Source organism: Bidens hawaiensis, unplaced genomic scaffold, assembly GCF_021521415.1.
Source record: "Bidens hawaiensis isolate Kalapana, Puna unplaced genomic scaffold, B.hawaiensis_p1.1 tig00006607_1, whole genome shotgun sequence".
Taxonomy (NCBI): domain Eukaryota; kingdom Viridiplantae; phylum Streptophyta; class Magnoliopsida; order Asterales; family Asteraceae; genus Bidens; species Bidens hawaiensis.
In genome coordinates, this window is record NW_027491446.1 from 593,494 (window position 1) to 665,582 (window position 72,089).

Consider the following 72,089-nt stretch of genomic DNA (forward strand, 5'->3'; position numbering starts at 1 on the left):
TCACCAAACGATTGGGTAGCATATCCCACAGCTTGATCGGGACGGCACTCGCTAATGCGGATAACCTTGTCCATAGCGGTTATCCATTGGAGAGTAGCGATTGCGTCTCCCAAGCCGGTTAGCTCCGGCGGGTCACATCCTTTGAAGGACTTATAGTTGCACCCACATCGGCCTCTTTTCCTATCATCAACCTTCACTGACTTAACCACATTTGATTCCTCCTTCTCTCTCTCATCATCCTTCTTACTCTTCTCCCCAGACTTCTCAGCTCTTCCCTGGCTTCTAACAGACCCTTCAGGAGTCAAGTTCTTCACAGCAGCAACTACAGCTTGAACAATGGCTGCTTGGACTACAGGGTCAAGTTGATGCCCTTCATTGTTGCTTGGGTTTCGTCCAGCTACGCTTCCTTCGTCTCCCGTGTTGGAAGCTGTTTCCACCGAAGGTTTTCGGACAAGACGAGGCCTGCCACGACGTCTGGTGCGACCTCCTGCTCTCACAACTTCTCTAGCTCCAGCCATCGTATTCTAAAAGGGAAAACACATACATCATCACTCAAGGAACTATTTAGTACAAGGATAGTAAGGCTAACATGTAATAACAGTGGCCAGCTGTGATTAGCTGATCACGTTACTTTCCGTGTCCTATAGACTTCCCCTTATGAGTCTATTTGTGCTGGTTCTAATTTTAACAGTTAATCAATCAAACAATCAAGAAACCCTATACATATCATTCACATATCCTTTCTTTAGCAATTAAGCTAACATTAACATTTATTATCTAACTATACACTTTACCTTTACTGAGCTTGCTTGAGTGACACATGGCTATCTTGAACTGACATTTTCTTTCTTTTCTTACTTAAATCTCATTCTCTGTTCGAGTCTAATCATGTAGGATGCTTAAATCTCTCGAACATTGCTCTGATACCAACTTGTAAGGCCCCGTTACCGGTGCCTCACACTGGACGTTGGTTTTACTCATAAACACAGTTCTAAATATCATAGTTAACAAAAACTTTACGCGGAACTAAAACTTCAAACAAAATATGTTACATAACCAGCAAATCTTGTCTTAACAAACATTCAAGTCGTTTAAATATAAAACATAGTCTTTAAAATAACATAACATTTCATTGAGATGCCAGTGTCTTCAATTCCATGCCATGTGTTCCCCTCAAGCAAGTTGCCACATCCTACTTACCTGCGTGAATACTAAAAGTCAGCTACACTAGTGAGTTCTAGTTAATCATACAACATACAACACATTCATATTTACAAATTTTCGTTCACACTTTCATACTTTAATATGTATATTTATCATTCTCTTACTTACCTTCATACCTTACGTTTTAAAGAGCATTACGCCCTACTTTTCTCGAGTATTATTAGGGTCCGGTTCCCTCTTGACTCGAGTATTATTAGGGTTTGGTCCCTTCTTGACTCAAGTATTTGATGTGCAAAACGGTCTATTAAAAAAATTAACCTAACTTAGACACTCTAGTTTTAAATTTATAAATCTAGACTCTCCTAATACTAAACCACTAGACAAGAAAGTGTACCTATCGACTATAGTAAAGCCTAATAAAGTCCGGATATCGAACCCACGAGACACTAGCGACACCTAAACTAGACTCTGACTAATAACTTAAATAAACTGATTTTATTAATTTTTTTATATTTTTTTAATTATTAATTATAAACTAAATAAACTTAAACTTTAACTAGACACGGACAAATCGGTTTAGAACTCAAATAGGGGAAACAACTATCTAGGCAAGGAATCCTACTAGTCAACTTGTAAACTCTCGGGATTGGATTTATGATTGGTACCGTATTCTAAAATATGAAATTTATGGAATAACTAAAGTAAGCTAGATCACCTCCCGGTCTCACCAACAATACCTAAGAACCCTAAATATCATGTAAAGCTCAACGGTTTAATAGTTCGGATCACCTCCCGGTCTCACCTTACCTAACTATGCTAAGGTACCCAAAGATTAAATTACCTCCCGGTCTCTCTAATCACAATATACCCTAAGGCGTAAAAGGGTATTCTTATTGAATTCGGTTATAATTCGGATATGTAAGAATCTAAAGAAGTCTAGGGTAACTCACTCCCGTGCAATCACTACCCAAACCCGCAAAAGACCAAAACATACGACACTTAATTACCTCCCGGTCTCTCAAATAGCAGAATATAGGGTATCTCTAAACTATCAATTACCGCTCCTATGAAATACGTTAACAATAAACCATAAACTAGTTGTAAACACACAATAAACAACCTAATATGTATCCAAACATGAAAGACATTCATTAAGACACATATGGAACAAAAATTGATTGTAAATTAATACCAAATACGCATATGCATCACAACCACATAAAATAAAACCTTTCCCAAAGCATGAACCAACCAATAAGAAATCCAAAACCAAAAGTAAAACAAGTCTAAAAAGTATTCATCCAAACCCAGGCAGTATAAAAGTTTTAGCCAATCAGAATAATTAGTGAAACAAGAATAAAAAATAGATCACGGTTCATCGAAAAAGAAATATATATAGATGAGCTACTAGCCTGGAAGCTTTGTTAAATTAATTCACGTGCTAGGTAGCTTGCTTGGTTCTTTATTCTTTTCAACTTCTTTCTGGTTGTAGACTTTTGAGAGTAACCTGCCTGCTAGCTTCCTTCTAATCTCGTTGAACCCCAACAGAGGCGGCCCCCAATCAGCCGTCCAAAACACCCCCTCAAAACCCTTAATAAATTATCAATCATGCTCCTTAGTACGGAGATAACTGACTTTAATTTAAGTCCAAGATTCCAATGTTTGGATAATTAGCCCAAGCCCACTTTGGATTTTCTTTTCTATATTTTAATCTTCATAATTTGGGCTAATACAAATCCTCACGTTTATTACCTGCCACACAAATCACAACTTGTATTACTATAATGAATTCATTCAAAATTTTAAAATGTAGATCAAAATAATTCTTTTCACTTATTATTAAACTGAAAGTTACGTTGAATAATATTAATAATAACATTCGACTTTTTACTTGTTGCCTCAAGTCTAGCAAAAGTACTTAGTATTACCTCATTATCTCCTAAAACTTTAAAAACCCACAAGAGCCAACTAAGAATAATATTCAATAGAAACCTAGCTCAAAGTATTAAAAAGTGTATGAAATATTTATATAATAATATGTATGATTTAGACCACATCAGTATTATTACGGCCCGATTCCCTCTTGCCTTGAATATTATAAGGGTTCGGTTCCCTCTTGCCTCGAGTATATTAGGGTCCAGTTCCCTTTCGTCACCATACAACCATACATTACCTCACATTCATACATATATACATACATATCATACATACATTATTCATGCATACTTTATCTCATATACTCATTTCATAATTACTACATAATACCTCCTTAACAATACGTGCAATACCCGAAGGTCGTTCACGTACTATCAAGCATTCATTTATAATATAAACATAAATATCACATTCATCATTAAGGCATACACATACCATTTAAGGTAAGTGTATTAACATTCGCATTGAGTATGCACACAGCCCCGAAAACATAACAAGGAAATGAGGCTAGAAACTCACCTGGATCCTGTTTCTTTCTCCGTTAATTGTTAATCCCTTATTTCGGAATGATAACCTAAGCAATCATGTTAACGATGTTATTTCGGAATTACCAAAACTAGAGAAAGAGATCATAACTTATATCTCATCATTTTAAGTACAATATAAGGATCCATGTTTTGATAAATTACAAAGTATTTCTATCTTTCAAGAACATGAATCGATCATGAACGATTGTCAATATAATTGACAACCACCAACTTTGAATTGTTGAATTAAGATGGTGAAACATTTCTCATCAAAAGATAATTGCAAGATAACAATGTACTTTACTAAACTAAATCACATGTTTAATATAATCATCAAGTAAAACAAAGCTTCTTCATAGATTTTAGATGGTAAATGGAGTTTAGCTCATAATGAGCATTGTTATGAACATTAAAAAATATGATGATAACAAACACATGATTAAGCTAGAACAATCTAACCAAATGTGGATGAATCTCCCTTCTTAATGATGATGATGGATTATGATGATGTTGATGATGATGGATGATGATGGTAACCTCCAAGCCTTCAAACTCCTCACAAGATCTTCAATATGAGTGTTAGTGGGTGTTTTTATAAGTGAAAACCGTATAGAACTCTCTTCAAGGCACACTTGATCAATGCAACATGAGCTACTATTTATAGGCAGTCTGGAGGGTGAAGCACGGCCCGTGCATAGGTAGGCACGCCCCCGTGCTTTTATTGACATGTGCTAAATCGTTTTGTCTTTTTGTTGAAGGTGACCACGGCCCCGTGGTCAAGAGTCATGGTCTCGTGCTTTTGTTCCCAGTATTTGTCTTTTCTTGTAGATTTTTGTCTTTTCTGGTGTTAAGAAGTATGGGGGCGTGTTTCTTGCTTTTCTTCTATTTTCTTCGTCTTTTCGCTTGTTTATTCGTTTGGGGCTTGGTTTTACCTTAAATTGTATTTTATTATGATAAGTAGCCTTTTGTGCTATGTTATTTGATAGAAGTTGCAGTTTTTAGAGATTAATTGATGCTAAAAAGATGTATAATTTTATGTACATCAATCCCGCATGTAATCGGCTCAATAATGTGTTCGTGTTTAGTTGTAATTGAGTTCCTCTTTGTAATCGATTACATAAATGTAATCGAATCTTATTGTAAGCGAGTATATGGTGTAATCGATTTTTCATATTGTAAGCGAGTATATGGTGTAATCGATTTTCATATTGTAAGCGAGTATATGGTGTAATCGATTTTCATATTGTAAGCAAGTCAAAAGTAATCAAGTTTAATGTGTGCGAGTCAAAAGTAATCGAACGAGTTGTTGGGTTGAGGCCACGGTTTGGTCTCTTAACCCCGTTATCATCAAAACTCGTGACCCTAACACCTTGTCATGGCTCGGTATGGACTCATAATTTTTCCCTAACCGTTTTCGGCCAAGACTTGACCCGAGTGACCATAAAGCTTGGACCTTTATGGTCAAAACGTTCAAAACTAGATCTAGGGTTTCTTTTTATGAACCGTTCATAACCATACGTTCGTTAAGCCCATTTTAACATCAAGTTTGCTACTTTATGGTCCGTTTATACCTGATTTACACTAGGTTTAAGTTTCATGGCCAACCATTCATAAAAACGTAAACTTTAAGATAAAAAACATACATTTCGTGTTCGTTAGGTCACGGTTAGCTTGGTTATGAACTTTAAATCTTGTATCTTGCTTGCACGTTCAAGATCTATCAAAAATCCAAGTTTGGTTTGTTCTTGGACCTCTCTCTCTCTCTCTCTCTCTCGTCCGATTATGGCAATATGTGTGTGTGTTTTGAGTGTGTAGAGAATAAGATGGAAAGAAATAGGATTTAGGGTTTTAGGGAGGTTTAAGGGATTATTTATACTCTCTTAAGGCCATGGACCTAAGGTCCATCCCATCATTTATTCCATCTTTAATTATCCAAGTCCATACACTTTATTTAATCTAAATTAAATATTAACACACGCTTAACAACATAACTTTTCTTTATTTAATATTATAAAATTAAGGATGTTACACGTGCCACGTTAGGTCATGTGAATTATTATAGAATGAAAGGAAAAATACATTCTTAAAAGAAATTATCAGTTCCTTGATATCTTACTCTGGTTTGAGTGATTAATAAGACATCAATTATTATATTATAGTTTTGATATAAAGGATATAGGGGAGGTTAATGTTATCTGATATGTGTATAATGATGCTCTTTCTAAATGACCCACAACTAAGCTTTAAATTTATTAAACGAAAATCCTAACGAATCCACACACAACCGGCAAGTGTACCGATCACTAATAGTATAGACCTAAGAAAGTCCGAGTGTCGAACACAAGGACACGTGAAAACGTACTTAATACTTAACCCTAAATAAGACTCACCTAAGAATAATATATTTTTTTAAATGATTTTTATGTTATTGACTTTTTAACCAAACTTAAATTAACTTAAAAGACTTAAATTAAGAAAACTAGACGAAACTGTGAGAATAAGATTTATCAATGGGAAAAACGTCTACCTAGGTAAGAATCCTATTGAAGGAATAATAAGCTAATGAATTTTAGAATCTCACGATACCGGTTCCTATGGATGCAACAACTAAGGTTCACTCATGAAGCTAGATTACCTCTCGTTCTCACTAACAAACCCTAACCTACACTTAATTGATTTTAAGAACAAAACCGGGTGACGAATTGTTAAAGTGCTCTAATGTCGACTCTCCTATCGGTGACACACTACCCTAATGGAGACGAATACTACGCAACCAAGGATAGAGGAACAATTTAGTTTAACTTAAACTAGGTCAACTAGTCGCTCACAAACCCAAACCCGACAAGAACCGAACCCGCTCTCGCGCGATCCTAATCCTAACAAGTAAAAGCTATGAGACGACCCTACTTCCTAACACCTCTCGGTCTCTAAGAAGGTGTCTACCCACTGATTTTAACTAATTAATATACCCAACTAAACCCTACGGTTGTACACCCCGCAAACAATATCTAAACACAAAGTAAAGAGTTTAAACAAGCTAAAATCAACTAAAACCGATTCAATCAATCAAAGCAAGAGGTAATTGAGTATTATTAATCAAAACACAGCCACTAAACACAACCTAATTCAATGTTAAACCAAACGTTACATTAACAATTCAAGTCATGATCATCAACAATCCAATCTACTTACTAAAACCTAACAATAATCATCTAACCTAGGTATAACTAACTAATTTAGCCTAACTTGATTTTTGGACAGCAGCTATACATCAAAGTAAACATCAAATAACTCAACCAAAACATTAAACTCATTCAATGATCAAGAACAATCAAGCACAAGTCAATCTTTAAGTTACTTGCAAAACAATCCAACATAAAAGATCAAACCAACTAGTTAGGGTTCTTGAACAAAACACAAAGTTTATGGATGTATTACTCAATATTATGGCTGAGATTATGAGTGTATATGGTCCCTAGCTGTTGTCCACAACCGTCCTTAGCCTCCATCTTCTTCCCTTGGCTCAAGAATTGCAAAAAACAAATTTTTCCTCTTGAATGGGGACTTTTAGGGTTATTTTTTTCCTAGTTGGCTGCTGATTTCGGGATTGATGGCTGTTAGGGTTCTTATTTTCTTCAATTAACTTAATATATTATGCATAAAAGGCTTGGATCTTGTGGGCTTGGGTCAGGCCTTGAGTTGTAGTCTTCAAAATTGCTCAAATAAGCCCCTAAAGTCTTCAAACTTAACTCTTTTTTCCATCAACTTTCATAACCTACAAGTAACATTCAATCTTTGTAAAATTAAGCAAAAACAAACCCAAAACTCTTAATAATTAAACTAAAAAGCAATTAAATCATGATAATACGATAAGGAAAGTAAGTGTATTTTACAACACATCATTATCCTAGGTATACTAATAAAAGAGAGTAACAATGGTAAAACCATGACACGGTTTCATTACATTGAGAAAGTATTGAAGAAATTCAATCAGTTTGATTATTATTCAATTAGAACTCCTGTAGATCCTAATATCAAGTTTTGTCTAATCAAGGTAATTCTATTTCATAATTAGAGTATTCAAAGTTAATTGGATATTTGATGTATGCTATGATTAGCACAAGGACTCACATTGTTTGTTGTGGATAATTAGAGCAAATATAATAGTAATCATAGTGTTCAACATTGGCAAGCAGTTATCAAACTGCTTAACTATGGATGTGTATTCTCTCTTGGAGAAGGTTTCATTTCTTAGGTAATTAAGAAATGAATTTGCATCACTGACAATGGAATACAAGTTTCTAGCAATTTTAAAACTGATAAAAGTGGTTTTAATGGCTAAGAAACTGTTATTATGAAATTCCATTGTGGTCAAACCGATATCACCAAAATCTATCAAATGGGATAATGCTAATTAAGATTTATAGTCAGATGTGTAATGAAAAGTCTAGACAGTTATATATAATACTATGCAAGGTGTGATATCAATTCAGTTTGTAATATTTGAGTATACTTTGACTGATGATATAACTAAAAGGTCAGGAAGAGATCTCATGAACATATCAATCATAGGGATGGGTTCAAAGCCCATACTTTAATATCCTATTTCAAGACACCCAATTCCCTTCTAATACAATGTTAGATGCCGAATTCAATGAGGAAAGATTGTCATAGAGATATTGGAACACAATATCATAAACATCCCAATGTTTGTGTTCAGACCGCAAGATAAAGAAGGTTGAAGTATAGCTTCTTAATAGTTCCTTGATAAATTGCAGTGCGAGTGCGAGAATAATGAACTACCTATAAGAATATGAAGTTTAGCCGCTTCATGAAGCTTTGGACTTGAGCTTTGATATATTCTTTGAAGGATTAGGATACAAGCTAGTAAAATATTGTGTTGAGTCGAATTTGGATTTATAAACGTATGTGTATTTTGCCTTTAAGTATTCAAATGGATAACAAGGGTTCAATCCATAGGACACCCCGATATTCGAATATTTGGATCGTGTAATTTACTAAAATGAAAATTCAATCCGTAGGACATTTTCATTTATGCATACGTTTGCGTTTCTGTGAAGATGGTTAAGTTATCATAGATATCACTAAAACAGGGGAGAATTGTTGGTTATTTTAGTGTTATTGGATTAACTTGTTGATGGAGGAAATAACGTTAGAGATTAAACGAGTTAGGTGACGCGAGAGTGCGGACTTGTTTAACAATAATGTTATTGGGGCTTTATTATTTGGTTTTATACTTGGGTTTAAGTATAATGATAAGTGGACTTATGATTAATTATTTGGGCTCATGTGAGATATGGGAATTGGTTTATATATGCCGATGTTTTTATTCTCTGGAATCTTACTCCATCAATCGATATACACAGAATAGAGAGATGACGGTTACTTCTTCCTTTGTTCTTCATCACATTCACAGAATCATCAAAATCAAATTCCAACTACAGAAAATCTCTGTTTTATCCGACAAATCATTGCGTGTAATCCGCAAATAGGTTTATCTGAAAGTGATTCACGATTCAGAGATTAATCCATGCAATTGTTCAATAAACCAATATTGAAATCATGATTATAGGTTTGCATAATTGATCGAATTCATCCTCCAGGTACGCAATTATACAACAATATCTGCATGTCAAATTTGCAGCCTTGTCATGTGAAACAGTCTCCATGTGAATGCCATAATGTTAACTTTACAACCTTGGTTTGGCAGCATGCATAAATCCAAAGTAAAAGGGGTATCCAAAGTTAACATTTGTTAGGTATAAAAGTTAAAGGGGTTAATTTGGTATGTTAAAAAACTAACTGGGTTAACTTGGTTTGTTAAAACTAACGCCGGTTAACGGGGGTAAGTGGGTTAACTCCTAATCCGCTTGGGAATGACGGATTAGGAGTTGTCAGGTAAGCCGTTTTTCAGAATGACAGATTACATTTTCCATTTCCTCCTGAACCGCCATTGGAGATGATGGATTAACCATTTCCCCTGTTCTTTTTTACCACCCCATTGTCCTAATATTATTTCTAAAATACACTGGTTTTTAAAAATTTCCCATTTTTTTATGTCACTAATTTTGAAGTTGTACATCGTTAACTGCAGAGTCGGATCTAGGGCATGACTATGGTGGGCCGGTGCCCACCGTCCGGCTGCTGGAGTGCTACGTTTGCGAGTACGCTTTAGTATATTATGTCTCAGCAATCAGTCCGTGCCCACTGTCCGCGACCGATCCGTGCCCACTATCAGTTAACATCATCGGTGGATTAATTACAGGGAGGTATTTACCTGCGGCAGCGACCGGCGATGATGTTGAACTACTGTGAAAACGAGAGGGGAAGATGAAAAGTGCATACTGTTAAACTTAAATGCTTTTTTTATTTCTTTAACTTATGCAAACCTGAATTTATATATATGTTAAAAAACATATTTCTATCCACTCCAAAGTTAATGTGGAACATTTGTACTTCTTAATTTGGCTTTAGCTACCATTGCTAATTGAACATTGTGCTTACTTTTCTTTTTTTCTTTTTTTTTTCGTTTACATGTTTAAGAAGATTTGGTTTGTTATTTATTTTTAACATTCATTTATTATGGTTATTCCATCAAATTCAATTCATAAATCATCAACAATATTTTACGTTTTCGTTTAGCTTTTTTGAGTCAACATACAAAGATGGTTCTACGTTTTTATGTCTATTTCTTATTTAGTTTAATGGACTCGTCACAACGCACGGGTGCATATACTAGTTACTATTTAATTAAAAAGGCCACTATGATTTTGTTATATTGTTTAATGAAATTGCACTTGACAGATGACCTAGTAGTCAACACAATTACCATCTCTCAGTTTAGTTTTTATGATTGAGGATCTAGTAGTTTTATAGTTACTAGTTTGAGCCCCGTGTATTACACAGGAAATTTATGAAAATTTTAATGAAAATACAATCGACAGCACAATTATCATATATTGTTAATAAAATTACAACTTATATTAAAATTATAGGAATTACTTAAAGAAACATGACGCAAATATTTACTTAAGAAAAAATTTTCTTGTACACTACATTTGCGGTTGTGTTGGTCAATATACCTAGTTTATCAATAATCAAAATTTTAGTCAATGCCTCTCTGTAAATCTTGACAAAGCAACGTATAAATGACCGTGTACACGGGTTCTTTCAAATACAAGCCAACAATAAATAATAAAACAAGATTGTGTCTAAAATCATAATCTTAAATATATATAAACTAAACCTCCTTAAATTCTCTCAAACCACCATATTGCTTTATTTGTAAATGAAGGTTCTCATTCATTTAAACCGAATTCACGGGTATGGGTCTCACCAATCTCAGATAGCTTTTTAAACGGGATATCTCATTATATTAAAAATTAATCTTATCAAATATTTGATATGAAAATCCTATAAAATAGGGATATACTAAAAATTAATATCCGGTTTTTTTAAAGATACTATTTATAATTAAGAAACAATATTATAGTAAAAAAAACGGGTCATTGGTCGCACCAAACCATAGCTTTTAAACCGGGTTATAACATCTCATTTATTTATAAAACCCTTTTATCATCAAATCCTATTTATATTAATAAATTTCTTACACTAATTAAAATTAAAATCGAAAAAAATATATTAATATTAGAAACGAATAATATAAAACAACCCTGTATTACTGGGAATAAAAGATAGTTATATATATGATAGCTAAGAAAAGAACTTCATGATTCTAGCTTTCCAAAATAAACCAAATTTAGCTACCTGAAAAATTTATGAGAATACAGTCAATGTATATAATGAAAAATTTTAAGGAAGTAGGTATTATAATTGACTTTTATATTATATACCTGAAAACAGTAAAAAAAATAAAAATAAAGCAATGTTCCAACCACTTCAATCCCATTTTTCATGTTCTTTATTTATAGCTAAATTGTTTCATTTTATTACTTAAGGATAAACATGACGTTAAAATATAAAATGAAATAAATAAGCATTAACACACCTGCTATATATATACAAAAGAACAAGGCTATTCTGGGTTGGGTAATGACCCACATGGGATCCAAATAACAAAATGGGTTTAAAAAATGTGACGATTGCTGAGAGAGTGACAAGTGGCACAAAGTAGTATTCTTTTATTAGAGTAGTAGATCTTTTATTGATTTTTTGTTTATAATATCAATCAATCAATCATACCCAGTGAAGTCCCACCAATAGCATAGCTATAAGTAGGGTCTGGGGAGGGTGGGATGTAGGCACACCGTACCTCTATCCACATGGATAAAGAGGTGACTTCCAGAGAGACCCTCAGCTCTAAAATACATATGTATGAAACAACACAAAGGAAATCAGAGTTCAACAGTAGTAGTAATAATACTAATAATAATAATAATAACAATGATGATGATACTAATAGTAATAACAATAATAACAATATTAATACTATTTATGTAGAGAATATTATAATGGTATGTGCCTAAAATAAGGTAAATAGAAGCCCTATGGTATTCCTTTCTCCCTAAAAATCCTTAACTTTAATTCTAATTCTCCAAAAATTCTTATCCTCAACCATGTCCTCGGAGTGGTTTAGGTCTATCAAATCCTGCTTAATCCTCTCATCCTAAGTCAATTTAGGACTTTAGGTCGTCCTCTACCCCTTCTCCCCTCTATAGTAATGTTTTCTACTGATCTAACAAGATTCGTCGTTTGTCTTCTCTTCACATGTCCAAACCATCTCAATCTCCACTCTCTTATCTTGTCTGCTATGTTCGCTACCTCTAATCTCACCCGAAACACAACGTTTCTTATTCGGTCTAACCTTGTGTGCCCACACATCCAACGTAACATTCTCATTTCTGCTACCTCTAACTTCCGCACTTGTGCCTTCTTGATGGCCTAACAATCTGTTCCATATAGCATTGCATGTCTAATCGCAACCCTATAAAATTTTCTCTTTATATTGATAATATTTGGATATGTACTTTCTCTTATTTACGTTCTACTTTACAATTTTATAACAATTATATTATTTTGTTAGATAAATATTTTTGTTTGTCAAATTTTTTTTATTATTATATGTAAAAATGACTTTCTAAAAAGACAATTTGTGAATCTCTGATTGTCACCAACTACTGTCCGTAAGTTCGTGAAACATATATGAAAAAAATCCGTGACTCTCTGATTGAAATTTCTTGTTCTGTTACTAGTAGTGACCCGATAATATCAGTTTATCCTCTCATTTGCTCTATTAGTTCATTCAACTATGGGCCTTTAAAATGGTTGGTCGTCCATATTCTCTTTGACTCGACCCATTTTTTACCCGATCCATTTTATAGCCACCCTATTAACAAAATTTGGAATCCGCTGGTGGGTTATTGGTGGACCTGCAGAAAAACTCGGGTGTTTCTTCTTGATTTAGTTTTCCATTTCCATGGGAGCCAATGTGAAAAGCGTAACCACCAAAATCCACACTCACCTTAAACTCAACAGCCTCTCCAAAGCTGTCTCCACCTTATTCGATTCCCCATTTCCCTTCCACACCTCCTTATACGCCTCCTTGTTCCAACTCTGTGCCGCCAAACGCGCCATCGTTGAAACCCGCAAGCTCGAGTCTCACTTAATCACCTTCAACCCAACCCCACCGCTCTTCCTCCTCAACCGGGCCATCGAGTGCTACGGCAAGTGCGCCTCTTTGGATGACGCACGCGAGCTGTTCGACGAAATGCCCCACAGAGACGGCGGCTCTTGGAACGCTTTGATCTCCGCCTACGCGCTTAATGGGTCTTCCAAGGAAGCGGTTACCGCGTTTCTGGGGATGATGAGAGATGGGTTTTTGTGGAATGAGGTTACTTTTGCTTCTGTCTTGAAATGCTCAAGTGCTGCTGCTTTGGATCTTGGTTTTGCAATGGGTGTGCATGGAGTGGTTATCAAGTATGGTTATTCTAGTAATGTGATTATTTCCAGCTCCATTGTCGACGTGTACGGGAAAGGCGGGCTTTTGAACGATGCTAGGAGGATGTTTGATATGATTTCTGACCCGAATGAGGTCTCTTGGAATGTGATTATTAAGAGGTGCTATGATATGGGCGAAGAGGCGGAGGCGATAGCTTTGTTTTTCGAAATGGTTAAGCAGAATGCGGTTATGCCGTTAACCTTTACGGCTTCGAATACCCTTTGTGCTTGTACGAGGATTTCCGCTTTTAATGAGGGGATGCAAATTCATGGTTTTGCCGTTAAGATCAATCTTGTGGACACTTTGGTGGTTTCAGGGTCTCTGATTAATATGTATGCAAAATGTGGTGATTTACAAAGTGCGCGTAGTGTGTTTAATCAACCGAATGCAAAAGATTTGATCAACTGGACTTCAATTGTGACCGCGTATGCAACAAATGGTAGAACCAAAGAGGCACGGGAACTGTTCGAAAAAATGCCTGAAAGAAACATTGTGTCATATAACGCCATGCTGGCCGGTTACACGAATAATAAAAAATACACAGACGGTTTGGAAATTATCCAGCTTGCTTCCAAAGCAAATATCTGCATTGACCATGTTACAATCGGGTTGGCTTTGACCATATGTGCTGGGCTTTTAGATGTTAATTTGGGAAAACAAGTTCATGGTTATGTATACAGACATCGTTTTAACGATACATTAGCTGTCGGTAATGGTCTTCTTAACATGTATGGAAAATGTGGAGACTTGAGAAGTTGTAGAGCATGGTTTTATCAGATGAGTCACGAACGAAACGCTGTTTCTTGGAATTCGATATTAACGAGTCACGCTTGTCACAAAAGAAGTGAAGAAGTAATGATGGTTATTAGAAAAATGCTAGAAGAGACCCCGCCACATAAGCACACACTTGCGACTATATTAGCCGCGTGTGCAAATATCTTTGCACTTGATGTAAGTAAACAAATTCACGCGTTTTTGGTGAGAAATGGTTATGAAATAGACATTGTCATGAAAGGAGCATTGGTTGATTGTTACTCCAAATGTCGGTGTATCGTGTACGCGCACACCGTTTTTAAAGAAACCACTTTGCATGATGTGGTTCTTTATAACTCTATGATATTGGGATGTTGTCATAACTCAAAGGGTGATGTGGCGATTGATCTTTTTGAGATGTTAAAAAGTGAAGGGTTGAAACCGGATTATACCACATTTCAAGGGGTCTTGTTGGCTTGTGTCTATGAGGGTCGGGTTGAATTGGGTCGGGAGTATTTTGATGCAATGGTTAAAGATTATTGTGTTATACCACGTTTGGAGCATTATGAGTTGATGATTGAATTATATGCTAAATATGGGTATGTTGGTGAACTTGAGAATTTTGTTAAGAATATGCATTTTGACCCGACTGCATCGATGTTGAAAAGGGTTTTTGATGTGTGTCGTCATTATAGACATAAGAGGCTTGGGAAATGGGCGGCTGATCGGCTTAACGAGTTGAATCCATCAGTCCCATTTAGATTTGAACTCATGGATCATAGCTGAACTGCATATAAGCCTCGCTTTTTACCACCATTGATGTTTGATGGATATATTGCAATATAGCAGAACCCGCTTAACTGTTGGTGATTGGTGGTGGTCAGGGTTTGGCGAGGGTGGTTCAAGCCGCCCTCTATATTGGTGATCTCATCGCGCATGAGGTTAGTTTTTCATACTCTATAGATTTATAATTTTTTTAAAAAGTCTTGCTTATTTGTTGATTATATGTAGATCAAGGAACTTTCTGAAAAAGGCCAGGGCATAGAAGCTTGCACCAAACGAGTTTCAAGGTGGCACTGCTAGGTGAGTTTGTTTTTTTGTTTTTAGGCGTGTTTAATGTGTTTCGTCTATTTGGTAACACATGTATGTATATACACATATTTTGAATCTATGTACTTTTTAGCAACCATAGTTTTTTAGCAGCCCATTTCATAATATGAATACCCGAATATCAAATAACTGAATATCAATTAAACCAGCCTTATTTAAATCGTTATTCGGTTGAAGTTTCGAACCCCCAAAACCTGACTGATTCGACCTGAATAACCCAAAAACTAATTAAAATACCCTCTTAACTAGGGCTGTGCACGGACGCACGGTACGGTTTGGTTCGGTTTTTTGGTGAAACCGAAAAGTCGTTTTTTCAAATGTACAAACCGATCGGTTTTTCTTTCGGTTTTCGGTTTTTCGGTTCGGTTTCGATTCGGTTATATTTGTTTTTTTTTTTGTAGACATAGCAAAAAAAGTTCAAAATAATGAAAATGCATATTAGATTCAAAACACAAAAATAGGCATTTGTTATGTGGAACTAGACGAATACAAACTTGAAAGAGTATTCGAGTTTAAATTCAACATAGTTCTTAATAAAAAAACATTAAAAGTTTAGTTCCAATCTTCATTCTTCTTCTTCAAAGTTACTCCCAATCTTCATCATCTTCATAATCTCCATAATCTTCATCACCATCAACGATAGATCCTTTTGGTGTTTTGTTTCCGGTCATAACATCTAAAAACAACACATATAATTGTATTAATATTTAAGTAAAAACTAAAATATAAAAACACATTAAAAATAAACATTATTACCAATTTCTATGTTCTCCAACTTTTCAATCAAAGTCTCTAATTGTTGACCATACACATTTGAATCGTGCAAATCCGTTGGTGAATACCGTAACCAATATTGAGTCAAATCAAGGCCTCGACGGTCTTAGGGGTAAGAGAGCACCTATACTTATCAATGACCCTGCCACCGGTACTAAAAGCTGATTTCGATGCAATGGTTGACATTGGAATTCCCAAAACATGCTTAGCAATTTGAGATAGAATAGGGAATTTAACCAAATTTATCTTCCACCACCCTGAAACATCAAATTCTACCTCATTATCATCAACAACCCCTTGTTCACCTTGTTCCTTTAAATACTTTAAATAAGCTCTTTCCAAATCATCATCATCATCTTCATTATCATCAACCAAACTAGGTGTGGAAGATGATGTATTCTTTCGCTCTTTTGTTTTCTCAATTCTTGACTTATAATGACGATACAACTCCATTAATGTTTCCTTCAATTCTTAAATAACCTTTACCATACATCAAACTTAAAGAAAAAACCGAAATGTTTCATCTTATTTCGAGGATCTAAAACCGGTGCAACATATAACAAGACATTCATATTGTCCAAGTTATCCCAATACTTGTCAAATTTTGTTTTCATAGACAAACCCATTTCCCTCTCATTCTTTTCGGCACGTAAAGACATTTTTGTTATACTTGAATGCATTTTGCAAAGCTCAACAAATAACAAATTTGCGATCACATACTTAGACCCCGAAATCTTCTTTGTCACATTAAAAAAAAACCCTTCAAAAACTCTATAAATTGCCAATTAAAATAAATCACTTTTAAACTCAAAATATATAATAACATTATTAAAACTAAAAACAAAATTAAAAAAGAATATTACCTCGCATTCTCCCAATCATTTTCATCGGGCGCTCCCAAAACTTTATCACTTTTTTTTCGTTTTTTGTAGTCGTTTCTCCATCAGCAACTTCACTATCAAAATATAATCTATAATTGAAATCTACCTCAAGTCTATTAACAAAATAAGTGCCTATCAAACGCCCTTGAAAACTTGTGTGCCATTTCCAACATTAAGAAGGTTGAATTCCATAGAGTATCTACATCGAGACATGGTTTCCTTTTGTATCAATCTTTTCTTTCTCAACACAATCTTTCATGTTTTGAAGCCTAGAAGGAGTGATCTTATATATCTTACCGCATTTCGAACCCGAGCTATGGAAGCAACTTGTTCTTCTAAATCATTCTTTACTACATGATTTATAATATGAGCGTTACATCTCATATGCAAATACTTGCAATCTAGCACCGAATGGGGACCCTTAAGCATTTTTTTTCAAATGCCTAATTGCTCCATCATTTGATGAAGCATTATCAATGGTCACCGTAAATATTCTATCAATCCCTCACTCTTGTAAACAACGATAAAATAACTTTCCAATGGTCTCACCCTTGTGATTTGAAATTTGGCAAAAGTTGAGAATTCTCTTCCTCAAAACCCAATTTTCATCTATCCAATGTGCGGTAAGGCACATATAATCAAAATTTTGAATGGATGTCCATGTGTCGGTGGTAAGAGATACGGTTTTTTCTTTTAAAAGACATTTTAGCTTCTTCGTATGTTGTCAAACCCTCCCTAGCGACCGTCCATCTAGAAGGAAACCAAACATTGGATTCAACTCCCACACAAATTCTCTAAGCCCTTGATTGTCAACCACACTAAATGGATGGTTATCTATTATGATCATCCGAACAAAAGACTTTCTACATCGATCTTGATTAAAAGTGTGAGCAGTCAAACTACCCTTCACTTCCCCCGAATTTTTAGGCTTAAAACGTAATGTAGCCTCAAATGATTCCACGTACCACTCGTACCATTTAATTTTGAACCCGACTTAATAAACTTTTTACAATAATGACATTTGGAATAACCGATTTCCTTATTTTGTGTAAAGTGTATCCACACAAACGACCTTTTAGCATCACCCCCCCCCCCCCCTTCGCTCCACGGTTTGTTCAAGTTTTCTTCATCAACATCAATAACCGATGCATCCTTTTTATTCATATTTGGAGTCTCACTACACGAAGTTTCCATATATTTTTACACAAAATAACTATTAAAAATTACTCACATATACAAATGAAAAGGAAACCTATATGACAGCCAATAAACTGAACAACAAATTTTTCCTAAACCAAAAGCTAACAAATCTGGAAATTAACAATCAAAATAAAGCATACAAATTTGGAAATTAGTGTAAACATACAAAACCATAACATTTAATGGCCATTAACGTCATCAATGAGCCTCAATAGATTGACTAAACTCAATGAACACTACATGTTTGGCTAACCTGGAACTGACGGTTCGGTGTGTGCTGGTGCGTGGCGAAGGCCGAAAGGTGTGGCTGGTGGTGGTGGTTGAGTGGTTTGAGGTGTGTGGTTGGTGGTGGTGGCTACCGGCTGGTGGTGATGGCTGAGAGGGTGAGGGAGGGTGACGGCTGGTGGTGGTGGCTCCCTTATGTATATTGTATTATTGTTAGGTTAAAAGTTATTAAGTCAAATAATATAATATGTTAAATGGGTCATACTTGGAATATGTTAAACAAAGATTTTTGGACCACAAAGTTGGGCTAAACAAATTAAATATTCTAGTGGGTCCTGAAGCAATACGGTTCAGTTCGGTTAATATGTCGGTTCGGTTCGGTTTTTTTGGTACTTCAGAATTGGGTAACCGAACCAAAACCAAAATTTTGGTTTTTTTTTTAAAAAAAAAATTGTCGGTTAATGTTTCGGTTCGGTTTTTTCTGTTTGTTTTTTTTGGTTAATTCGGTTTCGGTTCGGTTTTTTCGGTTTTCGGCTCACCCCTACCGCATGATACAATGGGATCCGAAGACGACTTGCAATATGAGAATCAGATTATGTACTAAATGCAAAGCGCAACTTATATACTAGCAGGAACCCGTGTGATACTGTGTGGCCAACATTTTGCAACATGATACTCATTATATGCTAGTTTAACAATCCTTTGGTGATATATTACCGCTTTTAACGTCAAACCAAGATTTGAGTATTGGAACTAATGACCATATTATTTTAACCGGTCAACTAGAAGTCACATCAATTACTTTTCATTTTTGACGTGCTTGAATAAACAAATTTTGATTCTGCTTAGAATTATGATCTAACATGTAAGAGAACTGATTATCTAATAATTCTACTATAGAGGTAGGGTATTAAGCCCACCATTTAACAAGTATAATACCCAAACCAAGGGCAACCAAAGCGCCGGGCGGAACAAAGGGTGAGAGTAACTGCCATGCGCCAGGGATAACACATGGCGCTAAGGTGGTTCCTTAAAATAATACATATCCCCTGACGCCTAGGGAATGGTACCACAAAGGTTTCACAAGCATGGGTCAAAAATGTACAATCTACATGGGAATAAGCACCCAACCAATAGGGACAGAACAACACACGAGGGATTGTACAAACAGTATGAAATGTCCTTGTCAAAAGGCTATGACGCTCACCAACTTCCACCAACCTCCACAATCACATGAATGGAGAATATTATTGGTGGAAGGACATGACAACGTGGTTGACCACCCTTTCTCTCTCTCCTCCGGCTATAAATACCAGTTGATCTCCAAATGGTGAGATATATACATTCTCTCATATTCATTAAATATATTCCATACTACCAAATATTGATTCTCACGCCGGAGGGTGGTTACGAGAGAATCCCCCCATTCCTCGTAACGAGCTCACGGTGTTCTGTTTTGCAGGATACACTCATCTGCGTCATGAAGGTTTTATAACCCATCGTAGGGAATACCTATCTGAACCCCTCGGACTAACGTGTTAGACCATGAGGGGTGGATTTGTGTTTCTTCATTGGCGTCATCCGTGAATATAGCTAGAACAGTTACTAAACAATCATTCCGTTCTTGACTCAGATGAGTGGCAAGACCACACCAAAAGAGGTTGGCCAGAACCCAAAGGCCAACCAAGAAGGAAACGCAAAACCTCTGAACATCACCGGTACCGGAGAAGGTTTCGTTAATACGTCCACCATTCACCCTACCATCACAGACAAAGAAAAAACCAACACACGTCCCAAGACAACCATGCCGCCAGACATCATGGCATGGTTAGAAGCATAACAACAAAAATTAAAGGACAAGGTCCAAGAAAAAATGGTGTCCGTTGTGCAACCTAGAGCGCTGTTCGACACAGACTCTAGTAGCAACGACGAAGAAGAAGAATACGAAGAACATTCAACGCCAATTCGTACAAAGACACCGACCAACAAGTCATCGCTTGCTCAACAAAATAGTAAGGCGGGTAAAAAGTCACATCAGACATTCTGAATGTCGCCAGGAAAGATAATGAAACGTTGGAAAATTTCATTACCAGAATTAACCAAGAAGGTTTGAACATGGGCGGCGTGAGTGAAGATTTGCTGCGGGCAGCCTTTCGCCAAAAAGTAAAGTGTGACGACCTCATTCGGAACCTTACGGGCAGAGATGGCATGCCACAGCGATGGGATGATGTTATGACTGCGGCCAAAAGGTACGCGCGAATGGAGAAAATTCTGGGAAAGAACTGGCAAAGGATGACGCCATAAATGATATTAACAGAGCCCTCCTGGGCAAAAGAATGTCCTCCGTATGGTCAAGATTAAATAATGAAAAGGAGCCCGCGGCATATGAACCTTTCAAAGCTAAACAGAAAGGTCAGACGAACGCATCCAGATGGACTCTGCTGACAAAAAGCGCAACGCACATCATGTATACAGAAGGGATCCAATTAAAGAAACCGGCGCCAATCAAGCAAGGTCCGAACACGGACATGAAAAGTTATTGTGACTACCATGAACAACATGGTCACACAACAAATCAATGCTCCAATCTAAAAAACGCCATTGAAGAATATGTCAAAAACGGAAAGCTGGATCACCTCGTAAAAAGTATCAAAGGAAAATACAGGCGCCCACCTCCAAGAGATGGCGGAAGGCCATAAAAGAAAATAAAAGTCCTTCACGCCAACAAGTCATCTTCCCAAGAGTGAAAGGAGGGGCGAACAAGAAAGCACCTCTAGTAATCACAGCTGTATTCGACTACTGAACACCGCGTTTTTCCATCGAAGCAGGGGCAACGTCCAACATCATGTACCGCCAATGTTTTGACCTACTGGAAGATAAAGATAGACTGCAGTTAACGCCAGTCAACGCTCCAATCGCAGGCTTCAATCAAAGTATCGAATACCCGCTAGGACAGCTGATATTCAAGGTTGAACTGAGTGACGGAGTTCATTCACGAACGGAAGACGTAGACTTCCTAGTGATGGAAACACCCCACTCACATTATGACATAATTTTGGGAAGAAAAGCAATTGGCGATTTCAACGCTAATCCCTCAACAGCCCACGGAATATTAGGAGTACCAACTCCAACGGGGATAGCAATGATCTACGCCAACAAAGAATGCAATATGGCGGAAAGGAAGACACCTCCACAAATGATGCTAAAGACCAACAAAAGTTGAGAGGTGGAAAAATGGGTGCTCAATAAAGAGTTCCCCGAGCAAAGCATAACCATTGGACTGACCATCTCTGAAGAAGCACGGGCGGCACTCAAGAGATTGTTAATCAAAAGCATTGATGTCTTCGCTTGGACTCCGGCGGACATGACAGGGGTCCCGCAAAACAAGGCGGAACATGAATTAAAAGTTAATTCAGCCTCTGTTCCAGTAGTGCAGAAAAGGAGGAGAATGGGGCCAGATCAAGCGAAAGCCTGCGATGAACAAGTCCAACAGTTGGTAGATGCGGGCATAATCCGTGAAATCCAATACCAAACATGGGTAGCCAACCCAGTAATGGTACCCAAAGCAAACGATCAAGGGCGCATGTGCATTGACTTTAAAGATCTCAACAAAGCATGCCCAAAAGACTGTTACCCTCTGCCGAAAATCAATCTTAAAGTAGACGCACTGGTACCCTTTCAGTTCAAATGTTTTTTAGACGCATACAAAGGGTACCACCAAATCCACATGGCGGTAAAAAACCAAGACAAGACGGCGTTCCGAACAAACAGCGGAATGTATTGTTATAAGATGATGCCATTTGGCCTCAAGAACGCCAGATCTACCTACCAGCGATTGGTGGACAAAGAATTCAAGGCCCTATCGGAAGAAATTTGGAAGTCTACATGGATGATCTGGTCATAAAAAGCAAGACAGAAGCAACCATGTTGAAGGATATTGAGGAGACCTTCAAAACTTTAAGGTCGATTAGCATGAAGCTCAACCCAGGAGAATGTTCCTTCGGCATGGAAGAAGGGAAATTCCTGGGAGTGATCGTGACGAATGGTGGCTTCAAAGCCAACCCAGAAAAACTAGAAGCCGTGTGAAAAATGCCTTCACCAAAATCTGTCAAGCAAGTACAAACACTCAATGGCCGATTAGTTGCGCTTAACAGATTTTTGTCTAGTCATGCTGAAAGATCTTTTCCATTCGTCTCAACCTTGAGAAACTGCCTCAAGAAATCTCAGTCCCGATGGACGGAAGAAGCAGAAACAGCGTTCCAAGAAATCAAGTCGCGCTTAGCAGAACTACTAACGCTAACAACCCCTAAATCTGGAGAACCGTTGATAGTATACTTAGCAGCATCAGAAAGAACAGTCAGCACAGTCTTGATGGTGGAAAGAAATGGCATTCAAACGCCCATTTATTACATAAGCCGCACCCTTGCAGGTGCGGAAACAAGATACTCCACCTTGGAAAAGCTGGTCTTATCCCTGGTTCAGACGGCGCGGCGTTTGAGAAGGTACTTTCAAGGCCATCCAATACATGTTGATAGTATACTTAGCAACATCAGAAAGAACAGTAAGCGCAATCTTGATGGTGGAAAGAAATGGCATTCAAACGCCCATTTATTACATAAGCCACACCCTTGCAGATGCGGAAACAAGATACTCCACCTTGGAAAAGCTGGTCTTATCCATGGTTCAGACGGCGCGACGTTTGAGAAGGTACTTTCAAGGCCATCCAATACATGTTCTCACCACCCTTCGCTTACAAAATGTACTGAGCAAGCCAGAATTGTCTCGGAGGCTTGCAAAATGGGCGATAGAATTGGGAGAACATGCCATTGAATATAAACAAAGGTCAGCAATCAAAGGCCAGGTTTTGGCTGATTTCATCGCGGAAATTCCTCAAGAAAAAGAGGAAGAGTGCAAAAGAGAGATCAAACCCCCTGTTGATCAAAGAAAAGACGAAGTCTGGAAATTGTTCATAGACGGAGCTTCTAATGATGAAGGTGCAGGCGCGGGCCTAAGAATAACCAACCCGAAAGGACAACACTTCACGTACGCGATTCGCCTAGAATTCAAAAGAACAAACAATGAGGCGGAGTACGAGGCGTTGTTGGTAGGGTTAAGAATCGCGAAAAAAATTAGGAGCCCAACACCTAGAAGCGAACGTAGATTCAATGCTGGTGGTAAACCAGATTGAAGGATCCTACGATGCAAAAGACGACAAGATGGCGTCGTACTTAGCACAAGCCAAAATGCTAATGACGACCTTCACTACATGTAAGGTAAAGCACATCAAACGAAGCGAGAACAAACGGGCGGATGCCTTAAGCAAATTTGCGTCGGTTGGGTTCGAACATCTTGCAAAAGACGTCCGCATAGAAGTCCTGAAAACACCTTCAATAATGAACAAAGAAGTTTTTGTGTGTTCAACGGCTAAAACAAGTTGGATGACACCAATCATCCACTACCTCGAGAGGGGTATTTTTCCAGAAAAGAAAGCGGAAGCTCGAAAGTTCCGCCACAAAGCCCTGAACTACACAATCCAAGATGGCATCCTGTACAGGCGATCATACTTAGGACCACTTCTTAGATGCGTAGATCCGCAAGACGCAAATGATCTGTTGAGAGAAATTCACGAAGGAATATGTGGTGTACATGCGGGTTCAAGAATGGTGGTCGCCAAAATAATGAATATGGGATACTACTGGCCGGGTATGCATGTAGATGCCGAAAAAGAACAAAGGAAATGCAATGCATGTCAACGTCATGCACCAAATACCCTGCGCCCGAAAAACGCCATGATCCCTGTAACAACCTCTTGGCCATTCCAGAAATGGGCAATTGACATAACGGGACCATTTCCAGAGGCGCCAGGGCGGGTGAAGTTTCTCCTTGTGGCAATCGATTACTTCACAAAATGGGTCGAAGCAAAGCCGGTAGCAACAATCAACGCAGCCAGCGTTAAAAAGTTCATATGGGAGTTCATCATCTGTCGTTTCGGACTACTAATGAATCTGGTAAGCGATAACAGAACACAATTTGCGTATCAACACATCCAACGAAGGCTAAAAGAGCTCAATATTACACAAACGTTTACTTCCGTCGCTCACCCACAAGGAAATGGCGAAGTAGAACGCGCCAACAGAACTATTGTAGGCGGAATCAAGAAAAGGTTGGCAAATCACAAGTCAGGATGGGTTGATCAATTACCCCACGTCCTATGGGCCATACGAACCCAAAGAAACACAAGCAACGCAGAAACGCCGTTCAGCCTAACGTATGATACTGAGGTAATGATTCCCGCCGAAATTGGCATTCCATCACCAAGGGTAACAGTGCAAAAAGACAATGAGGCGGAGAGGCGCCTAGACCTAATGCTCCTGGAGGAGCGTCGAGAGTTGGCAGCAATTAGAGAGCAAAATTACAAACGCCAACTGCAGAAATACTACGATGCAAAATTCAAAGTTTGCGAGTTCAATGCTAGAGATTACGTCCTTCACAGCAACGAGGCATCAAGAGCGCATGCGCAAGGCAAGTTAGCGCCTTCCTGGGAAGGCCCTTATCAAATTAAGGAAGTATTAGGAAAATGTGCCTATAGCCTGATGCAACTCGATGGCTCACCAGTTCCTAGAACATGGAATGCAGCGCGACTGCGAAGGTGTTATATGTAATCGATTCCAAAGTTGTAAACACAGGCCAAGGGTCAAACAAGTTTAAATGGAAACGATGCTCCGTATTTTCACAAAACAAAAATTTCATTGCATTTATATACAAATAATTACAAATGGGTACCAACACCCGCAGAACAAAAAAAAAAGAAAGTTACAACTATACAACAAAGCTACCCTAGTCAACATCGTTGACGCTGTTTCCGGACTTGTCAACAGCAGCCGCGCTATCTCCGTGGTACGACATACGGACCAGCCAACGAAGGCTCCAGCAGTTTCCTCAACAGCTGCACGCCATTTTCTTCCTTATCATACCTAGCAACTGCCGAATGAATGGGAAAAGTAAGAGCATCATACTCTACCTCGGTGGCGGCATACTCCGCTTCCACGTCAATAGCTTGAAGAACGTAAGCTTCAGGAGGAAGATTATCACGCAGATGCGTCACTGCATCCTGAAAGCCGATCTTATGTCCAAGTTGTCGGGAAGCAGTAACAAGGGCTCCAACACAACGCGTTAAGTCGTCATCAGTGATGATGCGTTGGGCAACCTACATAATAAAGGCGTCAACAAAACGCAACGTACAAATATAAATATATTTACAACATACCTTGCAGATGTCGTGCTTCAGAAGCCAGTCGCGGTCAGCAGCGGCAGCGGCACACTCAGTAGATAACGCTTTAATGGTCTCCTTATTAGAGAACAATGTGTCAGCCAGCTTGCCCGCATCCGCCTTCCTTAACTTAGCTTCCGCCTCCAACTCTTCAATTCCACCTATTTTCGACATAAGTCAAGAAACTTTAACTCAAATATCACAATACATTTCTCCTATTGATGATATTAGTGTATATAGTGTCCATAAGTCCGCTACCGATTATCTTATTGATGATATTTTCCATAACTAACTGCTGCATATATCTGTTAAATACCAAAAGGTTGTCCTTGCAAGGAAGTGCCACCGTATAAACCAATAAAAATAATTACTGATTTTTCAAAGTGAACAAATAGATTAAAAGTTTAAATGAAAATTTGAAAACAAAGATATAATTTGTTATTGTTTAAGCAGATATTAGCTTTAATCCTATACCACCATAAGGCCAGTACCAGCACCACGCCAGCAATGCTGCATGCTTGGTTTTTACCTAGCAACTACAGCATTTATCAGGTATCGGTTTTAAGTGGAGCAGAGCAAACATGGTGTGAATAGCAAAACCGAACGCCCAAATGATATCTTCTTTAAAAAAACAAAAAAGATAACCAACCCATTTAACCTGTTTAGATAATCAGGTCACAAATTCGAGTCCGGGTTACCCATGTTAGGGTCAACAAGGTTGCGATCAAGTTGTCAATGAACAATCAAGTTGGATTATACGAACCCAATGAACAATCAATTGTTATATAAGTTTCAAAAGTATACTAAGTTTAATATGCATAAAGTTAGCGGTGTTAAGAGTAAGGGTGAGCAGATAATCGAAAAAACCTAACCGACACCGAATTAACCGAAAAAACCAAACCGAGATAATAACCGACGGTTTTTTCTTTATCTTTTTGAAAAACCAAAATTTCGGTTTCGGTTCGGTTACCCATTTCTAAAATACCGAAAAAACCTAACCGAATCGACATATTAACCGAACAGAACCGTATTGTTTCAGAACCCACTAGAATAATTAATTTGTTTAGCCCAACTTTATGGTCCACAAGTATTTTTTTTAACATATACCAAGTGTGGCCAATTTAACATATAATATTATTTGACTTAATAACTTTCAACCTAACAATAATACAATATACATAAGGGAGCCACCACTAACAGCCACGCACCTCAAACCACTCAACCACCACCATCCACGCCCTTCGCACGCACCAAACCGTCAGTTTCAGGTTAGCCAAACATGTAGTGTTCATTGGGTTTAGTCAATATGTTGAGGTTCATTGATGATGCTAATGGCCATTATATGTTATGGTTTTGTATGTTTACACTAATTTCCAGATTTGTATGTTTTATTTTGATTGTTAATTTCTAGATTTGTTAGCTTTTGGTTTAGGAAAAATTGTTGTTCAGTTTTATTGGCTGTCATATAGGTTCCCTTTTCATTTGTGTATGTGAGAAATTGTTAATATTTATTTTGTGTAAAAATAGATGGAAGCTTCGTGTAGTGAGACTCAAAACATGAATAAAAAGGATGCACCGGTTATTGATATTGATGAAGAAAGCTTGAACGAACCGGTTGATAGTGAACAAACCGTGGAGAAATAAGGGGGGGGGGATGCTAAAAGTCGTTTGTGGATACACTTTACACAAAATAAGGAAATCAGTTATTCCAAATGTCATTATTGTAAGAAATTTATTAAGTCGGGTTCAAAATTAAATGGTACGAGTGGTACGTGGAATCATTTGAGGCTACATTACGTTTTAAGTCTAAAAATTCGGGGGAAGTGAAGGGTAGTTTGACTACTCACACTTTTAATCTAGATCGATGTAGAAAGTCTTTTGTTTGGATGATCATAATAGATAACCTTCCATTTAGTATGGTTGACAATCAAGGGCTTAGGGAATTTGTGTGGGAGTTGAATCCAATGTTTTAGTTTCATTCTAGATGGACGGTTGCTAGGGAGGGTTTAACAACATACGAAGAAGCTAAAATGTCTTTTAAAAGAACTAACTGTATCTCTTACCACCGGCACATGGACATCCGTTCAAAATTTTAATTATATGTGTCTTACCACACATTGAATAGATGAAAATTGGGTTTTAAGGAAGAGAATTCTCTAACTTTTGCCAAAATTCAAATCACAAGGGTGAGACCATTGGAAAGTTAGTGTGTCGTTTACAAGAGTAGGGGTTAGATATAATATTTACGGTGACCGTTGACAATGTTTCATCAAATGATGGAGAAATTAGGTATTTGAAAAAATTGCTTAACGGTCCACATTCGATGCTAGATTGCAAGTATTTGCATATGAGATGTAACGCTCATATTATAAATCTTGTAGTAAAGGATGGTTTAGAAGAAGAAGTTGCTTCCATAGCTCGGGTTAGAAATGCGGTAAGATATATAAGATCATCTCCTTCTAGGTTTCAAAACTTCAAAAATTGTGTTGAGAAAGAAAAGACTGATACAAAAGGAAAACATGTCTCAATGGAATTCAACATTCTTAATGTTGGAAACGGCACACAAGTTTTCAAGGGCGTTTGATAGGTACTTCTTATTATTGTTCATAATTATATTATACTATTGTTTGTTTAATATGTTATGTCTTATTTTGTTAATAGACTTGAAGAGGTGGATTTCAATTATAGATTGTATTTTGATAGTGAAGTTGCGGATGGAGAAACGACTATAAAAACGAAAAAAAAAAGTGATAAAATTTTGGGAGCACCCGATGAAAATAATTTGGAGAATGCGAGGTAGTATTCTTTTTTAATTTTGTTATTATTTTTTAATAATGTATTTATATATTTTGAGTTTAAAAGTGATTTATTTTAATGATTTGTTTTAATAAGCTATTTATAGAGTTTTTGAAGGGTTTTTTTAATGTGACAAAGAAGATTTCGGGGTCTAAGTATGTGACCGCAAATTTGTTACTAATTTGTTGAGATTTGCAAAATGCAATCAAGTATAACAAAAATGTCTTTACGTGCTGAAAAGAATGAGAGGGAAATGGGTTTGTCTATGAAAACAAAATTTGACAAGTATTGGGATAACTTGAACAATATGAATGTCTTGTTATATGCTGCACCGGTTTTAGATCCTCGAAATAAGATGAAACATCTCGGTTTTTTTTTAAGTTTGATGTATGGTAAAGGTTCTTTAAGAATTGAAGAAGTCAAAGATAAAGTGAAGGAAACATTAATGGAGTTGTATCGTCATTATAAGTCAAAAATTGAGAAAACAAAGAGCGAAAGAATACATCTTCTTCCACAACTAGTTTGGTTGATGATAATGAAGATGATGATTTGGAAAGAATTTATTTAAAGTATTTAAAAGAACAAGGTGAACAAGGGGTTGTTGATCATAATGAGGTAGAAATATATTTGCGTCGTGGGACCGAAAAAAGAGAGGAAGAATTTGATGTTTTAGGGTGGTGGAAGATAAATTCCCTATTCTATCTCAAATTGTTAAGCATGTTTTGGGAATTCCAATGTCAACCCTTGCATCGGTTTTTATTACCGGTGGTAGGGTCATTGATAAGTATATGAGCTCTTTTATTTGTACTCAAGATTGAGGCATTGATTTGTACTCAAGATTGGTTATGGTATTCAACGGATTTGCACGATTCAAATGTGTATGGTCAACAATTAGAGACTTTGATTGAAAAGTTGGAGAACATAGAAATTGGTAATAATGTTTACTTATGATGTGTTTTGATATTTTAGTTTTTACTTAAATATTAATACAAGTATGTGTTGTTTTTAGATGTTGTGACCGGATACAAAACACCAAAAGAATATACCGTTGATGGTGATGAAGATTGTGAGTAACTTTGAAGATGAAGAATGAAGATTGGAACTAAACTTTTAGTGTTTTTTTATTAATAACTTTGTTGAATTTAAACTCTAGTACTCTTTCAAGTTTGTATTCGTTTAGTTCCACGTAACAAATGTCTAATTTTGTGTTTTGAATCTAGTATGCGTTTTCATTATTTTGAAATTTTTTTTGCAATGTCTACACTCACACACACACACAAAAAAAACGAACCGAAAAACCAAAACCGATCGGTTTGTATATTTGAAAAAACCGACTTTTTGGTTTCGATTTCACCTAAAAACCTAATCAACCGAACCGTTCTCACATTATAGTGGCGTTAGGGGCAGGGTAAAGCCCCCACACCATCACCTCGCATTGTGGGGTCTTATAAGGACATTAATATTTCTATAAACCTATAACGGGGAAAGGGCACTCATGGTTACCTATCAATCTTGCAATGACAATTCATTTCTACATTCAAGTATCCACAAACCATAAAATCACCGGTATCACATGCCAATATGTACCCTAATATTTTTTTTGTTTTTTTTATTTAGAATAAATTAAACAATTAAATGTATTAAAATTAAAATTTCATTAAAATTAAAAATACTATATAATTGAAAACCGGAAAAAATAAAATACGACAATTCAAACAAAAAAATTAAATATGAAAAATTAAACTAATTATATTTTTCTGCAATTTCTCGTTAGCGGGCTATTGCGCTTTTCTTCACGTCATGCTCTAAATGATCGTGTGGCCCCATATACGTCTTAAACTCTCTATCATACATCCTTTTGGCGACACTCTTACGTTCCGCAATCAACGCTCTAGAATCCTCTACTTGTTTTTTAGCATCCACCAACGCTTAAATCGCTGCTTCCTTGACGTGTGCGCGTCAAGTTTGTTCGAACCGACCTCTCGGGAATTTTTGAATCTCCCTCCTTGTGTGTTCGAACCGCCACTTAGTGTGGTCGAACCGCCCCCTTGGGATTATTCGCTTGAAGCACCTACAATTGTTTGTTTATCCATGGCTAAAATGAGAAAGATGATTTATTTTGTGACTATGATTTGGAGTGAATTGGAGTGCCGGAGAATGGTTAATTTATAAAGTTTGTCAAATAATATAACCATTGGTAAATTTACAAAAATTGACCATTTGTCAATTAAATTTCCACCTATATGTGAGTTGAGTTTGTCAAATCACACATAAAATTAAAACAAATATTGTTGAGTTTGTCAAGTGTCATCTATGCTATTAAAGCATTACAATTGTCCACATGACAATCAACTAGGCTACCCACCTAAACATTCAACTCACCATGTTTCCATATTGATCTTTTCCACATATTCATGTTTTATTTTATTCAACACAAAATACAAAACATTGATTCGGACAAATCTAAATATAAGGATATGTGTTTAACCAATTTTCATGTTAATAAGCAAAAATTATTTTAACTATTTCTAGATTAAAAGTTATAAAGTTGCAAGAACAAGATTTATAAATAAATGATAAAGTCAAGAGTCTTCCTACATAACAAGATATACCATTTATAATTCTTGTATATTAATTTCAATTGTTTAAACACAATATTTCATCAAAGGATAACCAAGAATTAGTCATTATTTCAACATAAAGTTACCATATATTATTTCAAACCATCAAAAGTTATCAAGTTTCATCAAAAGTTAAGGTGATATGAAGAGTTTAGCTCATGATAATAATGAAATATACATCAAAATAAAATAACATATCATTCATAATTAACTTTAGATAATCTAACCCAAGAACCAAGCTAGATGATTATGTGAATGCTTAGAACTCCTTCTTGATGTTGTATGGATCTTCAAGAGCTTCTTCTTGCCTTCAATTTTCCGGAATAATGGTGATAAGGGAGTAGTTTTGTGTATATATTTCGGTGTGTCTAGAAGAGAACACAAGAGGCCAATTTATAGGCAAGCTGCTGTAGGAGGCACGATGTATACCGAATTCGGCACAGCCCATGCTGGTCCCCAAATCTCAGACAAAATATCTCTCATACTTGAAGCATGTGCAAACATTTGACCATGGGGTTATGCCAATTCAAGCATGGGCTGTGTGAACCCTTGTTAGCCGACATTAGTACTTTTTGCTTCCATCATGTTAGGCATCGGGTTGTGCCAAAGTGGGTACATGGCTGTGCTTGACCTTGCTAGATGACAAATTGTACTTTTCTTTTTGTTATGGTAGACACTAGGTTGTGCCTGAATGATCGCATGGTTGTGCCTGACTATGCATTGGGCTGTGTCTTCCTGGGCATGGGGCATGCTTAGCGTCTGGAAGTTCATTTCATCGCCATTTCTTTTAGAAAATTGCTCGTTTCTCTTTTATTAGCTCGTTTATCTCTGAAAATTCAAATTAAACAAGTTAAGTATCATTTCTAACTAAAATTCCCAAGAAATACCATAGTTTGGAGTGTATTTGATGTATACAAGATATATAATTTTGTGTACATCAGTTCTCATGGATCAAGATGTAAGTATCTATTTATTAATCTTTATATATTTTACTTTGTCAATAATAATTATATTTTTTTAATTATTCATGGTTAACTGTTATAATATTTTCTTTCATTAATGACAAGAGAATCGAATGCAAGCAACTGTTTATAAATAGGATATTTTTCGGTGGAGTCGTTTGTTTAAATGTCGCATCTTCAAATTAATGTTTCATTCATTAATCTTTAATTTTTGTAGAAAGAGTATATGTGTCGAATTCTTTTGGATCTAATGCGAGTCGTTTGTCTATCAATGACTTTTTATTTGAAATTAGAGAATACAAAAACAGGTATATAAAAATTTGTAAATATTGTTTTTTGTTCAAAATTTTTGTGATTACAATTTAAGATTATGTTAGTTTTGCTGAAATTTGTAAATTTATAATTTGTAATTTGTTGGGTTTGCTAAACGCCAATGATGTCACCATTCCCAAACCAATTCCAGTCAAGTTGTTGTCATCTCTTGATGATGAGTTTTTGAAAACAACATATTTCTATAATATTTGCAATATTTGCACCATTATTTTGTATCCTATTTATCTTTTACAGCTTATTGAATAACCATTATTTTTTTTGTTACTTATTTCCAGCCTAAAAGTACCATTTTCCTTGGTACAATAATGACCGTCTGTCCTGATACAGAATGGTATTACATTGGGTGTAACACTTGTAGCCGTAAACTCATGAAAAATGTTGGTGAAGGTGGCAAGGTATATGAATGCAAAACTCAAAGATGCAATGTGTTAGGTATTCGTAACTTGACCAAAATATTAGTATTATATTTGTTGCTTAATATATTTTTAATTAATAAATAATTAATAATAATAACAAAATTATTTCCGATTAAATACGGAATTTGACTAATTACTAAAAAACTTTTAAAGCTTTCCATATTCTTCATTGTCAACCAACTTTCCATTTGTTTATATTTGACCATTTTTAATTACGCCTACATGTTAAAATTAATGTCTAAAGATAAACCTCCAAATTAATAATTTCAATTTTATATTCAAATTTCAAATTAGAATTATCATTATAAATTACTTTTAATTTTAATGATACTAAAAATATAGGAAGTTGTTGCTTAAATACGGAATTTGAAATAAATCATTTCGAATTTATATTTAAATTTCAAATTTTAAATAGTCACTATAATTGCTTAATGTATGGTTTAGTCATAACATATTTAAACTCGATTACGGAATTTTACAAATTAAATAAGAACTTTTAAAGCTTTCCATGGTCTTCAATATCAATAAACTTTCAATTTTCTTATGTTTGACCATTTTTATTATGCCGAAATGTCAAAATTAATGTAAAAAATAAACCCCGATTATGATATTTCGAAAATAGAAAACCTTTCCATAATTTTTTGAAGTTGACTAATTAACTATTTTTTTAATATTTTGTAATTAATTCGAAAAAAGTTGTTTTAATTTTAAAAGAGTATCAAATTTGTTCAGCATGAATTTGTGTCGTCACAAGTTATTTTTAAGTTATACTATTTTTTTAACTAAAAAGACATATTCATTTTTCATATATAAATCATTTCGTAACCAATTTTGACAAAATATGAATATTCAAATTAAACTGAAACTCACACACTTTAATATTCAAATTTAATATTCAGATTTAGACAAAAACTGACATCATAATTAATTTGATCACATCCTTACAAAGTTTATCTAAATCATCTATAAATAAAAACTGTGTAATAATTTTTGTCAACCAACTTATATTATTAACGTATGATAATATGATGACTATCTCTATATAATTCATATCATAAAATTCACTCTTTCATTCCAATGATGTATATAGAGATTTAGGATTTGTTTAAAAATTTGTGAATTGTATTTTTACCTTTTGTTCTCTTAGTAAAAATTCATTGAATTTGATTTTGTGGTGATTTTAGTTTTCTTCTTTGCAAGTATAAAAAATTACAACACATTTCTATCTATTTCGACGATTGTTTAATAAACTAGACTTTATGACTTCATATATCGATATATGATATAGTTTTTACTAATATATCTTTTTAGCTTCATGGTATAAGTTAGAAAGATGTTTTTAGTTGACATTTTACTTTGTTTGTTGTTGTGTAAGGCCCCGGTCCCGGTGCCCTACTTGGTCATTGGATTTACTCATAAACACAGTTCTAAATACTAGAGTGAATTAAATCTTTTCACGGAATATAAAAACATCAAACATTCATTACAAAATATTAAAGTCATAACTTTAAACTTTCAAATTATCTAAACATAAAACGTCAAAGCTTTTCTTCACTAGATGCCAGTCAGCTCAGTCCATGACATGTGTCCTCCTCAAGCCAGCTCCATCATCCTATTTGCCTGCGTGCATAATAAAAGTCATCTACGCAGAGTGAGTTCTAGTTAATCAGGCAACATACATTACATTCACGTACATACTTATACGTATCTGAAGACACGTATTAATTTCTTAACCTACTCATACTTCATACATACATACATACATACATACATACACACACACACACACATGCATGCATACATGCATTCATACTTTATACTTTCATACTTTCCTTTTTTCATTATTTAATACTTTCATACTTTATTTCTTTCATACTTTCCTTCTTTCACTATTTTATACTTTCATAATTTATCTTACTTTACATACATACTTATACGTTTTAAAGAACATTTCGCCCAACTTCCTCGAGTATTATTAGGGCCTGGTTCCCTCTTGCCTCGGATATTATTAGGGTCTGGTTCCCTCTTGCCTCGAATATTATTAGGGTTCGTTTCCCTCTTGCCTCGAATATTATTAGGGTCCGGTTCCCTCTTGCCTCGAATATTATTAGGGTCCGGTTCCATCTTGCCTCGAATATTATCAGGGTCCGGTTCCATCTTGCCTCGAATATTATCAAGGTCCGGTTCCCTCTTGCCTCGAATATTATCAGGGTCCGGTTCCCACTTGCCTCGAATATTATTAGGGCCCGGTTCTATTTTGCCTCAGATATTATTAGGGTCTGGTTCCCTTATTCATCGATTAAGCATACAACCATACCATAGCCATACATGTATTCATATTCCTTTACTTGTTTACTTTAATTTTTTCTACTTTCAATATTATTCATAAAAATTCATATATCATACATACAACATCACAACTTTCACATATAATCCACTTACCACCTAGGGTACGTGTATTAACTAATTAAATTGAGTATGCACACAGCCCCGAAAACATAATAAGGAAATGGGGCTAGAAACTCACCTGAATGTGGTTGCGTTCGGAGATAATAGTAATCCCTTTCTATAGTTGTGCACGGCTAACTGTATATTAATTGCAAGTATCAGTTAAGTAATTCTATCCTTTTCATAATTTTAGATTTCAATATAAATTTAAGTCTGAATTAGTCTAATCGAATTCTCACTTTTCTAATCGAATGGACTTTATATTCGAATGACAGTTTTATTCGAATAGACTTTCTATTCGAATGGCAGATTCTAATCGAATGACCATTCGATTCGATTACTTTTCTATCTGATTAGAACACTTTTCTATTCGGTAACTTTTCTATTCGGTTACTTTCTAACATCTCCTTTATACTTGTTTTGCCCGTTTACACGATATAACGGGTTATGAGCCATAACGAGTTCTTTTTCGTCCTTTAAATTGGTCAAAACGTCATCCGTATTAACCGTTTCATTCCAACATCTCTTTTACGTTCAAGTTTATATTTTTCTTGTATAATAAGGCTCAATTTACTATCCTACCAAGTTTCATGCAAAACCGACTTCGTTTACCCGTCCTTTTCACGAACCGAACACTACTCGCTTTACCCAAACGAACCAACTAACCCGTTTACTATCAATTTCATTACTTTATCAATAATCATGACCCGATCTATCATCCTACCAAGTTGCATGCAAATCCGTACACGAAAAGTAAGCTTTTCTAACAAAAACGCACCTTTGAGTTTTATGTCTGAAATCACTCGAGAAGACCAAAACCATATCAAATGAACTTCGATTTGAGTTATTCAAGCGGCCACACGACCGGATCGCCGAGCTCTACCAACTCCGCCCATTTCCACCTCTAATTCGCCTCTACAGTCTCCTGAAAATTGAAACGGTTGCCGGAAAACTCCATTTTTACCTGTTACGGTTTTTCTGACAAAAACCGGACTTCCCAACCTCTGATCGAAGATATGATCAGTGGAAATCTTCATTAATATGCCATGAACACTCAGTTTGAATTTGAGACCGATCCGATTATTAGATCTCCAGGAATTTTTGTGTCTTTGTGGGTGGTTTTCTAAAAATGGGAATTGTAGAAGTGTGCGTTTTTTATGGTGTAGGCTATAGTGTAGAGATGGATGAAAATGTAACGGGTTAGGGTTTAAGGGGTATTTATACTCCCTTAAGCCCATGGGCCTTAGACCCGTATTTACTTTTTGGTCCATAAATAATTCCATCTAATTAGCCTACTTATCCTTCCATCCTTATTATTTTATTAATTCTCTACTAACTCAAGTATATTTTTCCACCATAAATAAATAATATATTAAAAATTATTCTTAGAAATTTCTGGTTGTTACAAGTCTACCCACCTTATAAGAGGTTTCGTTCTCGAAACCTGCTTAGTCCTTGTAAAAGTAATACTTGCTGTATTCACATCCTTTCTTTAGCTTCCTGACTTACCGGTTTATCCTTTGTCTTACAATCAACGAGTGATCTTAATTAGTTTTAGCTTTCTTAGGTAGCTTGTCCATGAAGTCTTTGATGATGCGCTTCCTTATCCAGACTTTGCAAGTGCATATTACTCCCACAAGCATGCTCTTTTTTCTTGTCCTTTAAATAGAAACATTGCACTTACTATCATTATACTTACCACTGAATGACCATTCTGTCCAATTACAACCTTTAGCAAATATACTGCTTTGCAATACGTTCAAAACATATTATATCCAAAAAGGAAACCTTTCTAGTTTCTCCTTAAGGATTACTTCTTAATATCCATTGGTCTATTCCTTAAGATATAACACTTCATGCAATTCTTGAGCATATCCATTGCATAACTTATCGGAGAACTCCTTAAGTCTCCATTTAAACCTTCTTTCATTCTCAGCTGCATCAATACATAGGGTTCATGAGTTATAGTTGTCTAAGGTAGCTTGATCATGAAGTCCATGAGGATACATCTTTCTTTTCTCGACTAATAAAGTCTCATCTTGTCCTATGAATCCATTGCTGTTTGCTGCTGAATATCAAGCTGTCTGATATATCATAACTATTTATTTTAACCGACTTCCTTTTTAAGCATGTCTTGACCTTCATATGGATATTTATAATACCATTCAATATTTACCGACCTAGAGGACTTCCCGTTAGTGATCCAATGATTATCAGTTACATACTAATCATTCATGTTAAGCCTTAATTCCAATAACATAAGTCTAAGGCATCTCTACTCCTTCCCTGCATGTCTTCCAGCTTTTGTCCTTGGTTTCTTGTACCCTCTTTGCGTTACTGTCGGTTTCACCTTCGTAATACTTGCGGTTGTTCTTGTCTGTGTAGGCAAAGTATCCTATTCTTCCACAACTATCACATACCATGAACTCGTCTTCATTTGACTTCTACTTAAGGGTTTCACTTTCATCAGTATCTACCTTCATTGTAATCAAATTCTTCCTTTCGGAACCTCGATGTAAACCGACTATTTATGACTGACACAATTGACAATGGCACTCCATGCCTTGTCACAATCTTGCTAATAAACTCCTTAACTAACATTTCCGATGAGATAGCTTCTCGTATTGGTATAAAGTGAGCACCTTTCTTCAAACGGTCCACAATCACCCAGATAGTATCATGGTTTCTAGTTGTACCCGGTAGCTAAGTTATGAAATATGTGGTGATGTGTTCCCATCTCCATTCTGGTGTTTCTAATGGTTGTTCCTTTCCATTGCAAGCAAGTCAAACACTTACTGACATATCATACCACTGCGTCTTCCATACTCAGCCACTAGTAGTCTATCTAAAAGTCTTGATACATCTTGGTGGATCTCGCATGTCTAACGAATCCACATGCGACCAAATCTGATTCTCACATCATAAGTATTATCTTTCAAATCTCTATGTAACCCGATAATTCATCCTTTTTCATCTTGCTCATGAAATCGGAGTGCTAAATAATTTATAAAACTTAATCTTCATCATAACCTCTCCACCCTCCAACTTAGTGCGTCAGTGACCTCGTTAGCCTTACCAAGATAATACATGTTTTCACAATCATAATCCTTTATCAGCCTTACCCATCTTCTTGCCTCGTATTCCATTCTTTCTGCTTGAAGAGATATCCAAACCCTTATGACATGTATAAATGGTACACCTTGAAAACCTAGCATACCGCTACTCTTTCTTCAACGTTTCCAACACTTCTCTCGAGTGTTCAGCATGGTCAGACTTATCAAAACTATCATCTGTGAAGGCAATGAAATATCGGATGACATGCCCTATTCATCAAAACCATAAATGCTACTTGAGCATGCGTATATCCAAACGATATCACAAGAAACTCATAATATTCATATCGCGTCTGAAATGTTGTCTTAGGGATGTCTACATCTTTCACTTTCAACTGATGATAGCTTGCTCTGAGGTCTATTTCCGAGGACCAACTCCCACATTGCATTTGATTAAACAAATCATCCATTTGTGGCAACGAATATCTATTCTTCACAGTAAGATTGTTCAACTCGCAGTAATCTATACACGTTCTCATACTTTCTTTATATCCTTCACGAAAATCTCCGGCACACCCCGCAGGGAAACACTCTGCATTAAAGCACCTTTGTCGAGGAGTTATTGCAGTTTGGACATTAACTCTTCCATCTCGGACAGCGCCAAACGGTAAGGTGCTCTCGCGACGGGTTGTGCTCCTTATATTACTCCTATCTAGAATTCTACTCCTTTATCTGGTGGTAACCCTGGAAGGTCCTATGGGAACACTTCTGGATAGTCACACCCTACAGGAACATCTTTCCTTTCTTTCGTCTCGGCTGTAGCTTTGACAACATACGCCAGGTAGGCACTGCACCCTTTCTTTAATAAACCTTCGGGTTTTATCATCGAAATGACGTTAAGCCCTGAACTTTCTTAATACCATAAACCGTCACTGTACCGCCATCCAAAGACTTCAACCTTATCAACTGGAACATGCTATATGAGCCTTAAACTCAAACAACAAATCCATTCCCAAACGACATCGAACTCTCTTAAGGTCAAACATAAGAGTAGCAAGGAATTCGTGTCCCTTTAGTTCTACCTTACAATTCTTAACCATTCTCATATTTTAACGAAAGTATCGGTAGTGGTCTCTTCCATAAAGTCTCAAGTACACAACTACATTCTTATTAGCGTCTTCTTTCATATTCGCTACACTATGTAGTCTCGTCCTTTGATTCCTTTTCAATTAGGATGCCTCTACATTCACCCGTCATTCTTGATCATCTCTGCTTTTATCATCATTCGCTTCGTTACTCATGATCCTAGCAAGTTTCTTTATGGAGTTAACTATTGCAGGCATACTACATGTCTTGACTCATTCTAGTTGGCTTATCTCTGCATCTCTCATGTTGCTTCCACTTGGATTTCTTAGTTTGGGCTTCCTTTGATGCTTCGATGAAAATTGAGCAACTCCCATAGCGTATTTGAATACAAGCTTCAAACGTGATCCTTCTTTATTACTCTCTATAGACGGATTCATCTTGATTTCGTATAGCGTTCTTTCACACCTTCTTCAAAAAGGGTGTCTAGTTGGCACGTGTCTTACCACAGTGTCAAGTACGACCTCCTCGTGCTCGACCATTTTCCTCAGTCATCATAAGAAAACACAAGCGCTATCATTCTAGGAATTATTTAGCATATGATTCGTAAAGTAAGTAGTTTATGACAATGGCCAAGTGTAATTAACTCTTTACATTACTAATCAGGTTCTACATACTTCCCTTTGTGATTTCACTTGTGCTATTTTCTACTTCTCACAGAATCATAACATACATATAACCTACATTCTTATCCCTTGCCATTAACCTGCATTCCTATCCCTTGCTATTTTCTAATTCTTTCTTTTCTTACTTAAGTCACATTCTCAGTTTGAGATTAAGCATGTAGGATGTTTAATTCTCTTGAACTTATGCTCTGATACCAACTTGTAAGGCCCCGTCCCGATGCCCTACTTGGACGTTGGATTTACTCATAAACACAGTTCTAAATATCATGAATTAAATCATTTCACAGAATATAAAAACATCAAACATTCATTACAAAATATTAAAGTCATAACTTTAAACTTTCAAATTATCTAAACATAAAATGTCATAAATTTTCTTCACTAGATACTAGTCAGCTCAGTCCATGACATGTGTCCCCCTCAAGCCAGAACCATCGTCCTATTTGCCTGCATGCATACTAAAAGTCAGCTATGCTGAGTGAGTTCTAGTTAATCAGGCAACATACATTACATTCACGTACATATTTATACGTATCCGAAGACACATATTAATTTCGTAACCTGCTCATACTTCATACATACATTCATACTTTATACTTTCATACTTTCCATCTAGTATACTTTCATACTTTCTTTCCTTCATTATTTTATATTTTCATACTTTCATATTTTATCTTACTTTACATACATACTTATACATTTTAAAGAGCATTTCGCCCTACTTCCTCGAGTATTATTAGGGCCCGGTTCCCTCTTTCCTCGGATATTATTAGGGTCCGGTTCCCTCTTGCCTTGAATATTAATAGGGTCCGGTTCTCTCTTGCCTCGAATATTATTAGAGTTCGGTTCCCTCTTGCCTCGAATATTATTAGGGTCCGGTTCCCTCTTGCCTCAGATATTATTAGGGTCCGGTTCCCTTATTCATCGATTAACCATACAACCATACCATAGCCATACATGTATTCATATTCCTTTACTTGCTTACTTTTAGTTCTTTCTACTTTCAATATCATTCATAAAACATTCAAATATCATACATACAACATCACAAGTTTCACATATACTATACTTACCACCTAGGGTAAGTGTATTAACTAATCACATCGAGTATGCTCACAGCCCCGAAAACATAACAAGAACATGGGGATAGAAACTCACCTGAATGCGGTTACATTCGGAAATAATGGTAATCCCTTTCTTTAGTTGTGCATGGCTAACGGTATATTAATTGCAAGTATCAATTAACTAATTCTATCATGTTCATACTTTTAGATTTCATTAGAAATTAGTATGAACTAATCTAATCGAATTCTCATTTTTCTAATCGAAAAGACTTTCGAATGGCAGATTCTATTCGAATGGACTTTGTATTCGAATGGAAGATTCTATTCGAATGGACTTTCTATTCAAATGGCAGATTCTAATAAATGCCATTCTAATTGAATGACCATTAGATTCGATTACTTTCTATCCGATTCGAACACTTTTCTATTCGGATACTTTTCTATTTAATAACTTTTCTATTCGGTTACTTTCTAACATCTCCTTTATACTCGTTTTTCTCGTTTAAACGATAGAACGGGTTATGAGCCATAACGAATTCTTTTTCGTTCTTTAACTTGGCCCAAATGTCATCCGTATTAACCGTTTCATTCCAACATCTCTTTTACGTTCAATTTTATATTTTTCTTGTATAATAAGGCTCGATTTACTATCCAACCATGTTTCATGCAAAACCGACTTCGTTTACCCGTCCTTTTCACGAACCGAACACTACTCGTTTTACCTGAAACGAACCAACTAACCCGTTTACTATCAAGTTCATTACTTTATCAATAATCATGACCCGATCTATCATCTTACCAATTTGCATGTAAATCCGTGCACGAAAAGTAAGTTTTTCTAACAAAAACATACATTTGAGGTTTATGTCTGAAAACACTCGAGAAGACCAAAACCATATCAAACGAACTCTGATTTGAGTGATTCAAGCGGCTACCAGACCGGGTCACCTAGCTCTACCAGCTCCGCCCACTTCTTCTGCCGGAGTCCGCCTCTACAGTCACTGGAAAACTGAAACGGTTTCCGGAAAACTCCATTTTTAGCTGTTACGGTTTTGCTGATAAAAACCAGAATTCCCGACCTCCAATCGAAGATCTGATCGGTCTAAATCTTCATTTATATGCCATGAACAGTCAGTTAGAATTTGAGACCGATCCGATGGTTAGATCTCCGGGAATCTTTGTGTCTTTGTGGGTGGTTTTCTCAAAAACGAGAATTGTTGAAGTGTGTGTTTTTTATGGTGTAGGCTATGGTGTAGAGATGAATGAAAATGGAAATGTTTAGGGTTTAAGGGTTATTTATACTCCCTTAAGCCCATGTAGCCTAGGCCCATCTTTCCTTTTTGGTCCACAATTATTTCCATCTAATTAGCCTACTTATCCTTACATCCTTATTATTTGATTAATTCTCTGCTAACTCAAGTAAACTTTTCCACCCGTTAAACACGGATCAGATCTAGAACGAATCAATATTAGATCTAATCCCTTACTAGGATCTAGTTCTCGTTATTACTCTTAATTAGTATATATATTAGTAATAGTTTGTACGAAACTTTGATCGAGAGATGATTTTGACAGAGTTTCAATACTTTAGATAATCAAAACTTGAATTACAAGAGGACTAAACCTCAATATATAGACGATGGACCCAATTCGTTACACATCCCGTAACGAATTGGAGTCCAGTTCGTTAACATTACAGGCTCGATAAGGAAACATAATGACTCATTCTGATTCGTTATGCCCCATTCGTCAATATTCCATGACCAATGGGAACATACATAACGAACTACAAGCCCATTCGTTAAACATCCTTAACGAATGGGAGATACATTAAGCAAATTAGCTAGTTCGTTAAACACCCTTAACGAACTAGCCTTACATTAACGAACTAACTATTTAACATAAATATCTTTTTCATTATAATAATAATAAATACAAAGACTCGAGACACCAAAACCGTGCACTAACAGACACCCCCTCGTCTTGAGCTCTTTGTCTTTAATTTAATTTAAGCACTTAGTCTGCCAGTCCTGACAACTATGAATCCCGTACTCGTGACATACACGTACGACACGCTGGAATTGCATACCTCGGTCATAATCTTCACGGCGCTCTATCAATATCTTGTTCTTGAAGAACACGTCATTGTCCGTCTCAGTTAAATTAACGAGCCACATCGGGTCGATAATCTTAATTGGCTCGGTCTTCAAACATATTCCCAAAACAATAACGGCCTCGCCAGTATGATTATCATAACACCAACGGTTGAATGATAAATAAATATGCTGATTAAGCGTCTTGACTGGTACATGCTTCATCGAGACAATAAGAACAATCAGGATGAACGGAACCAAGATGAGCATGAAAACGTGGTTCCCATTTTGCAAAGTCACTGAACTTCATCAGTCGAGGACATTTGAAATGAAATCCAATTTTAGCATCCAAATGTAACATCTGTTGCATCAGTACATTCTGAGAAGCTAACGCATAAAAACCAGCCATTTTAGATAACTAGTTCAAATTTAACAATAATTCAAACTTCAAGGTTTAATACTGAAAAATTGAACGAACTGTGAACAATAACCGTAACGAATTGAGTATAGCGAATCAAAGACATGAATTGATTATTATCTGAATAACGAACAAGGAATAGTACCACAACGAATTAGCTTATAACGAATTAGTAACGAATCAAGGACACGTTACTAACGAATCTTAGACACAATTAATATAGAATCAAGTCAACGAATCAAGTTGACGAATCAAGTTGACGAAACAAGTTGACGAATCAAGTTGACGAAGCAAGTTGATGAATTAGTAATGAATTCAAACACGAACTAACTACAGTTGATAACGAATCAACTATAGTTAACAACGAATCAGGTTGTTAGATGGTTATAACAACCTTTTGACACGTGGCACTAATATGTAACGAATCTGTTCAAAATATGATAACGAATGAGGACACGTATATAACGAATTAGATGTAGTGAATTAACTCATGTAACGAATTAACCATAACGAACTAACACCATTGTTGAATCCTCAAATCATCAAACAAGTTTTCCAGGATTCTGGAAAATTTCCAGAATGAAGAACAACCAGAACTTAGATCAAATTTGTAATACCAACTCGATACTTAACCAAATTGACCAAAATTTTGCTCAAAATACTCGTATACACATCGCAAATCCAATACACATCATCTCGTAACCTCAATCGACCAAATCAAAGCACATTAAGCCAAACCCGATACCATGTTCCGTACACATCCATATCCAAACCAAACTCAATCCAATTCTATTCAAAATCATAATTCAACCAACACAAATCAATCCATAAACCTTACCAACACAAATCAGTCAAACTCAGTCCATATTTAATCAATTCAACTGTTAATTCGATCGAATTCAAATGAATCTTAATAAAACCGAAACCAAATAAAATATGCTAAAATTAGCAATTCAATAAACTAAATCGAGAGCAATCAGAACACCGAAAGCTCCGATACCACTTGTGTGAACGACTTACGATCCAAGATCTAGCCACTAACCCGAAGCATCAACACAAGAAACACGAGATTGATCGATACGTTAAATAATAGTTTATTGATAATTAGGATGAATACATTATGGAGAGAATAATAACTTATGGAGAATAACTTAGATCTCTCTCACTCTAAATTATGACATGAACTGCCTATTTATAGGCTAAAGCTCCACTCGTTAAGTTAAGCCTAATTCGTTATGCCTTCATAACAAATGAGACACCATTCGTTATGATTCCATAACGAATGGTAATAACTTCACGAACCAGCCTCCATTCGTTATATTACATAACGAATGGGCTAATAAACTTAACGAACTAGCCTAGTGATATAATGTTAAATATTTATGTTTCCCATGTATATTTTATTTAATATTTTAATTGTTTTTGTTCGTTTTTAGTCAAGATTTGTATACTACTAACATTTTTATGTTTTGTAGGTTTCGGTATTTGATCGTGATAAAAAAGGGCGATAAACGAGTTAAAAAGAGCCAAAACGGAGTCCGGAACGAGTCAGGAAGAAGCCAGAACATAGAACCGGTCAGACTGGTCCAATCTGACCGGCCCCTGGTGGAGCACGCAGCGCCGCGCGACCGAAGAGGCCAAAACCCGTCACGTTGCGCCTAGGAGGAGCTGGGTGGACTTTAATTCGTTTTTGTTATATTTTGGGACTTGTTTTGGGTATTTAAACATGTTTAACTTAAACCTAAACATAACCTGAAGCCACCAGCCTATTTTGAGAGTTCTTGGAGATATATTTCGAGTTTCTTGGTGATTTTGAAGGCAAGAGGACAGCTGGTGAAGACTTATACGTTCACATTTGGAGATTACGAATTTTATCGCCTTTAATCTTTCGTTTATTAGATTTTCACCATGTTTTCAGTTTTAGTTATTTTGTTTGATTTAGACTTTATGATGTAGGCTAAATTTCATAAACTACCTAGGTCATGATAAACCTTAGTTCGGTTTGATTTTGTTTGGATTTCGTTTCATTATGGATTTTATGTTCTAAGTAAATTGTTGAGTTTGATTCAATTAATGTGTATGATTGCTTGGTATTGTTTACTTGGATTTATTGTTTCACATTACCCTTGTTGATTGTTTCATATGATAGGGTTTTGTTAGGTCACTTACTGTGTGTTCTTGACTAGTTTGTGATTAATATCGATTAAAATCATAGAAACAATAAAATCAATTAAATAGATAAAAGTGAGCTGCTAGTCTAAAAAGCTGTAAGGTGATAGGCTTTTAATAGATCTTTGCTTGTCGAGATTACTAGATTTAGTTTTTCGTAAGGAGTCCGTCTAGGTTTGAGTGTCAGCTTAGTCTATTAAGTTAATTGAGTCTGCTTGACTATCTTTAAATTCCGCGCTGTAAGGTAGGTTTTCGTCATAAAGATACTTAGACATAAGTTATTAAATAACCGTAAGGAAGTTTAATTCATAAAACTGATGAGTCTTAAAACTTGTTAGAAATCCATAGGCGTCTTCTTGAAGTTCAAGGGTCCTGTTCGGGTTTTCTGTCAATGGTCTATTTCATGATCCCAGTTTCATAACTTGAGTTTTCCATTCAATTAATAAAAGTAACTTTGGGAATTCTAGCCTAGGTAGTTATCTTCGGCATCTGAATTAATCTAAGTGTTTAATTTTTTATTAGTTTAAAATTAATTAGTGTTAAGGTTTATTAATTAATTAATTAGTTTAAGATTATGATTATGATTATGTTTTATTATTATTAAATTAATTTGGTTTAGGGTTTTAATATTTTATTATTAGTTAATTAAAGTAATCATTAGTTAATTATTATTAAGTTTTAATTATTAGTATTTAATTCCCCCTCAAATATTATTAATAAATAGTCGCGTCTTGTAGTTGAGTCTAATTTACTTGTTTCGTAATTTATAGAGTCTCGTGGGTTCGATATCCAGACTTACTTAGTTGTACTAGAGTCGACCGGTACACTTGCTGGTTAGTAGTTTAAGTTAAGTTTAAGAGTCTAGAGTATTACTTAGTGTCTAGATTAGCTTATTTTTAGTTAATAATTATTTGACTACTTTTAGCACATCAAGTTTTTGGCGCCGGGTTGCCGGGGACTCTTAGCGATTGCGTTATTTGCGTTAATTGGACTTAATTGCTACATACGTGCTATTTGTTTTATTTCCGTTTGAGTCGTAGGAGTCTAAGTTAATTTTAGTTTATTTTCGTTTTAGCTTTAAATTTTATTTTTTTTAGTCTACTTACTTGGTCTGTTGCGTTTTTCAGGTATTTGCCACATCTTCGTTCGCATGGACCACCGCTGGATAATCTGGATTTTTCTCTGTTCAAGACCGAGGCCAGCTCGTCAGCAGAGAAACCACCGTCAGAAGCTACTTCTTCACCAAAATCGTCACCGCACAGTTCACCACCAGAAAGTCCGAGAAGTCAACCAAACGTCCAAATGGCCGACGATAGAACAGTTGCTGCTCAAGCCTTCGATGGCTTAACCGGAAACCAGTCATGCATCGTCGTTCCCGAGATCGACCATCCCAACTCGTGGCAGATTCCTTCATACGTCATGAACAATATTATTCAAACTAATCAATTTCATGGGAACGATGACGATGATGCACCGACACATATTAACCCGCTCTACCGCGTTTTGAAAACTTTTAATTTCCAATGTGTAACTAACGATGCCATATTCTTACATTTGTTTCCTTTTTCACTTGCAGGGAAAGCGGCTCGTAGACTTGACACTCAGCCACCTGGCATGTTCACTACTTGGGAAGCATTGCGCTCAGCCTTTATCAAAAGATACTTCCCACTGGCTAAAGCGGCTATTCTTCGTGATCAGATTCACTCGTTTCACATGGAGCCGGATGAACAGTATTGTCATGCTTGGGAGTGTTTTTAGAACATGCTAGCTCGTTGCTCACAGAATGGTCTCACACCATGGGCTCTCGTGGAAAAGTTTTACAACGGGCTGGCATATGAAACCCAAGTTCGTTTTAACACTGTTGCTGGAGGTAACCTAATGGCCAGGAAAAACGTCACCGAAGGCAACGAGATGTTTGAAAGTTTTGCTCAATCTAACTCGCCAAAGGGCCACAATGCTGGAATTCAACTCCCGTTAGCAGTTTATCCTCATCTTCTCGAGATGTACACCAGGTTAATCTGGATACTACTATGGCTTCTGATTTGGAATCGTTAACCCGAGAGGTGAAGGAACTTAAGATGAAGGTGGACAAGTGTGAGTTTTGTAGAGGTGGACATGGCACTTTGGATTGCCCGGTGATGAATCAGCAGGTCGATTTTGTTGGTGGTCAGAATAGGTTTCCCAACAACTTCAACAACAATCAGAATTGGAACACCTATAAGAACCCAAATCAGAATAACTCCAACTGGCGTCCGTCAGGCGCACCATCCGGCTATCAAAATTCTTACAATCAAGGACAAGGTCAGTACAATAGTAATAATAATAATAATAACAATGGTACTAATATTCAAAATAATATGCATGATTCTATTGGAGGCATGGGACGTCTGGAGGAGATGATGAAGCAAATCTTGGAGAGGGATCAAGTCACACAGAAAAAGTTTGTCGAACACGATTTGCTCCTCAAGAATCAACAATCTTCTTTGCTTGACCTTCAAAGGTCCGTTGGTGATATTTCTCGTCGTCTCGATGAAAGGCCTCAAGGACAGTTTTCGGGTTCTACTCAGCCGAATCCGGCCACACAATTAAAGGCAATTACTACTCGTAGCGGAAGGGTTTTGGGTCCCGAGGTTGTTAAAGAAAGGGTCGGAGTTGAGAAAGAGGAATTGGTAGATGAAGAGATTGAGATGGAAGCTCCGGGTATGTCACAAATTAAAACATCAATTATCGAGCCACAAGTTGAGAAAAAGTCGGTTGAATTTAGGCCACCACCGGAAATTAATGTTCCTTATCCTGCTCGTCTCAAGAATCAAAAGTATACGAGGGAATACGGGCATTTTCTAGATATGTTCCGACAGTTAAAGATTAATCTTCCATTTGTTGAAGCCCTCCAACACATGCCAAAGTATGCGAAATTTTTGAAAGATTTACTCAAGAGAAAAGATCGTTTGGGAGAGGTTTCGTCTATTCCACTTAGTGAGGATTGTTCGGCGGTTGTGTTGAACCGGGTCCCGGAAAAGTTATCGAATCCGGGTGTGTTCACAATCTCATGTACGTTCGGAAGTGATATGATGAGTCAAGCATTTGCGGATTTCGGTGCGAGTATTAATCTTATGCCATATTCGTTGTTTAAGAAGTTGGAGTTGGGTGAGCTTACACCGACTCGTATGTCTTTGTCGTTGGTGGATCGTTCGGTTAAGTATCCACGAGGTATTATTGAAAATTTGCTAGTGAAGGTTGACAAGTTTGTATTTCTGGTTGATTTTGTGGTACTTGACATGGAGGCCGACGAGAAGGTCCCCACTATTCTCGGTCGACCGTTTTTGAGAACGGCTAAGGCTCTTATTGATTTGTATGAGGGGCGGATCACACTTCTGGTTGGTGATGAGAATGTTACTTATGATATTGCAAAGTCGATGAAGCACCCGAGTGATAATGATGATTTTAGTGGTCCATGCCATTCGGTATATTTTCTTTATTCTTTTATTCCGGGTTTTGATAAGTATCTTGATTATATTTGTGGAACCAATTTGGTTGGGATGGATGTGGGTGAAGAGTTGACGGAAATTATGGAGGATGGTGAAGAAGAAGTGGTAGATGACGTTTCTTGTTCGGCGTAGATTATGGAGATTAGTGAAATTATTTGTGAAAAAAGGTCGAAAAACCCGCTTCGTTTGAATTAAAGGTTCTTCCGTCACATTTAGAGCATGCGTATCTTGAAGAGGGCTCGGATTTGCCCGTTATTGTTTCTTCTAAGTTGAGTGAGGAAGAGAAATCAAAATTGATAGAAGTGTTGAAGACAAATAAAGAGGCGATTGCATGGAGACTTTCGGATATTCAAGGTATTAGCCCCGCTTATTGTACCCACCGAATTTTGATGGAAGATGAGTATAAACCGGTGGTTCAACCCCAAAGGCGTCTGAATCCAAATATGCAAGAGATTGTCAAGAAAGAGGTGCTTAAGTTGTTGGATGCCGGGGTAATTTATCCGATTTCGGATTCTCCATGGGTAAGTCCGACTCAAGTTGTTCCAAAGAAAGGGGGGATGACGGTTGTTATGAATGAGAAGAATGAACTCATCCCTTCGCGTACGGTTACCGGTTGGCGGGTTTGTATTGACTACCGGAGGTTGAATGATGCTACTCGAAAGGACCACTTCCCGTTGCTGTTTATTGATCAAATGTTGGAGCGGCTCGCAGGTCAGCGATTTTTATTGTTTTCTTGATGGTTTTTCAGGTTATTTTCAGATTCCAAATGCACCAGAAGACCAAGAGAAAACGACGTTTACGTGTCCGTATGGTACATATGCTTATCACCGTATGCCGTTTGGGTTGTGTAATACTCTGTCTACCTTTCAGCGTTGTATGGTGGTAATTTTTCAAGGTATGATAGAGACGTCCATGGAGGTTTTTATGGATGATTTTTTGGTGTACGGTAATTCTTTCTATCATTGTTTGGGTAATCTTGAGAGGATGTTGAAAAGGTGCATCGAGACGAAGTTGATGTTGAATTGGGAAAAGTGTCATTTTATGGTGACGGAAGGGATAGTTTTGGGTCATAAAATTTAAAAAGATGGTATAGAGGTGGATCGGGCGAAAATTGACACGATTAGTTGGCTTCCTCCAACGAAAAATGTTAAGGCTATAAGAAGTTTTCTCGGTTATGCGGGTTTTTACCGGCGGTTTATTAAAGACTTTTCAAAGATTACCCGACCGATGACCCGATTATTGGAGAAAGATGTCCTTTTTGTGTTCGATGAAGAGTGTTTGAAGGCGTTCAACTTTCTGAAATATCAACTCGTGAGTGATCCTATTCTCGTGTCACCGGATTGGAATTTACCTTTTGAGCTCATGTGTGATGCGAGCGATTATGCGGTTGGAGCGGTTTTGGGGCAAATGCGTGAGAAACATTTTCATCTTATTTATAATGCAAGAAAGACTTTGAATGATGACCAAGAAAACTACACCACCACCAAAAAGGAACTTTTAGCCGTTGTGTTTGCATTTGACGAGTTCCGGTCTTATCTCGTACTTTCTAAGACCACCGTTTTATCGATCATGCAATTTTGCGTTTTCTCTTTCACAAGAAAGACGGGAAACACCGTCTTATACGATGGATTCTTTTACTTTCCGAGTTTGATATAGAGATTAAAGACAATAAGGGGGCGGAGAATGTTGCGGCGGATCATCTTTCCCGTTTGGAGGATCCGAAAAGACAAGAGTATTGTGAGGAAGAAATTGGTGATAGATTCCCCATGAGTCGATTGATTTTGTTACGGCCGAAAAGCAAGTTTTGCCATGGTTCACCGATTTTGCTAATTATTTATCTACGGGCCTTGTGTTGAAGGGGATGACTACTCAACAAAAGAAAACGTTTTTCCGGGGTGTTACTCGGTATGTTTGGGACGATCCTTTTATTTTCAAGATTGGCGGAGACCGGATTCTTAGAAGATGTGTGTCAAAAGAAGAAGGGTTGAATATTCTGAAGCAGGTTCATGAAGGTTTAACCGAAGGTCATCATGGTGCACATGCCACGGCCCAAAAGGTATTTGATAGTGGTTTTTATTGGCCATCGGTTGCAAAAGATGCGGTGGAATTTGTTAAGACGTGTGATGCTTGTCAACGCACCAGAATTATTTCATCGAAGAACTAGATGCCTCAAAACCCCATACAAACTCTTGAAATTTTTTATGTTTGGGGCATCGATTTTATGGGACCGTTTCCCGTTTTCGGTGGTCACAAGTATATTTTGGTGGCGAAAGACTATGTTCCAAAGTGGGTTGAAGCTCAAGCAATGGCCACAAATGATGCTAGAGTTGTTATGAAGTTTTTAAAGAAATTGTTTACTCGTTTCGGGACTCCAAGGGCAATTATTAGTGATCGGGGTACTCATTTTTGTAATTCCGTCATGGAGAAAGCATTAGCTCGTTATGGAGTTACTCATCGCACCTCTACCGCTTACCATCCTCAAACGAATGGTCAAGTCGAGAATGAAAATAGAGGGGTGAAGAGAATTTTAGAGAAGACAGTGGGAATAAGTCGGAAAGATTGGTCAGAGAAGTTGGATGACGCGCTATGGGCATTCAGAACCGCGTACAAGACACCGTTGGTTACTACACCATTTATGTTAGTTTACGGTAAAGCATATCATTTTCCCGTTGAGTTGGAGCATCGAGCGTTTTGGGCGTTGAAAACGGTAAATGTTGATCTTACTGAGGCCGCTAGAAAGAGGTATTTTCAAATTCATGAGTTAGAGGAGCTTCGTGATGCGGCGTATTCTCGATCGTTGGATATCAAGGAAAAGACGAAAGTGTGGCACGATCGACGTTTAAAGGGAGGTAAAGACTTCAAAAAAGGTGACAAGGTATTGTTATTTAATTCTCATTTGAAGTTATTTGCAGGTAAGCTGAGATCCAAGTGGACGGGACCTTATTTGGTGAAGGAAGTGTTCCCGTATGGAGCGGTGGAGTTAGAGAATCCGGACAATGGATCCTCGTGGAAAGTAAACGGCCATCGTCTAAAGCATTATCTTGGAGGGCCGGAGGATTTAACCGAGGTGGAGGAAACTCCACTCGATCCATCGAATTAAATCATCGACGGGTTCTTGAGTGAAAACTCAAGTGTAGAGTTTGTATAATTTCTTTAGTTTATTTTCGTTTCTTTGAGTCACTAACTTTAGTTTTTAGTGGTTTAGTTGCGTCGTCGAGTCAATGCAAGGAATCATCGCCATCATAACGAGAGGTTTTACGAGGACTCAAAGGATGCCAGGTAAGTTTGCACGTAAAAATAACATAAAATGGGCATAACAAAGGGTTGGTAATTTTCTACAAATTTTTTCTAAGGCGAAAAGGCTCTAAAAAACGCATAACTTTCTACTAAAAGTGCCCGTCGACTCACCGCGCGACGCGGAGGCCAGAAGAAACCAGCCCCACACGCCGCGCTACGCGGAGGGGAGCAACCAGCTCGGTCGCACGACGCGGCCGAGTCCAACAGCACATATCAGTTTGTTTTTTATCTTTTAACCACATTATACCCACTTTTCACCAAAATTTTCAAAATCCCTCTTTCCCCCATAAACCCTAGCCGCGACCCACAACTTCTTCTTCACCAAAATCGTCCAATTTTTCACCAATTTTAACCAAATTAAACCTCCTAGTCACTTTCCTATCACCATAATATCATAACCCACTATTAATTTTCACCTAAAACTCACCAAATCTCTCACTTGCACACACTTTAGTTCTTAACTTTTTGCAAGTTTATCCGGGTTTGACACTTCTACAAAGTATGATTTCTTGTATTTTTTTGTAATCTTTGTACATTCTAATGTTGGTTTTAGCTTAGTTTTTGCTAACTTTGTTGTTGGGTTTCATTCAAGTAAGTTGTTTGGGTTCGTTTTTTGGTGCGGTTTGGTAAAGGCTGGCAGTTTAGTTGAGATTTTGGGTGCGGTTGGTTGGGTTGGAATATGTTGAAACTTTATTTTTGGTTGCGGTCGGGTTGTCGGTTTGGGTTTAAACGAGTGTATCTAGCGTTGGAATTTGGTTTGAGATGTTGAACTATTGATGTTTTAGTAGTTAAAAACGAGCCTAGAAAACAATTTTTATGCAATATATATTTTACCAAAAGTGTGGTTTTTCGCTCGTTTTCGACTCATTTTTTCGAGTTGTTGACACTTGGGTTTAATTGGGACAATTAAAGTGCCGGAGGAGGTGATGTTTGTTGAGTCGGTATGAAGGTTTTCGGGTTTATATACCATTAAAATTCTATAAAAAGTTGGTTTTCCGTTAGCTTTTAAGTAAAAAATTAAACCACTCGCACTTATTCAATTTTCATTTAAACGAGTCGGTTTGAATTATTTTGTAACCCGGACTTCCAAATTTATTTTATTTTCAGTGAAAAAATAAAAAAAATATTGTGTTTTATTCTTTTTAGTTTATTTACTTACTCCCATGTTTATTTGCTTGTTTAAATGTGTTTAGATGTCAAAAGAAGCGAGAAAGCAAAACGAGGTCCGGCTGCGCGACCGCGAGGCGAGCCGGAACCGGTTATTTTCATGGAATCGAGGGCTCGGGTGATTGAGTACCAACCCGGAACGATTTGATATAAAAGAGCTCCAAATCTTATGAAAAGTTCATTGCTTAAGTTCGAGGTAGATTCACATGAATATGGTCAAGTATGTAAGTTATTAAATTCGGATCTTCTCACTTTCAAGACTATAGATTGGGATGTAGTGGAGTCGGTTGGTCAAAAGAGGCGTATTGAAGAGTTATTAGGCCCGAAATTTATGGCCATGTTATGTTTAAACGAACCACAGTATCACGAGCTGACATTAGAGTTTTTGAGCACGTTTCAATACAAAGATGGTAAATTTGCTCAGTCGAATGCGGTGTCGTTTTTTTTGGGAAGGAAGCTGTATAATATGACTATTGCATAGTTTGCGGTAGTAAGCGGTTTTTATACGAATGAGGAGGTGAGAGAGCCGGGTTTTCTGACATGTATTCGGGGTGCGTATACGAATAAGCAAGATGTGAGTTTCGGTCAGGACGAAGTGGCTGCTTTTTGAAATAAAATTTCTATTTATTCGTTTTCGGGATCAAATGTGGCTTTGGATATTCGGGATCCCGTGATTCAGTTTATTCACCGGGTTTTGGTGAATACATTGATTGGTCGCGGTTCGAGCGATAACAAAGTAAACTGGTTGGATATCTTTTGCTTGTTAGCGATGGTGGATCAAGTTCCGATTAATTACGCGAGTCGTTTAGCATGTTCGTTTCATCGGACGAGACGTGGTGGAACCAAAAATAGGTCAAAGTTAGATATGGGCCCATACATCACACATATTGCTAAAAATTTGGGTGTGTTTGCTAGGTTTAAACCAGAATATATGAGATTGAGACCCGGAAGAGAGTGTTTGGGAGTTAAGGATTTGAGAAAATCAAGTATTTTGAAGGAAACTGACCTGTTAGAGTGGGAGGATGTTAAGATGGGCCCACATATTTATCCACCATCGAGCACCGCGGCTACTGCGGCTATGAGAGCCAGCTTACCGTCACGTCACCAGAGGCCGCTTCACAGATCCGAGAGACCGGGTGCTCAGTTCCCGGACAGAGAGCCTCGCCCCGAGGATATTACTTTGGATTCATTATATGACCGGATAAAGTCAGGTTTTGATCAGATCATGGGGTATGTGACGGAGCAGTGGGACGAGTTGAGATAGATGATAGAGGCGAACCAGAGAAGGCAAGATGAGCACATGAGATATATGATGACTGCATTGAGGATTGGGTTGTCTGTTTCTCTTCGACAGCCGGATGTTGCGGGTCCGAGCGGGTCGAGTGCTCCGAGTGGTTCGAGGTATGGTTATCGAGCACCATTTTACGGTCCATGTCATCCAGAATTTGATAATTCTGAGCCATACCAAATTCTTGAGCAAGAGTCGGAGGAGGAAGAAGACGAGGATTGAGTTTGAGTTGACGAGCTGGCATGGGAGTTTATTATCTTTTATGATGTTTTTATTTTTATTTTTTTATGATGTTTTTGTTTTTATGTTGTCTGTACGGATATTATTTTAGACTTTTTGGTTGGGTTGGCGGATTGGAAGTTGGTGGATGTTGAAAACTTATAAGTAACCTTTATTTTTTAGATGTTATGTTTGACGTTACTTAGGTTTGTCGAGAGGAGTAGCCGTGTCCGTTCAGAGAGGGAGAATAAGTTACCATTTCATGTTGAGCGATCGATGAGGAGAGCACCCGTGGAAATAGACTGGTACATTGACAGTCTCGCATATTACCAGCTAAGTCTTCTCCATTGTACTTTGTTTTTTTTATGTTTTTATTTTTATGTTTTTGTTTTTATCTTTTTAGGTTTTTGCGTTTTATTTTTATAATTTTAGCTTTTGTTTTTATTTTTTTCGAGTCGTGTTTCCCGTGCCCGCATTGAGGACAATGCAAAATTTAAGTGTGCGGATGGGACACAAGTGTTTTAACTAATTTTAATTATGTTTTCGTTTTTGTACTTAAGTTTGGTTTTAAAAAAAATTGAAAAATTGCTTTAAAAATGTCCCTTGAGTCTAATTTTTGTTGCGTTAAAGTGGGAGATGATGATATTATCGGAAATTGGTTTTTCAAACTACTAATAATATGAGATAAATAAAAGAAAGTGCACTTAACTTGGGATGTGTCGGTAGGCTCAGTCTTGAAAATGAAAGGGAAAATTTGATAAAATGGTTAAAACGGAAATCTTTTGTGTGTAAAGCGTCTTGTCCGTGGAAAATAAGTAATGAAAGAGCGGGCTATACTCAAGCCTCAATTATTGGTATGAAAAAGTGAAAATATTATGGGTTTTAAAAATCTGAATACGTTATCATATGATGCTTGGGTAGGTTTAACGTTAGAGTATGTCGTGTAGCATGTGATATAAATCTTAAACTGCTTGTATAGTGTTTTACACCTCATTGGCGTATGGTTTTATAACCTCAAATCTTGTATTGATGGGATGCTTCGGGTCCGGAGACCATGGGTCTGTATGCAATCTATTCATCCGGGTATTCACAATTCCTAAGTGGTGTTGTGGATATTTAAAATTAAGCCAAAAAGAGCAAACCCTTATAAGTCTATAAACATGATCACAAAAGTACAAAAGTACAAATTCACTACAGGCTTGATCATCCACGCTATTAACCATGTGGGATCCCCTTGCTAGCGTCTCATTACCATTAAGAAACAGACCACAAGGGACACGCTAAATGTAAGCCCTACAGAAGAAATTTTGCATGCTCACCTATGGTGATGGTTTCGGAGTATTGCTTGATAACGGGGGTATGTCATGTTGTGGGGAACACTAGCTATTAATTAATTGAACCTTAATCGTATCTAATGGCTTCTTGGTAGACTTTGATGCTTAAGCTTAGGTGGATAAACAATACCCTTGATCGTCTTAATTATTCATAAAAAAAATAAAAAATAAAAAAAGGAGCAACAAAAGTTTTAATTCTGCTAATTTTGAGGTTTAAGTCAAGTTGGGGTGGTCTGGTCCGGTAAAAGCTGAAAATAAGCGGGTCTTAATTGTGTAAACCACTTAGTACTATTATTGTCGGATCTTATTTGTCCCGGTAAAAATTAAGGCATGGGTTTAAGTGGACAACAATATCGGTGATCGCAGTTTTTGCGTTTTTCTGAGCTTTAAAAATTAACCTATATTTTTGTTAGACTGTAATTTTCCGATTCTGATCCAACTGCATCAAACTTTTTCAGGGACGAAAGAAGAATAAGTGTGGGGATATTTGATATAATGCTAAATATTTATGTTTCCCGTGTATAGTTTATTTAATATTTTAATTTTTTTTGTTCGTTTTTAGTCAAGATTTGTATACTACTAACATTTTTATGTTTTGTAGGTTCCGGGATTTGATCATAATAAAAAAGGGCGAAAAACAAGTTAAAAAGAGCCAAAACGGAGTCCGGAACGAGTCAGGAAGGAGCCAGAACAGAGAATCGGTCAGACCAGACCGGTCTGACCGGCCCTCTTGGTGGAGCACGTCGCGCCGCGCGACCGAGGAGGCCAAAGCCCGTCGCACGGCCCCTAGGAGGAGCTAGGTGGACTTTAATTCGTTTTTGTTATATTTTTGGCCTTGTTTTGGGTATTTAAACATGTTTAACTTAAACCTAAACATAACCTGGAGTCACCAGCCGATTTTGAGAATTCTTGGAGCTATCTTTCGAGTTTCTTGGTGATTTCGAAGGCAAGAGGACAACCGGTGAAGACTTATACGTTCACTTTTGGAGATTACGGGTTTTATCGCCTTTAATCTTTCGTTTATTAGATTTTCACCATGTTTTCAGTTTTAATTATTTTGTTTGATTTAGACTTTATGATGCTAGGCTAAATTCCATAAACTACCTAGGTCATAATGAACCTTAGTTCGGTTTGATTTTGTTTGGATTTCGTTTCGTTATGGATTTTATGTTCTAAGTAAATTTTTGAGTTTGATTCAATTAATGCGTATGATTAATTGTTTAGTTTTGTTTACTTGGATTAATTGTTTCACATTGCCCTTGTTGATTGTTTCATAGGATAGGGTTTTGTTAGGTCATTTACTGTGTGTTCTTGACTAGTTTGTGATTAATATCGATTAAAATCATAGAAACAATAAAATCAATTAAACAGATAAAAGTGAGCTGCTAGTCTAAAAGGCTGTAAGGTGATAGGCTTTTAATAGATCTTTTCTTGTCGGGATTACTAGATTTAGTTCTTCGTAAGGAGTCCGTCTAGGTTTGAGTGTCAGCTTAGTCTATTAAGTTAATTGAGTCTGCTTGGCTATCTTTGAATTCCGCACTGCAAGGTAGGTTTTCGTCATAAAGATACTTAGACATAAGTTATTAAATAACCGTAAAGAAGTTTAATTCATAAAACTGGTAAGTCTTAAAACTTGTTAGAAATCCATAGGCGTCTTCTTGAAGTTCAAGGGTCCTGTTCGGGTTTTCTGTCAATGGTCTATTTCATGATCCCAGTTCCATAACTTGAGTTTTCCATTCAATTAATAAACGTAACTTTGGGGATTCTAGCCTAGGTAGAACCATCTTCGTCATCTGAATTAATCTAAGTGTTTAATTGTTTATTAGTTTAAAATTAATTAGGGTTAAGGTTTATTAATTAATTAATTAGTTTAAGGTTATAATTATGTTTTATTATTATTAAATTAACTAGGTTTAGGGTTTTAATATTTTATCATTAGTTTTATTATTAGTTAATTAAAGTAATCATTAGTTAATTATTATTAAGTTTTAATTATTAGTATTTAATTCCCCCCTCAAATATTATTTAATAAATAGTCGCGTCTTGTAGTTTAGTCTAATTTGCTAGTTTCGTAATTTATAGAGTCTCGTGGGTTCGATATCCGGACTTACTTAGCTGTACTAGAGTCGACCGGTACACTTGTCGGTTAGTAGTTTAAGTTAAGTTTAAGAGTCTAGAGTATTACTTAGTATCTAGATTAGCTTATTTTTAGTTAATAATTATTTGACTACTTTTAGCACATTACCTAGTCAACTAACGAATGGACCCATTCGCTATACAATCCATAGCGAATGGCCATATTACAATAAATATACATTAAATACACATACTAGACTAACTATAACTTATTTGATTGCTACGGACACCAAAACCGTGCACTAACACCACCATAAATAAATAATATATTAAATATTATTCTTAGAAATTTCAGGATGTTAGATGTTGTATGTTATTTTGTTTAATAAAAATAATAATGTAATACTTTCTAATGAATGTAAAATTATTTGTTCTTATAAATATTACACTATCAATTCATTATTATTATTATTATTATTATTATTATTATTATCATTTTATATATATATATATATATATTTATTTATATACAATATTCACACGTATGAGGTTACTAGCCATTGAAAGATATTGAAATTTTACATTATTATTTGAGTCTTCGTCTCCAATTCTTCCAACGTTATAGATAGACATTTTTTATATTTGACAACATTTTGTTCTAAAAATCATTTTTATACACATAAAATGTATAATAATATAGGTATGAATGTTTTATTTTTTATGAGTAATTAAGCAAATTACTAAATTACTGCCATTAATTGTTTGACTTATGATCTGATTAAGAACTGGCGGCTTCTCGAGGCGACAATGATGAAGACATGGTTGTGGTTCGGAGTGGTGGTCGCGGGGAAACGAGATGCACTGGTGGCGGCGACAGGAGATGATGGTGGTTGGGTGTGTGTTGGTGGCTTAAAATGGTTGGTGTGGTGGTCGTGTGATGAAGAGAGGTGGTGGTTCATATTGGTGGTCGTGTGGTAGCAGTTATGGTGGCTTAGTTGATGAAGATGATGATGATCGGTAGGGGTCGTCAGGATGGTGATGGGGCGTTGGAAACAGTGGCGACGACTGCCGTGAAATTGAATCTGGTGGTGGTGGTTAGGGAGGGTGAAGTAGATGTGTGTGTGTGTGAGAGAGAGAGAGAGAGAGAGAGTTTTGTTACTTTGTGAATTTTTATTTATTAGTTTTGATTATAAAATAAATTATATACAAAATTACAAAAAATACCCTCACGTGCAATGCACGTGACCATATTTAACGAAAAATTAACTGGTAGTTTTAAAGGACATAACGTGCTAGAGATTTGAAACATGAGGTATAGTTTCTGACATTATTTTTTGATAAAGGACGTCTATTGAAAAAACTTTAAAACATAAAGAACGTTTTTTGCTATTTTGTCTTTAATTTTCTAGCATGCCACATTATACTTTCATGTAAAGCATCAAAACATTTTTTTTTTCTAGTAATGAGCAATTAAGCTAGCGATAGATCAGATGGATTTTATGGATAGTTGGTCATTGTATATGTAATTGTAGTGTCTTTTGTCCCAAGTATTGGTTACACTTCTATTTCACTATAGTTATAAAGTCATTTCATGAATCTTTTTAATAAGTCTTCCACTCTTCCGCTAAAATGCAATATACTGAGAAACCAGTTAAGTGAGTTGATCAATATTATAATAAAAAGATTTACAAAGTACGAGTTAAAAGAGGTAAAGTTTTATTTTGAGCAAGGTTGGAAACTAGGTTTACAAAATCAAGTGCTCTCCACAAGGTATGTCGCCCAAGTTTCTTTAACTCCACCTAGTTACTAAGAATTGATCAAAGTTGATCAACCTTAGCCAAAATCACATCTAGTTGGTGAACTTGAGCCAATTTTAACTTAATAAAAAATAAAACATAATTCGTATTTCTATAATATTAAAGAATATATATCATTTTTTAGTTAAAGATTAGAAATTTTTAGAATAACTTTTTATTTAAAAATGTATTTCTCTTATATATATATATATTGATTTTCACCTGGTTTGTTATAAATATTAGTAAAAATTTTATATTTAACATATATTATATCTAAAAATGTTTTTCTTTATACTTACCATGTCCGAGTAATCTTCGAATACTCTCCGAGTACTTCGAGTACAGCCAACTCCTTAGTCAGACGTCTAGGATCCGCCTAACAACTTTTAAAACCTAGATTTTGAGTGATTTAAAAATCAATTTTCTTTCTTTATAGTTAGTAACCTGTTAGTTATGATTGACAAATTTTCATTATTAACAAATATTTATTAAAATATGTTAATTTAAAGCTGAATATATGTTGTGTATAATATGATTGTCACTCGGCGTCCCCGTGTTCCTTTATATAGCTCTTTTGTCTCTTTTGCCCACTTTCTTTTGGTCGTTTTGCCCTTTATACATGTTGGCTTTTAAGTTTCATACTCCATGCTTACAAAAGGTTTTGTATGTGTTACCAACAAAGTGGTGGCATGTGACATCATGCCTTGAACCCTTAGGAAACACAACTTTCCGTTATATTAACTTAATTATCATCTTCTAGTTAAATTTTAACTAGGGTCGTTGAACAAGTGAGTCGAACTCGATTGATATTGTTATATGCTTGAGCTCATGATAATACGAGTTAACCTGACACGGCTTTCAATCTTCAATTCAAGCTAGAAGTTGAGTGTGTGACCGATTTGTAACCAACTAAAATTAGCTCATGGCTCGGTGAATTGTTTTGTTTTTCTTGAAAAGAAGATCAATTAATTGTTGACGTATTTATATATATATATGTACAATTTTGTTTGGGAGAGTTGTCCATCATATACTACTTCAAGCAATACTCGGACACGAACCTGACCCGGGTATTGCTAATACCCGATTTTCTAATACCCGATCATACTCGAACCCGATTCCATACTCGAACCCGGATTTTTCTATTACCCGATTTGTGCACCTCTAAGTTGGACATTATGATGTTTGTTTTGTACCTTTGGTTTAGCATTTCTTTTAACATATAATAACAATTTCAACTAAACTTGGTATTGTGGTTTTGTACTTTGTAGAACTCTAGAGTTGTCCTCCCTTTATGTTTTTATTTAGCTAGCAATATAATCCTCACACTTTTTGAAATCATATATGTATAAACCTTAAGCTTTTATAACAATTGTATAATTCAAAATATGTTCTTAAGAGCTTATATGTACATAAAAACTTTAATATTTTGTAACGCAATTTATGACTCTTACACCCAACGGCCAACTTTATTATTGTACTAGTTTTTGAACCCGTGTATTACACGGGATGTTTCAAATGATACAAATATATGGTTCGTTATTTTAAATAAAGACAAAGTTAGCCGTGAAAAAGAAATGAACTATATTGTAAAAACAATAATAATTTTAGAATCTTAAATTTACAAATTTGAGAAAATCTCTTTATATACAACATTTGTAGTTTCATCATAAATATTCTCAGCATCATCCGATATCACAAATTTAAGACCACGTTTGCGATAACGCAACATATAGTTTGTCTATAGGAAAAATGACATCACATGAACAAAACAACCAGGGAAAGAGATTGTCCTCGGCTCTTGTTACTCGTCATAGCAAAACATACATAAAGCGAAAATTGTCTTCTATAAAATTTTAATTGGAAACTTTTTATCAGACGGAGTCAAAGTAACTATGTGTATAGCAGACATTTGCTAACGTCACTGCCTGATATCTACCATTTTAACCCGATTACCAAAAGATTTACTATAAACCTTGTTCCGTTAAACAATCCATTCTTCTCATCAATATTTTGTACTTCATAGTAACATAATCAGGACACCAACTTTCAATAACTCAACGTTCTGAAAATCAAAGTTTGAAATTTGAATACAAAATCTTATGATATTAGTTGAATATTTTGAAAAGTTGTTGAAATATTAATATATATTGTAATTTGAACATTAAAAATGGAACCAGCCAATGCCTTATTTGTGCTACGTTTTTAAAACTAATAAGTGATAAAGATAAAAGGGAACATTTGCCATAAAATGGTTCAATGTACCATACTACCATAATCATGGTTATAGCATAATGCACATTTTCAAGTTTATTTTATAAAAAACAATTAGTATCTGATAACGAAAACTGATTATAAAAGATTTTAGATTTGACATTAAGAGAGCTTCAATGTACGTTTTTTATGACAAAAATCATATAAAAATATCATATATAAAGTGACTCCTCAAACTTGGCTAAGAAGATATGTTAGCCAAGTAAACAGTAAACTATCCAAGTCAATGAAATATTAATACAGTTAATCATTTTAAATATTGAAAAAATAAATCAGATTATATAATGTTATTTTAACTGTAAATTGCTTTGGTTCGGAGCTTCAACACAATATAATTGTATTTATATTATTTTATAAAGATAAAATGAAGTAAAAATTCTCAAAAATTGTATTTATTTTCTTGAATTGAATATGTGATTAGTTATTAAATTTTTTAAATGGAATGATAGGTTTCCAAATAAAGTGTATAATAACCCATTTATAATTCATGAGTCAAACCATTTGACCCATAATTTATGGATAGTATGGATTAAGGAGAAAAGAGAATAGAAATTATGAGGAATGTGGTTAAGACGCATCAACCTCACTATTTTTGTTTATCTTTAAATATTATTAAAGTAAAACAATTTTGTCACATGTCCTTCTACTAGGGTGTCCACCTAGGCCTCCATGTCATCTCATTTCCATTCTAAGACTCTCTAATATGTTGCCATGTGTCATCTCACACACTATTTAAACCTTAAAATTTTTCACCATCATTTTAATCATTTTAATCTCTCTCTCTCTCTCTCTCTCTCTCAAAATAAACCACATACACCATTTACTATTTACCATGTCCTCTCTTATTCATTCCACTGCTGACTCCATCTTTGGTATCCCACATGTTGCTACCGGGGCCTTTATGGAAACCCTAGGTGGCAGTGGTCGTCCGGTTGTGTTTTCCGGCTAACCTACTGCTGTCGGGTTCTATTTGGTAACCGTATGTGGCGGTGGTGATCCAGTGGTTTTTTCCGGCGAGTGTATGCAACCGCCCTACAGTTATCGGGTTCTATTTAGAAATCCTAGGCTGCGGTGGTTATCTGGTTGTGTTTTCCGGCTAGCCTACTGTGTCGGGTTCTATTTGGAAACCCTGGGTGGCAGTGGTGGTCCGGCAGTGTTTTCCGGCGGCTGTACGCGACCCACCTATCTACTACTTTTGGATTTCTTTGAAACCCTAGGTGGTGGTGGTGCTCCGGTGGTGTTTTACGGCGACTGTACATTGCTAATCGAGCATTAATTGAAATGCCGCGTAACAAAAATCGAGCATTAATCGGTGTGTGTCACTTCTCCTCACTTCCACCCATAATTTCGGTTGTTATTTTGTTATTTTGTTACCAAATACATTCCAGTTTTAACTTAAATACATTCCAGTTTTAAGGTTTAAATACATTCCAGTTTTAACTTAAATTTTATTTTGTTATTTTTTTTTGTTAATTAATGATAAATCCAAGATTAAGAGTCCATTCACTGTTGTTCATTGTTGATGGTGTTTGGTTTGGCTTTGTTGTAGGTGAATATTGGGTTGTCCAGCAAGGTAATATCTTTTTCCGGTAAGGTTTTCTGATATGGTTTTATATTTATTTTAATTGTTATTTCTAAAGCGACTACAATTTCGAATTTTAAATTCCAAATTTAAGTTAAATTTGAAATTTGTAAATGGTAAGTCAATATTCCAAAACGTCTAAACTTACCATCATTACAATTTATTATTTTCTAAAACGATTTGATTTAAAAAGTTTAAATTTCCAAATTTAAATTAAAGTTGATTTTTTTATTTAATTGTTGGTCAAACGTTTAAGTTGGTAAGTTAAACGATTTGATTTAAAAATTTTAAATTTCCAAACGATTTGATTTAAAAAGTTTAAATTTTCAAATTTAAATTAAAGTTGATTTTTTTATTTAATTGCTGGTCAAACGTTTAAGTTGGTAAGTTAAACGATTTAATTTAAAAAGTTTAAATTTTCAAACGATTTGATTTAAAAAGTTTAAATTTCCAAATTTAAATTAAAGTTGATTTTTTTATTTTGTTGCTGGTCAAACGTTTAAGTTGGTAAGTTAAACGATTTGATTAAAAAGTTTAAATTTCCAAATTTAAATTAAAGTTGATTTTTTTATTTAATTGCTGGTCAAACGCTTAAGTTGGTCAAACATTTTTAAATTGTCTGGTCAAAAATTAAAGTTCAATTTAACTTTAAGTTGAACTTTTTAAATGGCTGATTAAACACACATTCATAATGTCTAAAATTACAAACACAAACTTCAAATTCCTAAGTTTTGAGTATTTCCTAATTTTCACACATAATGAGACATAAATGTCACAATTAATGCTAATGAATGTCATCATTTGGTTATGGAAACTGTTTAACAATTTATGCACTATAAAAATTCGAAATATTATTTGAAATTAAATTCTAAAAAAAGATATATTACAATTGGTTATGGAAAATTTTTGTTTCCATTGTCAATATTATTATGTTTATTAGTTTCCAATCTCCACAATCTTTCTATCTTATACGTTTGACTAATTTATAATTAGACATAAATGTCACAACTGATGATAATGAGTTTGTAACAAAATTGAATGCAAATTTCAAATACTGTAATAAAATAATATTAATTATGGATCGCCTAAAAAAGTAATAATTTCAAGGTTACATTATGCCATGATTTTTGTAATATTTTTTGTATTTAGGATCTTTGACTATAACAAATTTCGTTTAACAATTTTGGTAACAGATTTATAACTTAAATAAAAATTTATTATATTCTAATTTAATCAAATCATATAATAAAGTTGAAAGTTATTATTTGTAATTATTATTTTTTACGTGTATTCAAATTAATAATTCAAATATCAAATAAATAAGTTGAGTATAATTTATTTATTTTTGGAATTGACTTTATGTGTCGGTGTTTTCTAAAATTTTTAAAGTTAATAACTTCATTTAATATTGTTTACCGACTATTAGTTTTGATAGTTCCAGAAATTTTGATAAACAGATTAATAACTTAAATAGCCATTTATTATATTCTAATTTAATTCATTTTCCTAATATATACTTAACATAAAATGTCAATTTCTTAAATACGTGTCTATTACATTTTCTATTTTTACGGCATATTCATATACGTTCGTTAGTAATGTCTTTAATAATATTCTCATTTAAATATAACAATTAATTTCCACGTTTTTAATATGTTTTTTTATTAAAATACGTGTATATATGGTATATATATTTTGTATCATATTTTTTCACCTTTAAATATTTTTAAAGTCAACATAAAGTTTTTTAATCTTTCCAAATTTATTTGAAAATTCATTTATTGTAAAACGTTTTTATATTTTGCAAGTTTAACAAAATATTAATTTCATTGATTTAAAAGTTTGTTGAAATATTGGTAAAAAATTAAAAAAAATTCATAATTTTGAAGTTGACTAATTCCATTTTTTTAATATTTTGTAACTATTTTGAAATATTTCAAAACGTGTTGTTTTAAAAGAGTATCAAATTTGTTATCTATACAATTACGACCAAAAAGGTTTTTATTGATATATTTTTTCGGTTTAATGGTTTAAGTTATAAAAATGTTTTATGTTATCATTTTACTTTGTTTGTTGTTGTATGTTATTTTGTTTTAATAAAAACAACAATTTAATAAAAACAACTTTATTAATGTTCAAATGTTACTTATTATTAAATATATTTAATTTGGATGCTATTGTTTTATTATATTTTCAGGTGGTTAAGCAAAATGAGTTTCTTTTGATAGAATGTTTGAAGAAGTTGATGATGGTTTAATATGAAAGAACATGTTTATGTCTTATGTTGATTTTTTTGGTTGTTCGATGTACATTAACTTATTGTAACTTTTAACTTTTAATATCTAGAACATGTAAATGGTTAACGTTTTGGTCCGAAAGTTTGAAGAAGTTTTGTGTAGCTTGAATTTGTTGTTTAAATTTATTAAGTTTATTGACATGTTTTTCCACCCGTACGTAACACGAGCTATACCCTAGTTAGTATAGTAAGATAAGATAAGATTTGGAAACATTCATATCATGGTTGGTGGTGGTTTGAAAATATTAGTTAGAAAAAAAAACATGGATTCTCTTTGCTCGAAAATACATATAAATGAAGAAGGTCGAGCCAAATTAGCTCAAGTCATGTATCATGAGTTAGTTGGATATATTCTCAATATTCGCCAACTATTTTATTTTTAAAATTTATTACTACTACTACTAATAATAATAATAATAATAATAATTTTTATTAGTGTTAATAATAAAATTGGAGGAGACATTTAACATGATTTCGGTAATTAGAAAAAGTTTTTGTGCGGTTTTAATTTAAAATTGTGAATGCATGCATAAAATAATCATTGGTCAAATGCCGACTATAATCATAAGTTTTCTCTTTGAACAGTCAAATTGTAACTACAAAACTTTTTATAATCATTTAGTGGAAAACATTTGACCATATTTATCATGACATATATAGATATACAATCATAGTAACTATCTTATATAGACTTACCGATCATTAGTAATTTAACAACACATGCATATCATATTCGATCAATACCAACTAAAATTCACATCTCATTTACAGATCACCAACAACAATTACCGAATTATCGATGGATCACTAGCAAGTGACAACGACATCCTCATAACAGTAGTGTGTTTCACCGGCAGAATAATGACAAAACGTACAATCACCCGGTTGTTTGATACATATGGACTTGGGTTTTATTAACTCTTCAGTCCTCGTATTTCGAAGTGATATCTTAGATTATATGATCATTTATTTTAACCGTTAAAACGTACAATTAATAAGATTTGATATGTTTACCGATGATCTGTGATGGGTATAAATTATGATATGCTTTTGAACAAAAAGAAAAGTATAAGGGGAGGGTGGACCATAAATGAGGACAATGCATGTGAGTTCCGTAATAATGGACATAAATCTACTTTATAATATAAGTCGTTCATGCTCATGCATGCTTTTCAAATTATTATAACAGGTGGAATATTAATTTATGATATTTTTTATTGGCAAACAAACACTTATGCTTTCTCAAAATCTACTTTTAAAATTCGCTAATATTATTTTGTAGGACTTTGAATTTGTAACAATTAGTAAGAATAAACACCGCCCTATGCTACTAATTAGAGTCATCGGCATTAATTTATGAGATGGTTTTCTTTGTTAAGGTGAAGATATAAAAGTGTAAAATGTCATTTCAATACATCTTAGATGAATAAAATAGAAAACTTGAAGAACACGGTTATAGTTATCAATTTCTTATCTTCTATCTCTATTTATCAATCTATATTAATTATATTAGAAATTACTAAAAGGATTTAGAATTGCCTGTTTATTTATTCAAATAAAGATTAATTCTTTTTATAACTTAAGGCATTTTTATCTCGTTTAGCACAAGTCAATATTAAACACCAAAAAATGTGATGCATGTGTGATTAAATGGTTAAGAACAAATCCCGGGTAATATTGTTCACCAACCTGCTTGATAGGTGTAGATATTTGATAGTTGACGTAAACGAATATTTTATCATGGTAATAAAATTTTAAGTGTGTACAACTTGTCATTGATGTTTTTTTTTTTACACAAATACAAACACCATTCAACCCACTAGCCCCGAAAATATGTTTACCTTAAAATCTATTCTTAATTAATTTTTCTTATTTTCCAAATTCACTCTACGAAATCCAAAATGTGTACGTGAAGAGGTAGGTCCAGCAGAGACCAGTTGGTCCCGCAAGACTCACCTTGAATAGGGACGTCTGCGCAAAGGCCATCTGCTCCCGCAGGACCCACCATGCTCATAGAATCTTACGCGCAGTACGCAAGCTGTACACGCAGGGAAAGCCTCCCAATGGTGAAGTACCCCGCCTGTTCCCGCAGTTGCGGATACAAGCCATCAGGGAAGGCTACCCGCAGACAGCAGGGCTACACGCACAAGGCAATAGCTACTTCAGTAGTCACATGAAGGAATGAGCAAGGCGGGAACAATCCCGCCAAAATGAGCCAGTCCGTATGATTCTGAAAGATCTTTTGTACTATACCTACCAAGGTATGGATAGGACAGACGATCTGACCAGAACAACCCATGAGCCAATCACAGGGTGACAGCTCACCGACAACAGTACGAGGAGGAGCACCCTCTAGTACTGTTTGTCACTATTAGCCGCTGCCTACTCACCAACTCTTACTGAGGAGCGTGCGTAGCCTACAGTTGGTAGAATAGTGTTACTGTTGGCCGTAACCTATTCACCAACCAGCATGGCCTGCGTATAATCCACAGTAGGTGGGACGTGCATAATCTACAGTTGGTGGAATAGTGCAGCCGACTTTGTTACTGTTGGCCGTAACCTATCCACCAACCAGTATGGCCTGTGCATAATCCACTGTTGGTAGAACAGGAATACTATTCAGCCGGCTGTACCTTCTAGGAAACCTACCTTCGGCTATAAATACTCCAACATCTTGGAATGGTAAGATCATCTGCTATCCAGTTATCTAGCAATCTCTTAATATACACTTATATTCAGAGCAATCTAGTCTGATTCTCACGCCGGAGGGTGGTCACAAGGAGGAACCCCCCCCCCCCTTCTCAGTGACGAGCTTACGGTGTTTGTTTTGCAGGTCTCCTGAAGAACAGCCTTCTCAGCTAGATCTCATCCGTGGGAAACATTACTTAACCCCCAGATTATCTATAATCTGTCCAGGGTTCACTTAGTGTTTCTTCAGTACGTCAAGCTATTTTACTTTTCTTAAATTCGGAGTTAAGTTATCATTATTAAAATGACAAAGTCCTATATTTCTTAAACTTTTAGTTAGGAAAATAAAATATATGTTGCACGAACAAAGACTTTTATTAAACTCTACAAAACAAACAATAATCAGAAGTCAAAAACAATCTTTGAAAAATTACATAACTAAACAATTCACTAATTACACTAAAAGAAAAAAAATACTAACGAATAAGTTAAGGCAGGATGTAAACCGTCATATACTGATTTTAATGCTTTGATTTCAAAAGAACTTGAAAATTCATTCATCTTCTCCGAGAAACTTCACGAAGATCATGACTGAACCCCAAGCAACCGAGCAACCCTGACTTGTAGGGCAAGGAAGTCTTCCGTCGCCTCTCTTCCGCCACCGCCCTGTTGGCCGTGTAATGCATTTCATGGGCCGACATCTTCCTCTTCATCCTCCTCCTCACTGAACCACCATCACAGCTTCTAAAGCTCGAAGCTTTTAAATCTTCTTTCGTTATCTTCGCCGCACTTCCCTCCGACGTGCTCCTGAACAACAACAGGTTCTTCAGGTTCCATTTATTGTACCACGTGAAACCCAATACAGACGATTGGTTTTGCGTTTGAATTTGAGTTTGTGGAGGCGGGTTTTGGGTTTCCACGTTAGGTGTTGGACGTAATGCCTCTGAGAAGTTAGATTTTAAATTTATTGTGTTATTTCTCAGTACCGGAGCTAACTTTGACGGCGGTGGAGTTAGTAGTGGGTCTTCCGCCGTGGAATAAGTCGTCGGCGTCGGAAACTGACGGTGGGTTTAAGTGGCCGCTGAAATCAAAAGCAAAATCCATATCATGAATAATGTCTTCTTTGGGGAGTAATAATAATTTAGGGGTTGAAGGTGCGGTGGCGTAAGGGGAAGAGTTGGTGCTGTCGAAGTTGAAGTCTGGTGTTGGAGGCATGGCTGGTGGTTGATTGGTGGCGTTAACGGAGGGTTGGTGGGTTTATATACGGTGGTGGAGGAAAGTGGTTGTCAGTCACAGTTATCAGCCGCCTTTTTCTTATGCTTTTGCTAATATTATAAAAGTATTTATATAAAAATATTTTAAAATAATTACACGTTGCGGGTTAGCTAGGCCGCGTCGATGTCGAAGAATCCAAAGTAGCTAAATATAATAAAACTGTTTTGATTTCAATACATTTGACTTCTTAGCCTCAAAGTCTGTGAAGTTTCTAAATATAGCTTAGCGGATTATGCATTCGGCTACTAAGACCCAAAGTTTTGGTTTAGTAAGACCGGTTTTCTTATGAAGTCACGACGCAACTTATTGCCTGACTAAATATCATTTTATTATAGTAGTTGGCATTGTTATAAATGATAAAAGTACTTTCTTAAAAAAAATATAAAAGATAACTGAATTACAATAGCTTGACTAAAATCTTACTAATTTATTAAATCAATACAATTCCTTCACATGTCCTTCTACCAACATATCCACCTATGCATCCAACTCACCAAGTTTCCCTTCTCATATTGTATATAATGTTGTCACGTCACATTTCCTATTATTGCCAAATCATCTCTACACTATATTTAAACCTTAAGATTATCCTACCTTAATCATTTTAATCTCTCTCTCTCTCGGCTTACTAACTCCACCATCTTCAATATTTTGGTAATGTAGATCGGGATTAATCGTTTTCCGATAAGGTTATATATTATACTCTAATGGCCAACAATGTTATATGATTTTCCGGCAAGGTTGTATCTTTTTCCGGTAAAGTTTTCCGATAAGGTTTTATATTTATTTTAATTGTTATTTGATTTTGTAATAATCTCTTTAGGTTGTATATCAAAATCCACGATTGAATTGATATTTTAATGTTATTACGGTTTTCCGGAAAAGTTTTATCTGCTACTCTAATGTACGATTATCATATTATTCCTTATTTCATTTACAATTGTTTTTGTTTTCCGTTTTTGTTTGTGTTTATATTAATTATTATATGATTTTCTTATAATCTCTTTAGGTTCTATATCAAAATCGAAGATACAATGGAGATTTTCCCTATTTCGTTTTTCCGGTAACGCGATTCAAATATTCCGGTTATCAATCAGAACATTTTGTAAATCAGTGGTCTAAAATTACCATCACTAAAATTTATTATTTCTAAAACGATATAATTTAAAATTTCTAAATTTCTAAATTTAAATTAAAGTTGAATTTTATGAAATACTGGTCAAATATTTCATAACATGTAACATTATCATGGTTAAAATTTATTATTTGTAAAACGAATATTGATATTTAATTTTCTCATTTCAGGTTATGTTCCCAACTTGATATAGCTAATTTCATGGGTTGAAGATTTG

General features: G+C 35.6%; 2 protein-coding genes and 1 pseudogene across 2 annotated transcripts; 2 read left to right on the plus strand and 1 right to left on the minus strand.

Moving 5' to 3' along the window:
- The first annotated feature begins 13,061 nt into the window (after positions 1–13,061).
- Positions 13,062–15,632, plus strand: LOC143633057 (pentatricopeptide repeat-containing protein At3g26540 pseudogene; annotated as a pseudogene).
- Positions 15,633–23,124: 7,492 nt separating this feature from the next.
- On the plus strand, positions 23,125–23,736 carry LOC143633044 (uncharacterized). Its single transcript, XM_077101417.1, has one exon. It carries the CDS (start codon positions 23,125–23,127, stop codon positions 23,734–23,736), a length of 612 nt encoding a protein of 203 aa, XP_076957532.1.
- Positions 23,737–70,019: 46,283 nt separating this feature from the next.
- LOC143633045 (uncharacterized) lies at positions 70,020–70,677 on the minus strand. Its single transcript, XM_077101418.1, has 2 exons — positions 70,449–70,677; positions 70,020–70,405 (listed from the first exon to the last, which is right to left on the minus strand). The coding sequence occupies exons 1-2, from the start codon at positions 70,675–70,677 to the stop codon at positions 70,020–70,022; spliced, it is 615 nt and encodes a 204-aa protein (XP_076957533.1).
- Between the last annotated feature and the right edge of the window lie 1,412 nt (positions 70,678–72,089).

What these genes read in the sequence shown, in the direction of transcription:
- LOC143633044 (XM_077101417.1), top strand. Translation starts at nt 23,125, where the DNA reads ATGGTGGAAAGAAATGGCATTCAAACGCCCATTTATTACATAAGCCAC.
- LOC143633045 (XM_077101418.1), bottom strand. Translation starts at nt 70,677, where the DNA reads ATGCCTCCAACACCAGACTTCAACTTCGACAGCACCAACTCTTCCCCT. An exon ending in CGCCGTCAAAGTTAGCTCCG is followed by an intron (nt 70,406 to 70,448) that starts GTACTGAGAAAT and finishes CTAACTTCTCAG; the next exon opens with AGGCATTACGTCCAACACCT.